Consider the following 72,089-nt stretch of genomic DNA (forward strand, 5'->3'; position numbering starts at 1 on the left):
ATCAAATTGGTCAGGGAGATGGAGATTTGATTTCAATTTCTGGTGGCATTTGGATTGATTAGATGATTTCATGGTCATTATCAGAATCATCAAATTGAGATGGATTGGTGGATATAGATTTGTATTAGATTATGTTGGAGATTTTGTAATCTGTTGTTGCTTAGATAATTAATGATTGATAGATTTATAAGAATTTATGATGAGATTTGATTAGTGATTGATTAGTGAGAAATAAGGAGTTTATTGGTGGATTAAGGATGGACTTATTATCTAACTGGATTTAGATCATTAGGTAGAATTAAACATGGTTACCTATTCGAACTAGGATTAGATTTTAGGTTTGGATAATTGTTCTATATGTGATAAGCTAAACTGTATATCATGTAATTTGCAGGATGTTGATTTGAGACAAGCATCTCAACATGGGGGTTGTTTAGAACGAACGACAGATAAAGGTGAGTATTACTTTCTTGGTCTCTTTAGTTCTTTGAACTTAGTGCATGGTTATTTTTTATTGATGGATTAGGTTATTTTACCTTAAATCTATCCATATTGTTATCCTGCTTGATACTTCTGCTTGACCTTAAAGATGATCTATTTATTTCATAAACAGTCTTGATTTTTGAATATCTATACTCTATTGTGTATACATATTTAGAGTATATACCGTAGGGGACAACATGTTGACTGAGTTATCATACTAATTATGCATATGATATTGGTGTACACATGATTGGTATGTGTTGTAGGAGTTTATTAGGTTGATTGTTCCTTTGCATGTGTGTGCGCATGTGTCTGGTGTATATCATTGGAGGAAATATGTCATTAATGCTTATATTGGTGATCATATACATCTGGTGTGTTATTAGAGGTATCACATTGATTATACCTACGTGTAGGGTGTGTATGTGTATGGTGTGTACATGTTTAGAGGTGCTTCTTATTGTTTATGTGGTTTAGTAGACACTAGTTGGATTTACTTATACCTATAGATATAGGTGTTAGATGAATCATTGTTCTGGAGGTGTTTATGATGATTGGGAGGTTGCTTGATGATGATCGTGTCAGTATCATGATTATTACATCATATTCATCATTGCTTTGCATGCTGACGATCATTTGCTCCCTTGTGGTATGAGCTAGTCGTCAGTCATATATATATGCATGTTGATGACCACTTGCTCCCCTTTGGTATGAGCTAGTCATCAAACATGTTAACTTCTCATTCGACCACTATGGGAGAGTGGTAGCTAGGAGTGGAGCTAGTCCTGTCATGCTTACTTGGCCGCTCAGTGTTATACTCTGTCAGCCTCGGTCACTTATGAGTAGTGGTATCTGGAGGGTACAATAGTCAGGGGGATAGAGATGTGAGTAGTCAGAGACCCTGATGCTATGTAGCTAGATAGCTACTTAGTGAATTGTTCGCCTCGGCCACTCTATTTGTTAGAGTGTATACTAAAAGTCTAGCTTTTTGTATAAACATTTATTTTGAAATAAGAATCACATTGGTCAAATGTCTACATTTATGTTAAGTGTAGTTGTCCATTTAATTTATATTGTAGATAACATGGTGTGTGGTGCCACACAGAAGATCATGTTATCAGTTCCTTATAAATTATAAATAGTAGCTCACAACCAAGATGGAATGAGATAAACCATTGGAGTGGTTGTAGTGTAATTTGGTATTAGTTTATCTTGACTATAAAATTACACTAGTACACTATGAGTGTATTGAGCATGACCATTTGAGGTAGTTTTTTTATACTGACTACATAAAAGAATAAAACATCTATTATTATGGAAGTGCGTACTCTTAATCATGATATAATAACAAGCACGTATACTTAATATTTATTTCTTTAATTTATCAAAGGGTGAGATTTAGTTCGTTAAATTAATAGGCCCGATAAGTTGGGAAGTGATATTATTTATATGGTGTGTTGTTGATTATAGAATGAAACTGTGTCCTAGTAATCTAGGTTGGTGATGTCCCCTTGAGGAGCTCATAAGGATTGTCATGTAAACTCTGCAGGTGGACTTAGTCCGACGTGACAATAAGGTTGAGTGGTACTACTCTTGGAGCTAGATATTAATTAAGTGAGTTATCAGTAACTCATTTAATTAGTGGACATTCGATATCTTAAACACAGGGAGACTAACACACTCATGATAAGAAGGAGCCTATATTGTATATGGGATTGGTGCGGTAATACAATAATAACTCTTTAGTGGTATGAGTTATTATTGATGAACTTGAGTTGAGTGTTCGGGGCGAACACGGGAAGCTCAAGCTCATCGGGAGACCAAAACCAATTCTTCCTCTCGGTCCTTGTTGTAGCCTCTTATTTATAAAGGCTTATATCCACTTAAAGCCAAGCTTTTTACCCATCTTGTTGTGGCCGGCTAAGCCAAGCTTGGAGCCCAAGCTAGGGTCGGCCAAGACAAAGGATGGAGCCAAGTTGTGGCCGACCAAGCTTGGAGCCCAAGCTAGGTGGCCGACCACATAAAATATAAAAGAGTATTTTAAATTTTTAAAAATCTTTCCTTTTGTGGATGCCATGGTTTTAAAAGAGAGTTTTTAAATTTTAAAATATTTCCTTTTATAATTTTCTACAAAGGATTAAGAGAGAGGTTTGATATCTTTCCTTATTTGTAGTTAAAAGAAAGATTTTAATTTTTTGATAAAACTTTCCTTTTTTGTAACCATCCACATGTTTTAAAAAAGAGATTTTAATTTATAAAATTTTCTTTTTATAACCAACAAGGGATTTAAAAGAGAAATATTTTATTTAAAATTTCTTACCGGAAACAAATAAGGAAGTTTTAATTTTATGTTTAAAACTTTCCTTGTTTGGAGCACATGTGTAGGGCCGACCATGACAAGCATTAAAAGGAAGTTTTAATATTTTTTTTAAAACTTTCCTTTTAGTCATTGGCAAGGAAAATAAGGAAGTTTTAATTATGTTTAAAACTTTCCTTTTTTGCCAAGACCAAGGATTATAAAAGAGATGGAGGGGGTGCCTTATGAGATAACACATCTTCTATTCCTCTCTTCCAATCCTTTGGTGGCCGACCCTTATCCTTTTCTCTTCTCCTTTTGTTTTCTCTCTTGGAGGCCGGCGGCATCAAGCATTGCTTTCTCTTGGTGGTCGGTTGCTTGAAGGAGAAGAAGGAGAGAAGGAAGCTCTCTTGTCTAGCATCCCTTGGAGGTTAGTTGGTGGCCGAATCTTGGAAGCAAAGGAAGAAGCTTGGGTGGATTTCATCTTGGAAGATCGTCGCCCACACGACGTCCAAGAGAAGAAGAGGAATACAACAGAAGATCAAGAGGTCTATAAGTTACAAAAGGTATAACTAGTTATTAGTTTTCGCATCATAACTAGTTCATCTTTTGTATAGATCTTGAAAAACCAAACACAAGAGGTTATCGGTTTTAGGTTATCATTTTGTTATCGATTTTATTTTTTGATTTCATGTTTCGATATTGTGTTTTTATTGAGGTATCTGTAGTTAAACCTAGTTTACTGTAAGAAGTTAAATATCCGATTTCTTTGAAAGACTTTGTCTAGGAAGTGGTGGATGATCTCATACCCAAGAAGGCCTAGTATCTCGGCATGTTTAACCTGGAAGCCGATCTTTGAAATAGATATTTGATTGACTTCTGTAATATTGTTTAACTTAGGAAGATCACATCAGTTAAACTTGAAGTAAAAATGTTAAGTATCATTTTCAATCCAAGTTTAACTTCTGAAAGACAATTTGGATTAATAATGTTAAGCATCATTTGTAATCCAAATTTAACTTCAGTAGAGCACATGGGTAGCTAGGATAGTTCTATGCTTGTACAAAATTTTTGTACAGGGGAACTAGAACGGTATTCCGAGTAGCAACCAACACTATTGTGGTATCTAGAGGGTAGTACAGTTGTCATAGTCCCAAGCCTCTCGACCATACAAGGGTCGTGGTGTCTTGAGGGGTGGTGGGGGTGATCATGTGGCATACATGCACATTTGCATATGATGCGCGATGCATCTATGGAGACATATTTGCATACATGCCTAGTAGATACTAGCTACATGTGATTGTGATATGCTGCACTTGTTTGAGCTATGATTGTTGCATATGGTTGTCATGCTGCATACATGTCATTTATTATACATGTCTATGTTGTCGGTTATATTGCTCAGGTGTTACGAGCAAATCCGTTGTTGATCCTCGATGAGTTTACTGCTCATTATACAGTGTGTCGATTCCAGATTTGGTATACGTATTTATTATGTCATTTACGATCTTGATCTTATATGTTAGTATCAGATTGGGTAGGTTCATTTACTATGGCATTATGATCATGATATTATGTGTTGGATTTAGATTAGGTATGTACATTCATTATGTCAGTTTATGATCATGTTCTTATTTCCCTAATGAGATAATATACTTTGATCTTCATATTTTTTTATAGACTATGCAATATCTTATCTATTACCCGCTGAGTGACCCGCACTCACCACCACATTTGTAAATTATCTTTTTTTCTTAGGTAACAGGTAGATGATTGTGGAGTCGCTTGGAGTATTCTGTCTGCCAGTCTCACGTCACATCTTAGGATGATTTTCTGGTTTAGTTTCCTACATTTCTTGTATTACGTATTTATAGCATTGGCATTGTACACTTCAATTTTATTTTGGAGTTTTGCTATGTGGGTATCTTGTATTTGTCTTGTTGTGGTTGTGTAAAGCCTGGCCGAGTAGCATTTCTGTGGTTTTGGTTTATAGGTTTTCCTTTTATTTTTCGCTGTGTTTTTAGTATAGCCGTGTGGGATGTTTATTATACAACTACTTGGTTGTAATCATTTTATTCCAATCGAGTGACTGTGTATATAACTGCGTGGTTATGTATGTTCTAACCGTGTGGGCTGTTGATTATAGCTTGTAAGTGACCTTAGGATATTGTATATATATGTTTCATATTGTCATAGTTATAGGGAAGATGTTATCCGTTTGTCGAGCAGGGACTCATTTCGGGCGTGACAATTATTACATAAGCATAGAAAGCAAATATTAACAGTTGCATCATCGTAAGTGGGTCCATTTTATGAGCATTCAAGGTTATCAAAATGAAAAGCAAAGAATAATGACATAAACTTACTTAACCTAGAGATCCGAAATCTAGATGTAGCCTATATAGTCCACTAAATTGCCATGATGTGATGAGCACGAGTAAACTCAAACATACATACTAAATTATGAAGGTTTCAAGTTCTAGGAGCTATCATGGTATTGACTTCTAAATAACAAAAGAGCATAGGAACCTATAAAATCCGAACCTTACAAATCCATAGAAGCTAACATGGTATCATTTTCTCAATACATACATACAAACCAAAACCGAAACTCATTTAGGGTACCTAAACATACATGAACTTGAAGAACTAAAATAAAACATGCTATGAGAAAACATAAAAAAATCGTAGAGCAATATTATGATGAATAAGGCCCCTAAAACAGAATTTAAAAACTATTCTTATCATGTTCGAAACTTGCAGGATCTATAACATAATTTGAGCATGTATAGTTATCTAGTTTCTAAGGGTAAATACTGTAAGGTAATAGGTTGCTAAACACGCAAACGCGCAGCGAAAAAACCTATTACCCCAGAAGATCCATGCGAAGAGAAACAAAACTTTATACTAAGTTAGATCTAAAACATGATGAAGTATACCTTTGGTGTGTGCTCACGGACTCCCAACAGCTCGAATTATAGCACGATCTCGCGTTCGCGCCTCTACGGTATCAACACGAACAAGTGTTCGTTTGTCTCACAAACTCACTAAGTGGAGATGCCTACCACCTAAGGTTGTGCTAGCAACCTTAGAAAGAGGATTCGGCCAAGAGGAGAAGAGAGGGAGGAGATGATGAAGAAGTTATGAAAAATGAGAAGAAAAATGGCTTAAGTATTTTCATCCAATGAAAATACTTAATGATCATTAATTCCATTAATGAGCCTTAATGCTCATTCACTCTCCATTAAGGACCACATTTGAAAACTCCTCATTTTCAAAACTCCTCATTTTCAAATCAATTTTGAAAATTTAATTGAATGAAATGATTCATTGAATTCAAAATTCAATGAATGCCTCCATTAAGTCTCACTTGAGTCTAACTCAAGTCTAATCCACTTGAGTCTAACTCAAGTCTAATTCAATTGAGTCTTACTTAATTAATCCTCATACAATTCAAATTCAATGAATCACTATTTCATTAATTTGAATTGACTTCCTCTAGTCTAGTTTGAATTGGACTTAATCCAATAATTAGATTCAATTGAATCTAACTCAATAAGTCCAATTCGGATTATACTTAATCCAATTATTCATCATATGAATATATCTCCAAATCTACTTATTCTTTGTGTGTGACCCAATAGGTTCTCGTAACGTTGACAATGCATCCAAATCAACATTTAGATACATAAGCAATGAGTGACATCTAGCAAGGCATCATTGCTACCCAAGTGACGAGAAGGTCAAGATCCGACCTAACATGTCCGTGGCTATTATCTTGTATGATTTGGTCCCTCTATCCTTGATATCTAGGTTGATCAATGAGGCATAGACCGTGTCATCCTCTTATCAACCTTTTGTGTTTCTTGATCTCTAAGTAAACACACTCAATCAAATAAGCTCAATATATCATATTGACTCATTTGCACATGGCTATGCTTTCTTGTGTCCTACTAATCAAGGGGCCCACATATATCGCTTCCGTCATATGGAAGGGATAGATCTCATCTACATCACTCACATCCCTCCGCATAATTCATTGCATACCCAGTGATCGACTTTATTGTCCACCTTGTTATAGGTGACGTTTGCCGATACCAAAGTACACAACTCCTTATGTAGGGAACCGTAGTGACTTCAGGTCTAAAGACTATTCATACCAATAGCCACATGAGAATGTTTATGACACTCATATAACGATCCATGAAACATTCTCATGGCGGGTCATTCAGTATATATGCTCTAATATAACTCATGTGTCAACCTGATATCTCATATCCATGACTTTTGAGATCAAGTCATCTGTTGACTTACATGCTAGTCTCAACGCATTAATATTGTCCTTATATATTAATGCTCGACTAGGAATAGTTAAGAGTAGTGTTCTCTACAATATCTCACTATCAATTCAACCAATTGATATACTATAGATAAGAACCTACTACCCAAGGACATTATTATATTTATTCAATCGGCACTAAACTGAAATAAATATAATAACAAACTTTGCCTTTTATTTATAATGAAATATGATACAATAATGTGTCCTTTACAATCATCTCATAATTGGTACTAGGGCTAATACTAACAAATACATGGAAAACTTGAAGCAATGGTGGGGCACACAACCTCTAAAATCAGTGAATAAAGTCCCCTTTAAATAAATCTGAAACTTAGAATTCCTATACTATCATTTGGACATATCAAGTTTTCTAACTTCTAAGGGAAAACATCTAGCAAAAACATGAAGAAATTTTGTAGGAAAATCACATGGTGAATGAATCTCTAAATAGAATTTAAGCTAAGCCCTAAAGAATCTGAAACTTACTAGTCCTACAAATTCATGTGAGCATGAAAAGTTCCCCAACTTCTAACGGTAGCAAAAAGAAAAACATGAAACCATTGTGGAGCAACCTCATGATAAACAAACCCTTAACCAGAAATTAAAACCGCTTTATGAAATCCGAAGCTTAGGAGTTTAATAACATGATTTGGGCACACAATTTTTTTGATTTCTAAGGGAAAAACAATTAGAAATCATGAAGTCATTGTAAAGTGTTCATTAAGAGGACTAACTTCCCAAAACAGTGGTACATCTAAGATGAATGTATTCCATAAAAACAGAATTTGCAACTAAGATGATTGCTCACAAAAACTGAATCCAATTATGGTGGTGGCACACATAAAAACTTATTTAAAAAAGACCAAGGTACATGAACTAAACAAGAAGGTTAAAAACCCACATCCCATAACATCCGAAACCCACCCTCCATACAAACAATTTATAGCATAAGAAAGGAACCTCATCATGATGTCATTAGTAAGAAAACAAATCAATCATTACAAGTTATAGAATTTGAATTCTACAAGTTATAGAACCTAGCTAAAGCATCAACTAAGGTAGGGAACATCTCTTAAGTAGTTAATTATCAATTCCTCTTCTTGTCTTCCCTTGAGGCTCTAGCACCAGTGGAGAACAATGGGGAGGGGGAGTTTCCTAGGGCCGGCTAAATCCTCCAAAGCCAATATAGAGCTTTTGAAGATAAGGGTTTTAAAGGAAGAGGAAGATTAGGACTTTGTCTTTTTATGCTAAGTCATCAATGACATTAATTTCGTGTGTGTGATATATATATTGATCCTGTCCGAACGCTGAGTCGACAGACGCTGGGGACGTGGTGCTCTCCTCTATTTCCAAATAGCTGCACCAATCTCCGGTGAACCTGCAAGGAAGTCGGGCCGGGAAGGGGTTCCCGGCGACGACCCTCCGACGCTCAAGTAAGGCAAGAGGAAAATGCAAGAGTAGCTCCGAATCTCAGAGAATGCGTACCTCCGGCGAAGTCTGAGGGCTCTTATATAGAGCTGTGGGAAGGCTCAAGCACACCTAACGAGGCATATACGTGTCCTTTGCCCATACCTTAGCATGGGCTTATCAGAGGAGCATGCCTAACACCATACTGCTACAGTCCGAGAACCTCTCTGATGGGACAGCAGAACCTTCTATCGTAAGATCTTGCGTATGGTTTGATCGTTGAACATGCCTGTTGTCAGAGATGTTCCCCAATGTCCCCTAGCCCTTTTGTCTCTTCTTTCCCCGCGCCGAGCGTCCATCCGCTCGGCAGGCATCATTCCGGCCGGGAAGATTCCACTCCCCGTTCTCCGGTCGGCTGAGACGGTTCCTCCCCCATTGCTGCTTTACGCCTTGGCCGAGCGGGCTGCCCGCTCGGCCCCGCGACCCTGTTCACCATGAGCGTCGGAAACCCGACCCCCCGTCAGGCTGTCTTTAATTTCGCTCGGAGCCGTTAGGCCAGTCGACCCTACTCCTCTCTGATCAACCATTTGACTTTTGACCTCCACGTGGCGTTGACTCAACTCAAAGGGGGTCCCTTGTCCTTACCGCCGGATCACTTGTCTCCCCTTCAAGTCTAGTCGAAGGAGGCGATTAGTCCGACTGACTGGACCATCAGTCACGCCGAGCGGCGTCTATATGCAACTATCCTCCGCTCGGCCCCCACGGGGGTAGCTATAACGTCAGTCAACGCCAATATTCCTCGGATCTCTTCGAAGTTTGCGCCAATCTTCATGATTAAGGCCGAGCACGCGCTCATTAAATGCGCTCCAGTAGCTGAATGTCACGTGGCGATGCTGCCGTCATCGTACGACGGCGGCGTGGTGTCCGACGGGATCGAGGCGGTTTGAAATGGATGGCCCGATGCGTGCTTCGGTTCCCGTGACCTGCATCCGACGGTGGAGGCCGCTCGGGCTCAACCCTATAAAGCCTTCGCCTTCTCCCCCTCCTCGCCGCATTTGCGTCTTCGCGTGTCCAGTAGCTTCCTTTGGCGTTTCAGTGCTCCGGTGATCTCGTTCCTACTTCTTCCGGTGACATCGTGTTCCTCGTCGATCTCTATTCTTCTCTGTAAGGCTCTCCTTCTTTTCTATCTTTGGTTTTCTTTGCGTTTCTTTCTCGAGTTTTGGTCCTCTGGGCGCTGTCTCATTTGTCGTCCTCTTCTTTCTATCATCTGCCTTTTGTGGTTTCGTCCGTTCGAACAATGGCTAGTTCCTCTCAGCCTCAAGACCAAGCCCTCGGCCCGTGGTATACTACCATGGAGTCGCGTTTCGATCGGCGTGACACCGATATTCTGATGGACTCTTTCGAAATTCCCTCTGATTTTGAAATTATCCTACCCTCCCCCTCCGCTCGGCCGCACAAACCGCCGCGCGGAGCTTTCTGTGTTTTCCACGACCAGTTCGTATCCGGTCTGCGCTTTCCAATCCATCCCTTCATCATAGAAGTTTGCAATTTTTTCGGCATTCCGCTCGGAAGCCTAGTCCCTAACACTTTCCGCCTCCTATGCGGCGTTGTCGTTTTGTTCAAAATCCACAACATTCCCCTCCGACCGGAGGTCTTCTACTATTTCTACTACCCTAAACAGTCTGAGCTGGGCACTTACATGTTCCAGGCTCGGCCCGATTTAGTTGTCTTTAATAAATTACCCTCTTCCAATAAACATTGGAAAGAGTTCTACTTCTACCTTCGTCTGCCCGAGCGGGCCTCTTTCCGGACCCAGTGGCAGGTCAGACCGCCAATCTCCCCAGAGTTCAAAAGGTTCAATACCCGACCGGACTATCTTCACCCTGTCAATATGCTAGCCAGTCTGAAGTTTGACATCAATAAATTCCTGCCTGAAGGGGTGATGTACATATTCGGCCTGAGTCCAATCAGGACCCCCCTCCCGAGCGGCTTCGGTAAGAATTTTACTCGGTACATTTGCCTTGATTGCTAACTGATTTTCTCCTTTTTTCTTTACAGCGGACATTGTCATGGAGTCCGTGATGGCCGACATTTTGAAAAGGAAAGCAGCGGCGCTCGAAGCTGCGGTGGCCAAAGAGATGGAGTCGCTTGGCATTCAGCCAGTCGACTCTAATGAAGGAGAGAGCGAGATGAATGCTGGGGAGTCGGCCGCACATGCTTCTATTCCGGAGCAAGCGGTTGGCATAACTTCCAGCCGAGGGCCTTCCGCCCGGAAGGAAGGCTCCGCTCAGGAGGAGGAGCGCCCTCTCCGACAAAAGAGGCGCCGAGCGGAGACGCCACTTCGATCGGCCACTTCCGCGGTCCAGCCGTCCGAGCGGACCACCGCCGATTCTCGCGGCAAAGCCCCAGCGGTGGAGGCGATCTCATCCGATCGGACCCCATCCCAGCTGGATGCGTCTGCGGACCCCCTCGAGGCCGTGCCTGTCAGCGCCCTTCTGCCTTCTCCCCGCCAAGTCCAACGCTCGGCCATTTTGTCCCAGATGTCTGCACCGGCCTCCGATCCTTCCCCAGCCTCCGCTCAGACGACCCCCGGTCGGTATCGTACCATCAGGGTCTCGCTACATCTCCCCACCGAAGAGTTGATGCCTGAATCCGATCGACCAACCGCGCCCGAGCACATGATCATGATGAAGGGGCCTCTAGCCGGAATGTGGGTCGACGCTCGGGCGCGCGTCGCTATGATTCCGCTCAGCAATCTGGCTAACAGCCACATGCAGCATGCTGCTGGGGTAAGCGTATTTTTCTCAAGTCCTTTACGCATTCTTTCCGATCGGCCATTAACAATCTCGCTTATTCCATAGATGGGTGGAGGAGATCGCTGCCTCCAATCGTCTCGCCATGGTGGACGAGGAACTAAAAAGATTAAGGAATTCGGGCGGCGCGCCTTCTCAGGGTCCTTCTTACACCAAGCTGTAGAAAGAGCTCAAGAAGACCCAAGCTCCGTTGGCGGCTGAGCAAAAGAAGACAGCCGACCAGGCGCATACTCTGTCCGAACTTGATCGACAGGTCAAATCACTTGACCGAAAAATAAGTCTGGCGACTGAGCGAAAGAAGACGGCCATTGCCGACCTAGAGAAGAAGAATGTCGAGGCTCGGGGCCTGGAGCAAAGAGTTAAGGAGTTGATACACCAGCTGGCTGGCGAGAAGGCGGCCCGATCGGACGAGGTGAAGAAGCTCGAAGCTGCCTTGTAGGAACACCAGGCCGCCGCCGACGCCTCCCGAGCGGCCTTCAAAGAATACCAGGAGGCTGAGCCGGGCTGGGTCGCCGCCTTGAGGCAGAATTACATCCGTTCGGCCAAATTTTCGGAGAAAGTTTGCGAACGGATGTACACTGCCTTTGAACTTGCCATGGCTGCCACGACAAACTACCTGAAGTCCAAAGGGCAACTTTCCGATTCCGCCATCATCCCAGCTTAAGACCAAGCGATGCTCCTCGGCGCCATCCCAAAGGACATTTACGACTTCCTTGAGTAGAAGTTTTTATGTAACTCGGCCGCTCGACCAAAGACTATCCTTTTTTGTAATTCGACCATTTGGCCTTAATTCTCCTGTTTTCAATGAAAAATTTATCTGCGTTGTGCAATTTCGTCTTTACTTTACTTTGCATGCTTGTGGGTGATTGGTCGGAGCCTATGACACACAACTTGGCCAACTAGGCCTCCCGAGCGGGCGTAGGTGACATTCGACTTGATGCTATTTTCCCTCGCCGCTTATCTTCAAACGTCTTTCATTCCAGCCGGAGTGTTTATAGTCGCCGGTTCGACTCTCGATTTTTAACGTCGGAGCTCGACGGTCTTCCGAACGGAGGGTTTATAGTCGCCGGTTCGACTCTCGATTTTTAACGTCGGAGCTTGACGGTCTTCCGGCCGGAGGGTTTATAATCGCCGGCGCGACTCTCGATTTTTAACGTCGGAGCTCGACGGTCTTCCGGCCGGAGGGTTTATAGTCGCCGGCGCGACTCTCGATTTTTAACGTCGGAGCTCGACGGTCTTCCGGCCGGAGGGTTTATAGTCGCCGGCGCGACTCTCGATTTTTAACGTCGGAGCTCGACGGTCTTCCGGCCGGAGGGTTTATAGTCGTCGGCGCGACTCTCGATTTTTAACGTCGGAGCTCGACGGTCTTCCGGCCGGAGGGTTTATAGTCACCGGCGCGACTCTCGATTTTTAACGTAGGAGCTCGACGATCTTCCGGCCGGAGGGTTTATAGTCGCCGGCGCGACTCTCAATTTTTAACGTCGGAGCTTGACGGTCTTCCGACCGGAGGGTTTATAGTCGCCGGCGCAACTCTCGATTTTTAACGTCGGAGCTCGACGGTCTTCCGGCCGGAGGGTTTATAATCGCCGACGCGACTCTCGATTTTTAACGTCGGAGCTCGAGGGTCTTCCGGCTGGAGGGTTTATAGTTGCCGGCGCGACTCTCGATTTTTAACGTCGGAGCTCGAAGGTCTTCCGGCCGGAGGGTTTATAGTCGCTGGCGCGACTCTCGATTTTTAACGTCGGAGCTCGACGGTCTTCCGGCCGGAGGGTTTATAGTCGCCGGTGCGACTCTCGATTTTTAACGTCGGAGCTCGACGGTCTTCCGATTTGGCTGACGATGTCCTATACTTGTGCTAATTTTCTGATTTTTTACTCCTGCATTTCAAACATACAGCCGAACGAAAAATATACAACATACATTACATTGGCGCACTTTTCACCCCGCCCGGTAAGGCTGGAGGTGGTTCGCGCTCCATGGTCGATCCAGTTGTCGTCCGTCTTCATCCTCCAGATAATAGGCACCCAAGCGGAGCTTTTCGATGACTTTGAAGGGGCCCGCCCAAGGAGCCTCCAGCTTGCCAACGTCCCCGACCGGCTTTACTTTCTTCCACACTAGGTCGCCGACCTGGAACGCTCTAGGGATCACGCTCCGGTTGTAGTTTCGCTTCATTCTCTACTGGTACGCCATCATCCGGACGGACGCTTTGGCTCGCTCTTCGTCGATCAAGTCCAACTCCATGTTCCTCCGCTCGGCGTTGTCATCATCATAATTCTGGACCCGGACGGACTCGACGCCGACTTCAATCAGGATAACTGCTTCACCGCCATACACTAAATGGAATGGTGTGACTCCCGTTCCCTCCTTTGGGGTCATGCGGATAGCCCATAAGACGCTTGGCAGCTCGTCCACCCAACTTCCTCCTATATGGTTAAGTCGAGCCTGAAGAATTCTGAGGATTTCTCTGTTGGTTACTTCCGCTTAGCCGTTGCTTTGGGGATACGCCACGGAAGTAAAGTGTTGTCCAATGCCATAACTTTTGCACCATTCCTCGAGCTGCTTCCCGACAAACTATCGCCCGTTATCAGATATGAGCCAGTGAGGAACGCCGAACCGACAGATTATATGCTGCTAGATAAACTTTTTGACCATCCGCTCGGTGATCTTGGCCAGTGGCTCGACCTCCATCCATTTGGAAAAGTAGTCGACCGCCACCAGTAGAAACTTCCGCTGACCGGTCACCTTAGGGAACGGACCTACGATATCCATTCCCCACTGATCGAACAGACAGGATACCGTAGACGCTTTCATCTCCTCTGCCGGTCGGTGGGAGAAGTTGTGGTACTTCTGGCAGGAGAGGCACGTCGCGACGATCTGAGCGGTGTCTTCTTGCAGTGTTAGCCAGAAGTACCCAGCCAGCAGGATCTTCCTAGCCAGCGATCGTCCGCCCGGATGTCCTCCGCACGATCCTTGGTGCACTTCCTGGAGGATGTACGTCGCGTCTTCCGAGCTCACACATTTCAAAAGTGGGTGGGAGAAAGCCTTCTTGTAGAGTTGGTCTCCAACAAGTGTGAACCGGTCGACACTCCTTAATAGATGGGCTTCCTCCCGGTCGGACGATGTTGCACCCGGCGTAGAAACTCCATGATGGCTATCCTTCAATCGCTCGGGAATGCGAGGCCTTCCATCCGGTCGATGTGCGCCACCAAGGATACTTATTCGATTGGCTGCTGGATGACGACTGGTGATATTGAACTTGCGAGTTTGGCTAACTCATCTGCCGCCTGGTTCTCTGCTCGAGGTATCTTATGGATGATGACTTCTCTGAAGTGGGTCTTGAGCTTTTCAAAGGCCTCAGCGTAAAGTTTGAGCCGAGCATTATTAATCTCAAAAGTGCCCGAGAGCTGCTGAGCGGCCAACTGAGAGTCTGAATGGAGTGTCACCCGACCGGCGCCTACATGCCGGGCTGCCTGTAAGCCTGCTATGAGGGCCTCATACTCTGCTTCATTATTTGTGGCTTTGTAGTCCAGTCGGACGGATAGGTGCATCTGTTCTTCTTGGGGAGAGAGTAATAGCACACCAATCCCGCTTCCGAGCCGAGTGGACGATCCGTCCACAAATATTTTCCACATAGCTTCGGGCTCGGGCTTTTGCACTTCGGTAACAAAATCTGCTAAGGACTGCGCCTTTATCGCCGAACGGGGTTGATACTGAATATCGAATTCACTCAACTCCGTTGTCCATTTGATGAGCCGTCCGGACGCTTCGGGGTTCAGCAGCACCCTTCCCAATGGGCTATTTGTCCGGACGATGATTGTATGTGCTAGGAAATAAGGGCGAAGTCTCCGAGCGGCGAGGACCAAAGCAAAAGCTAGCTTCTCGAGCCCAGTGTAGGAAGATTCAACATCTTTTAGAATATGACTCAAGAAGTACACGGGTTGTTCTTCTCCGCTCATCCTTACTAATGCCAAGCCTACTTTCTTCTCGGTTGAAGATAAATAAATACAGAGCGGCTCACCTACAGTTGGCTTGGCTAGTACGGGCAAAGAGTTCAGGTATGTTTTCAGCTCTTCAAACGCCCGATCCCATTCCTCGTCCCAATGGAACTTAGTAGCTTTGCGTAGAATCTTGAAAAAAGGGAGACTCCGGTCGACAGTCTTCAAGATGAATCTTGACAATGCAGTTATCCGCCAGTTCTGACGCTAGATGATCCTGTCCGAACGCTGAGTCGACGGACGCTGGGGACGTGACGCTCTCCTCTATCTCCAAACAGCTGCACCAATCTCCGGCGAACCTGCAAGGAAGTCGGGCCGGGAAGGGGTTCCCGGCGACGACCCTCCGACGCTCAAGTCAGGCAAGAGGAAAATGCAAGAGTAGCTCTGAATCTCAGAGAATGCGTACCTCCGGCGAAGTCTGAGGGCTCTTATATAGAGCTGTGGGGAGGCTCAAGCACACCTAACGAGGCATATACGTGTCCTTTGCCCATACCTTAGCATGGGCTTACCAGAGGAGCATGCCTAACACCATACTGCTACAGTCCGAGAACCTCTCTAATGGGACAGCAGAACCTTCTATCGTAAGATCTTGCGTATGGTTTGATCGTTGAACATGCCTGTTGTCAGAAGATGTTCCCCAATGTCCCCTTGCCCTTTTGTCTCTTTTTTCCCCGTGCCGAGCGTCCATCCGCTCGGCAGGCATCAGTCCGACCGGGAAGATTCCACTCCCCGTTCTCCGGTTGGCTGAGACGGTTCCTCCCCCATTGCTGCTTTACGCCTTGGCCGAGCGGGCTGCCCGCTCGCGCGACCCTGTTCACCATGAGCGTCGGAAACCCGACTCCCCGTCAGGCTGTCTTTAATTCCGCTCGGAGCCGTTAGGCCGGTCGACCCTACTCCTCTCCGATCGGCCATTTGACTTTTGACCTCCACGTGGCGTTGACTCCCCTCAAAGGGGGTCCCCTGTCCTTACCGCCGGATCACTTGCCTCCCCTTCAAGTCTAGTCGAAGGAGGCGATTAGCCCGACTGACTGGACCATCAGTCATGCCGAGCGGCATCTATATGCAACTATCCTCTGCTCGGCCCCCATGGGGTAGCTATAACATCAGTCAACGCCAACATTCCTCGGATCTCTTCGAAGTTTGCGCCAATATTCATGATTAAGGCCGAGCACGCGCTAATTAAATGCGCTCCAGTAGCTGAATGCCACGTGGTAATGCTGCCGTCATCGTACGACGGCGGCGTGGTGTCCGATTGGATCGAGGCGGTTTGAAATGAATGGCCCAATGCGTGCTTCGGTTCCCGTAACCTGCATCCGACGGTGGAGGCCGCTCGGGCTCAACCCTATAAAGCCTTCGCCTTCTCCCCCTCCTCGCCGCATTTGCGTCTTCGTGTGTCCAGTAGCTTCCTTTGGCGTTTCAGTGCTCCGGTGATCTCGTTGCTACTTCTTCCGGCGACTCCGTGTTCCTCGTCGATCTCTATTCTTCTCTGTAAGGCTCTCCTTCTTTTCTATCTTTGGTTTTCTTTGCGTTTCTTTCCCGAGTTTTGGTCCTCTGGGCGCTGTCTCGTTTGTCGTCCTCTTCTTTCTATCATCTTCCTTTTGTGGTTTCGTCCGTTCGGACAATGGCTAGTTCCTCTCAGCCTCAAGACCAAGCCCTCGGCCCATGGTATACTACCATGGAGTCACGTTTTGATCGGCGCGACGCCGATATTCTGATGGACTCTTTCAAAATTCCCTCTGATTTTGAAATTATCCTACCCTCCCCCTCCGCTCGGCCGCACAAACCGCCGCTCGGAGCTTTCTGTGTTTTCCACGACCAGTTCGTAGCCGGTCTGCGCTTTCCAATCCATCCCTTCATCATAGAAGTTTGTAATTTTTTCGGCATTCCGCTCAGAAGCCTAGTCCCTAACACTTTCCACCTCCTGTGCGGCGTTGTCGTTTTGTTTAAAATCCACAACATTCCTCTCCGACCGGAGGTCTTCTACTATTTCTACTACCCTAAACAGTCTGAGCTTGGCACTTACATGTTCCAGGCTCGGCCCGATTTAGTTTTCTTTAATAAATTACCCTCTTCCAATAAACATTGGAAAGAGTTCTACTTCTACCTTCGTGTACCCGAGCGGGTCACTTTCCGGACCCAGTGGCAGGTCGGACTGCCAATCTCCCCAGAGCTCAAAAGGTTCAAGACCCGACCGGACTATCTTCACGCTGCCAATATGTTAGCCGGTCTGAAGTTTGACATCAATAAGTTCCTGCCTGAAGGGGTGATGTACATATTCGGTCTGAGTCCGATCAGGACCCCCCTCCCGAGCGGCTTCGGTAAGAATTTTACTCGGTACATTTGCCTTGATTGCTAACTGATTTTCTCCTTTGTTCTTTACAACGGACATTGTCATGGAGTCCGTGATGGCCGACATTTTGAAAAGGAAAGCAGCGGCGCTCAAAGTCGCGGCTGCCAAAGAGATGGAGTCGCTTGGCATTCAGCCGGTTGGCTCTAATGAAGGAGAGAGCGAGACGAATGCTGGGGAGTCGGCCGCTCAGGCTTCTATTCCGGAGCAGGCGGTTGGCATAACTTCCAGCCGAGGGCCTTCCGCCCGGGACGAAGGCTCCGCTAAGGAGGAGGAGCGCCCTCTCCGACAAAAGAGGCGTCGAGCGGAGACGCCACTTCGATCGACCACTTCCGCGGTCCAGCCGTCCGAGCGGACCACCGCCGATTCTCGCGGTAAAGCCCCAGCGGTGGAGGCGATCTTGTCGGATCGGACCCCATCCCAGCTGGATGCGTCTGCGGACCCCACTCGAGGCCGTGCCTGTCAGCGCCCTTCCGCCTTCTCCCCGCAGAGTCCAACGCTCGGCCATTTTTTCCCAGATGTCTGCACCGGCCTCCGATCCTTCCCCAGCCTCCGCTCAGACGACCCCCGGTCGGCATCGTACCATCAGGGTCTCGCTACATCTCCCAATCGAAGAGTTGATGCCTGAATCCGATCGGCCAACCGCGCCCGAGAACATGATCACGATGAAGGGGCCTCTAGCCGAAATGTGGGCCGACGCTCGGGCGCGCGTTGCTATGATTCCACTCAGCAATCTGGCCAATAGCCACATGCAGCAGGCTACTGGGGTAAGCGTATTTTTCTCAAGTCCTTTATGCATTCTTTCCGATCGGCCATTAACAATATCGCTTATTCCAGAGATGGGTGGAGGAGATCGCTGTCTCCAATCGTCTCGCCATGGTGGACGAGGAACTAAAAAGATTAAGGAATTCAGGCGGCGCGCCTTCTCAGGGTCCTTCTTACGCCGAGCTATAGAAAGAGCTCAAGAAGACCCAAGCTCTGTTGGCGGCTGAGCAAAAGAAGACAGGCGACCAGGCGCATACTCTGTCCGAACTCGTTCGACAGGTCAAATCACTTGACCGAAAAATAAGTCTGGCGACTGAGCGAAAGAAGACGGACATTGCCGACCTAGAGAAGAAGAATGTCGAGGCTCGGGGCCTGGAGCAAAGAGTTAAGGAGTTGATACACCAGCTGGCTGGCGAGAAGGCGGCCCGATCGGACGAGGTGAAGAAGCTCGAAGCTGCCTTGCAGGAACACCAGGCCGCCGCCGACGCCTCCCGAGCGGCCTTCAAAGAATACCAGGAGGCTGAGGCTGAGCCGGGCCGGGTCGCCGCCTTGAGGTAGAATTACATCCGTTCGGCCGAATTTTCGGAGAAAGTTTGCAAACGGATGTACACTGCCTTTGAACTTGCCATGGCTGCCACGACAAACTACCTGAAGTCCAAAGGGCAACTTTCCAATTCCGCCGATATCCCAGCTCAAGACCAAGCGACGCTTCTCGGCGCCATCCCAAAGGACATTTACGACTTCCTTGAGTAGAAGTTTTTATGTAACTCGGCCGCTCGGCCAAAGACTATCCTTTTTTGTAATTCGGCCGCTTGGCCTTAATTCTCCTGTTTTCAATGAAAAATTTATCTACGTTGTGCAACTTCGTCTTTACTTTACTTTGCATGCTTGTGGGTGATTAGTCGGAGCCTATGACACACAACTTGGCCAACTAGGCCTCCCGAGCAGGCGTAGGTGACATTCGACTTGTCGCTATTTTCCCTCGCCGGTTATCTTCAAACGTCTTTCATTCCGGCCGGAGTGTTTATAGTCGCCGGTTCTTCCAGCCGGAGGGTTTATAGTCGCCAGTGCGACTCTCGATTTTTAACGTCGGAGCTCGACGGTCTTCCGGCCGGAGGGTTTATAGTCGCCGGCGCGACTCTCGATTTTTAACGTCGGAGTTCGACGGTCTTCCGGCCAGAGGGTTTATAGTCGCCGGCCCGACTCTCGATTTTTAACATCGGAGATCGACGGTCTTCCGGCCGGAGGGTTTATAGTCGCCGGCCCGACTCTCGATTTTTAACGTCGGAGCTCGACGGTCTTCCGGCCGGAGGGTTTATAGTCGCCGGCGCAACTCTCGATTTTTAACGTCGAAGCTCGACGGTCTTCCGGCCGGAGGGTTTATAGTCGCCGGCGCGACTCTCAATTTTTAACGTCAGAGCTCGACGGTCTTCTGGCCGGAGGGTTTATAGTCGCCGGCGCGACCCTCGATTTTTAATGTCGGAGCTCGACGGTCTTCCGGCCGGAGGGTTTATAGTCGCCGGCGCGACTCTCGATTTTTAACGTCGGAGCTCGACGGTCTTCCGCCCGGAGGGTTTATAGTCGCCGGCGCGACTCTCGATTTTTAACGTCGGAGCTCGACGGTCTTCCTGCCGGAGGGTTTTCGACTCTCGATTTTTAACGTCGGAGCTCGACGGTCTTCCGGCCGGAGGATTTATAGTCGCCGGCGCGACTCTCGATTTTTAACGTCGGAGCTCGACGGTCTTCCGGCCGGAGGGTTTATAGTCGCCGGCGCGACTCTCGATTTTTAACGTTGGAGCTCGACGGTCTTCTGGCCGGAGGGTTTATAGTCGCCGGCGCGACTCTCGATTTTTAACATCGGAGCTCGACGGTCTTCCGGCCGGAAGGTTTATAATTGCCGGTGCGACTCTCGATTTTTAACGTCGGAGCTCGACGGTCTTCCGGCCGGAGGGTTTATAGTCGCCGACGCGACTCTCGATTTTTAACGTCGGAGCTCGACGGTCTTCCGATTCGACTGACGATGCCCTAAACTTGTGCTAATTTTCCGATTTTTTACTCCTGCATTTCAAACATACAGCCGAACGGAAAATATACAACATACATTACATTGGTGCAACCCCGCCTGGTAAGGCTGTAGGTGGTTCGTGCTCCATGGTAGATCCAGTTGTCGTCCGTCTTCATCCTCCAGATAATAGGCACCCGAGCGGAGCTTTTCGATGACTTTGAAGGGGCCCGCCCAAGGAGCCTCCAGCTTGCCAACGTCCCCAACCAACTTTACTTTCTTCCACACTAGGTCGCCGATCTGGAACGCTCTAGGGATCACGTGCCGGTTGTAGTTCTGGTTCATTATCTGCCGGTACGCCATCATCCGGATGGACGCTTTGGCTCGCTCTTCGTCAATCAAGTCCAACTCCATGTTCCTCCGCTCGGCGTTGTCATCATCATAATTCTGGACCCGGATGGACTCGACGCCGACTTCAATCGGGATAATTGCTTCGCCTCCGTACACTAAATGGAATGGCGTGACTCCCGTTCCCTCCTTTGGGGTCGTGCGGATAGCCCATAAGACGCCTGGCAGCTCGTCCACCCAACTTCCTCCTATATGGTTAACTCGAGCCCGAAGAATTCTAAGAATTTCTCTGTTGGTTACTTCCGCTTGGCCGTTGCTTTGGGGATACGCCACGGAAGTAAAGTGTTGTTCAATGCCATAACTTTTGCACCATTCCTCGAGCTGCTTCCCAACGAACTATCGCCCGTTATCAGATATGAGGCGGTGAGGAACGCCGAACCGATAGATTATATGCTGCCAGATAAACTTTTTGACCATCTGCTCGGTGATCTTGGCCAGTGGCTCAGCCTCCACCCATTTGGAAAAGTAGTCGACCGCCACCAGTAGAAACTTCCGCTGACCGGTCGCCATAGGGAACGGACCCACGATATCCATTCCCCACTGATCGAATGGACAGGATATCATAGACGCTTTCATCTCCTCTACCGGTCGGTGGGAGAAGTTGTGGTACTTCTGGCAGGAGAGTCACGTCGCGACGGTCCGAGCGGCGTCTTCTTGCAGTGTTGGCCAGAAGTACCCAGCCAGCAGGATCTTCCTAGCCAGCGATCGTCCGCCCAGATGTCCTCCGCACGATCCTTGGTGCACTTCCTGGAGGATGTATGTCGCGTCTTCCGAGCTCACACATTTCAAAAGTGGGCGAGAGAAAGCCTTCTTGTAGAGTTGGTCTCCAACAAGTGTGAATCGGCCGACTCTCCTTCTTAATAGATGGGCTTCCTCCCGGTCGGACGATGTCGCACCCGAGCGCAAAAACTCCATGATGGCTGTCCTCCAATCGCTTGGGAATGCGAGGCCTTCCATCCGGTCGATGTGCGCCACCAAGGATACTTGTTCGATTGGCTGCTGGATGACGACCGGTGATATTGAACTTGCGAGTTTGGCTAACTCATCTGCCGCTTGGTTCTCTGCTCGAGGTATCTTATGGATGATAACTTCTCTGAAGTGGATCTTGAGCTTTTCAAAGGCCTCAGCGTAAAGTTTGAGCCGAGCATTGTTAATCTCAAAAGTGCCCGAGAGCTGCTGAGCGGCCAACTGAGAGTCTGAATGGAGTGTCACCCGACCGGCGCCTACATGCCGGGCTGCCTGTAAGCCTGCTATGAGGGCCTCATACTCTGCTTCATTATTTGTGGCTTTGTAGTCCAGCCGGACGGATAGATGCATCTGTTCTTCTTGGGGAGAGAGTAATAGCACACCAATCCCGCTTCCGAGCCGAGTGGACGATCCGTCCACAAATATTTTCCACATAGCTTCGGGCTCGGGCTTTTGCACTTCGGTAACAAAATCTGCTAAGGACTGCGCCTTTATCGCCGAACGGGGTTGATACTGAATATCGAATTCACTCAACTCCGTTGTCCATTTGATGAGCCGTCCGGACGCTTCGGGGTTCAGCAGCACCCTTCCCAATGGGCTATTTGTCCGGACGATGATTGTATGTGCTAGGAAATAAGGGCGAAGTCTCCGAGTGGCGAGGACCAAAGCAAAAGCTAGCTTCTCGAGCCCAGTGTAGCGAGATTCAACATCTTTTAGAATATGGCTCAAGAAGTACACGGGTTGTTCTTCTCCGCTCGTCCTTACTAATGCCGAGCCTACTGCCTTCTCGGTTGAAGATAAATAAATACAGAGCGGCTCACCTACAGCTGACTTGGCTAGTACGGGCAAAGAGTTCTAGTATGTCTTCAGCTCTTCAAACGCCCGATCGCATTCCTCGTCCCAATGGAACTTAGTAGCTTTGCGTAGAATCTTGAAAAAAGGGAGACTCCGGTCGGCAGTCTTCGAGATGAATCTTAACAATGCAGTTATCCGCCCGGTCAGACGCTGGACTTCCCTCAGATTTCTTAGGGGCGGCATATCTTGCAATGCTTTCACCTTGCTAGGATTTGCCTCTATGCCCCGCTCGGTCACTATATAGCCTAAGAAACGCCCGCCTTTTGCTCCGAACAAACATTTCTGGGGGTTCAACTTAACTCCATACTTCCTCAGCGTTCGGAAGGTCTCCTCCATGTCCGTGAAAAGATCAGCCGCTCGGATGGACTTGATGAGAATATCATCCACGTACACTTCTAAATTGTGTCCGATCTGCTCCTTGAATACCTTGTTCATTAAGCGCTGGTAGGTTGCTCCCGCGTTCTTTAGTCCGAACGACATTACATTGTAACAGTAAGTGTCGTCGGGTGTGACGAATCTGACTTTCTCTTGATCTTCTCGGGCGAGCGGCACCTGATGGTAGCCCTGATAGGCGTCTACCATGCATATCAGCTCGCACCCGCCTGTGGAGTCCACCAGTTGATCAATCCGAGGAAGAGGGTAGAAATCCTTTGGGCACACTTTTTTGAGATCCCGGAAATCGATGCAAACCCTCCACTTGTTGTCCGGCTTGGAGACTAGCACTACATTCGCGAGCCAGCTCGGGAACTGGACCTCCCTTATGTGGCCGGCCTCCAGGAGCTTCTCAACCTCCGCTCAAATGATGGCGTTTTGTTCGACGCTAAAGTCCCTCTTCCTTTGCTTAACCGGCCGAGCGTCCGGTCGGATGTAAAGCTCATGCTGCGCTATACTTGGCGAAATTCCCGGCAGCTCATGCGTCGACCAAACGAAGACGTCGCAGTTCCTCTGGAGACATTTGATCACCTCCTTTTACTGGCTTGCCTCCAGATCGGCCGCAATGAATGTGGTGGCCTCCAATCGGGTCGGGTGGATATGTACCTCCTCTTTTTCTTCATAAACCAAAGAGGGTGGTTTTTCGGTTATGGCGTTCACCTCGATCTGTGGCGTCTTTCGAGCAGAATTAGCTTCGGCTCGGACCATCTCGACGTAGCATCGTCGAACCGCCAGCTGGTCTCCTCGCACTTCTCCCACTTTATCTTCAACCGGGAACTTAATTTTCTGGTAGAAGATGGAGATGGCTGCTCGGAATTCACTGAGCGCTGGTTGCCCCAAGATAAAATTGTATGCTGAGGGAGAGTCGACCACTACAAAGTTGGCCGTGCGCGTCCTTCTGAGCGGCTCTTCTCCCAGCGAAATAGCCAGTCGGACCTGTCTGACCGGTAGAACTTCATTGCCCGTAAACCCGTAGAGGGGGGTTGTCATGGGCAGCAACTCGGCTCGATCAATTTGTAGTTGGTCGAAGGCCTTCTTAAATATAATGTTAACCGAGCTGCCTGTATTAATGAAAATGTGGTGAATAGTATAATTAGCTATTACCGCTTTGATGATGAGGGTGTCGTCATGTGGCATGTCGACTCCCTCAAGGTCCCTGGGCCCGAAGCTGATTTCGGGCCCGCTCGCCCGTTCTCGACTGTAGCCGACCGCATGGATCTGGAGCTGCCTGACACTTGCCTTCCTTGCTCTGTTGGAGTCGCCTCCGGTCGGCCCGCCAGCGATGATGTTGATTTCGCCTCGGGACGTGTTGCTTCTATTTTCTTCCTCCCGTGCGGACGACCTGGGCCGCTCCTTAGATACCCGGGGATTGTCCTCGTGCCTCTGAGGATGATACCGCTCGGGAGACTGTCGTCGATCAGCTTCGCGGTGTCGCTATCGCCGATCGGATGATGGCGATCGACGGCGGCACTCCGAGGAACAGGGTGGGCGATCAGTGGAAGGCTTCGGCAATCTCTTGTATTATGCTTGTCGGTCCGGTGGAATGAGCAAAACACGGGGGTCCATACCTTCTTTTTTGGTTTGGGCCGCTCGGTGGATACCTCTTGGATGGCATGGGATCTTGCATGTTGCTGAGGGCGGGCTGCTTCAGCTCGCGGTCCTCTGGGCGGATGGTGGCCAGTGAGCGGCTTTCGCTCGTCAGGGGCTAGCCTCTCGGTTGGAGCTTCTTTCCTTCGGGCCGCCTGGGTTTCCTCCACATTAATGTACTCATTGGCCCGGTGTAACATATGATCATAGTCTCGGGGCGGCTTTCGAATAAGTGAGCGGAAGAAGTCACCGTCCACGAGGCCTTGTGTGAACGCATTCATCATTGTTTCTGAGGTGGCCGTTGGAATATCCATGGCCACCCGGTTGAATCGCTGGATGTAAGCTTGGAGCGACTCCCTGGGCTCTTGTTTGATGGCGAATAGACTGACACTAGTCTTCTGGTAACGTCGACTGCTTGCAAAATGGTGGAGGAAGGCCGTGTGGAACTCCTTGAAACTTGTAATGGATCCGTCCTGCAGCCTCCGGAACCACCGTTGCGCCGATCCTGAGAGGGTGGTAAGGAACACTCGACACTTTACTCCATCTGTGTATTGATGTAGGGTAGCTGTGTTGTCAAACTTACCCAGATGGTCATCCGGGTCCGGTGGTTCCATTGTATTCCCCGATCGCCCGTGGAACATAATGCTTTGGCAGAGGGTCCCGCAGGATAGCCTCTGAGAATTGTCGGTTGATCCGCTCGGGGGAGGCGTCCGTTCGGGGAGCTTTGCCTTTTCTGTAGTCTCGCCTGGGCGCCTCGTCGGATGAAGATCCTCACTCAAGGTTAGCGGGTGCGATTTCAGGAGGCGTACGGAATAGGGCCTGATGAAATGGAACTGAGGCTGGCGGTGCTTCCGCTTGGCCTCCCAACGCGGACGTCGCTTGTTGCTCCATCCGCTCGGCTTGCGCCTCTGTTTCTGCTGCTCCACGAGTTTAGCTACTCTTGCCTCGATTAGAGCGTCGAGCTCCTCCTGGGAGAGCATCACGGTGTGCGGTCGTCCAGCTTCGTTCATCTCTTCCGCTCGGATGTAGGTGCGTTCCCACAGACGATGCCAATTTGATCATGTCCGAACGCTGAGTCGACGGATGCTGGGGACGTGGCACTCTCCTCTATCTCCAAACATCTGCACCAATCTCTGGCGAACCTGCAAGGAAGTCGGGCCGGGAAGGGGTTCCCAGCGACGACCCTCCGACGCTCAAGTCAGGCAAGAGGAAAATGCAAGAGTAGCTCTGAATCTCAGAGAATGCGTACCTCCGGCGAAGTCTGAGGGCTCTTATATAGAGCTGTGGGGAGGCTCAAGCACACCTAACGAGGCGTATACGTGTCCTTTGCCCATACCTTAGCATGGGCTTACCAGAGGAGCATGCTTAACACCATACTGCTACAGTCCGAGAACCTCTCTGATGGGACAACAGAACCTTCTATCGTAAGATCTTGCGTATGGTTTGATCGTTGAACATGCCTGTTGTCAGAAGATGTTCCCCAATGTCCCCTTGCCCTTTTGTCTCTTCTTTCCCCGCGCCGAGCGTCCATCCGCTCGGCAGGCATCAGTCCGACCGGGAAGATTCCACTCCCCGTTCTCCGGTCGGCTGAGACGGTTCCTCCCCCATTGCTGCTTTACGCCTTGGCCGAGCGGGCTGCCCGCTCGACCCCGCGACCCTGTTCACCATGAGCGTCGGAAACCCGACTCCCCGTCAGACTGTCTTTAATTCTGCTTGGAGCCGTTAGGCCGGTCGACCCTACTCCTCTCCGATCGACCATTTGACTTTTGACCTCCACGTGGCGTTGACTCCCCTCAAAGGGGTTCCCCTGTCCTTACCACTGGATCATTGGACTTCCCTCAGATTTCTTGGGGGCGGCATATCTTGCAATGCTTTCACCTTGCTGGGATTTACCTCTATGCCCCGCTTGGTCACTATATAGCCCAAGAAACACCCGCCTTTTGCTCCCAACAAACACTTCTGGGGGTTCAACTTGACTACATAATTCCTCAGCGTTCGGAAGGTCTCCTCCATGTCCATGAAAAGATCAGCCGGTCGGACGGACTTGATGAGAATATCATCCACGTACACTTCTAAATTGCGTCCGATCTGCTCCTTGAATACCTTGTTCATTAAGCGCTGGTAGGTTGCTCCCGCATTCTTCAGTCCGAATGGCATTACATTGTAACAGTAAGTGCCATCGGCTGTGACGAAGCTGACTTTCTCTTGATCTTCTCGGGCGAGCGACACCTGATGGTAGCCCTGATAGGCGTCTAGCATGCATATCAGCTCGCACCCTGCTGTGGAGTCGACCAGTTGATCAATCCGAGGGAGAGGGTAGAAATCCTTTGGGCACACTTTGTTGAGATCCCGGAAATCGATGCAAACCCTCCACTTGTTGTCCGGCTTGGAGACTAGCACTACATTCGCGAGCCAGCTCGGGAACTGGACCTCCCTTATGTGGCCGGCCTCCAGGAGCTTCTCAACCTCCGCTCGGATGATGGTGTTTTGTTCGGCGCTAAAGTCCCTCTTCCTTTGCTTAACCGACCGAGCGTCCGGTTGGACGTGAAGCTCATGCTGCGCTATACTTGGCAAAATTCGCGGCAGCTCATGCGTCGACCAAACGAAGACGTCGCAGTTCCTCTGGAGACATTTGATCACCTCCTTTTTCTGGCTTGCCTCCAGATCGACCGCAATGAATGTGGTGGCCTCCGATCGGGTTGGGTGGATCTGTACCTCCTCTTTTTCTTCATAAACCAAAGAGGGTGGTTTTTCGGTTATGGCGTTCACCTCGATCCATGGCGTCTTCCGAGCGGAATTAGCTTCGGCTCGGACCATCTCGACGTAGCATCGCCGAGCCGCCAGCTGGTCTCCTCGCACTTCTCCCACTTTATCTTCAACCGGGAACTTAATTTTCTGGTAGAAGGTGGAGACGGCTGCTCAGAATTCACTGAGTGCTGGTCGCCCCAAGATAACGTTGTATGCTGAGGGAGAGTCGACCACTACGAAGTTGGTCGTTCGCGTCCTTCTGAGCGGCTCTTCTCCCAGCGAAATAGCCAGTCGGACCTGTCCGACCGGTAGAACTTCATTGCCTGTAAACCCGTAGAGTGGGGTTGTCATGGGCAGCAACTCGGCTCGATCAATTTGCAGTTGGTCGAAGACCTTCTTAAATATAATGTTGACCGAGCTGCCTGTATCAATGAAAATGTAGTGAATAGTATAAATAGCTATTACCGCTTTGATGATGAGGGTGTCGTCATGTGGCACGTCGACTCCCTCAAGGTCCCTGGGCCCGAAGCTGATTTCGGGCCCGCTCGCCCGTTCTCGACTGTAGCCGACCGCATGGATCTGGAGCTGCCTGACACTTGCCTTCCTTGCTCTGTTGGAGTCGCCTCCGGTCGGCCCGCCAGCGATGATGTTGATTTCGCCTCGGGACGTGTTGCTTCTATTTTCTTCCTCCCGTGCGGACGACCTGGGCCGCTCCTTAGATACCCGGGGATTGTCCTCGTGCCTCTGAGGATGATACCGCTCGGGAGACTGTCGTCGATCGGCTTCGCGGTGTCGCTGTCGTCGGTCGGATGATGGCGATCAACGGTGGCACTCCGAGGAACAGGGTGGGCGATCAGTGGAAGGCTTCGGCAATCTCTTGTATTATGCGTGTCGGTCCGGTGGAACGAGCAAAACATGGGGGGGGGGGGGGGGCCATACCTTCTTTTTTGGTTTGGGCCGCTCGGAGGATACCTCTTGGATGGCATGGGATCTTGCATGTTGCTGAGGGCGGGCTGCTTCAGCTCGCGGTCCTCTGGGCGGATGGTGGCCAGTGAGCGGCTTCCGCTCGGCAGGGGCTAGCCTCTCGGTTGGAGCTTCTTTCCTTCGGGCCGCCTGGGCTTCCTCCACTTTAATGTACTCATTGGCCCGGTGTAACATATGATCATAGTCTCGGGGCGGCTTTCGAATAAGTGAGCAAAAGAAGTCACCGTCCACGAGGCCTTGTGTGAACGCATTCATCATTGTTTCTGAGGTGGCCGTTGGAATATCCATGGCCACCCGGTTGAATCGCTGGATGTAAGCTCGGAGCGACTCCCTGAACTCTTGTTTGATGGCGAATAGACTGACACTAGTCTTCTGGTAACGTCGACTGCTTGCAAAATGGTGGAGGAAGGCCGTGCGGAACTCCTTGAAACTTGTAATGGATCCGTCCGGCAGCCTCCGGAACCACCGTTGCGCCGATCCCGAGAGGGTGGTAAGGAACACCCGACACTTTACTCCATCTGTGTATTGATGTAGGGTAGCTGTGTTGTCGAACTTACCCAGATGGTCATCCGGGTCGGTGGTTCCGTTGTATTCCCCGATCGCCGGTGGAACATAATGCTTTGGCAGAGGGTCCCGCAGGATAGCCTCTGAGAATTGTCGGTTGATCCGCTCGGGGGAGGCGTCCGTTCGGGGAGCTTTGCCTTTTCTGTAGTCTCGCCTGGGCGCCTCGTCGGATGAAGATCCTCGCTCAAGGTTAGCGGGTGCGATTTCAGGAGGCGTACGGAATAGGGCTCGATGAAATGGAACTGTGGCTGGCGGTGCTTCCGCTCGGCCTCCCGACGCGGACGTCGCTTGTTTCTCCATCCGCTCGGCTTGCGCCTTCTGTTTCTGCTTCTCCACGAGTTTAGCTGCTCTTGCCTCGATTAGAGCGTCGAGCTCCTCCTGGGAGAGCATCACGGTGTGCGGTCGTCCAGCTTCATCCATCTCTTCCGCTCAGATGCAGGTGCGTTCCCATAGACGGCGCTAATTTGATCATGTCCGAACGCTGAGTCGACGGACGCTGAGGACGTGGCGCTCTCCTCTATCTCCAAACATCTGCACCAATCTCCGGCGAACCTGCAAGGAAGTCGGGCCGGGAAGGGGTTCCCGGCGACGACCCTCCGACGCTCAAGTCAGGCAAGTGGAAAATGTAAGAGTAGCTCTGAATCTCAGAGAATGCGTACCTCCGGCGAAGTTTGAGGGCTCTTATATAGAGCTGTGGGGAGGCTCAAGCACACCTAACGAGGCGTATACGTGTCCTTTGCCCATACCTTAGCATGGGCTTACCAGAGGAGCATGCCTAATACCATACTGCTACAGTCCGAGAACCTCTCTGATGGGACAGCAGAACCTTCTATCGTAAGATCTTGCGTATGGTTTGATCGTTGAACATGCCTGTTGTCAGAAGATGTTCCCCAATGTCCCCTTGCCCTTTTGTCTCTTCTTTCCCCGCGCCGAGCGTCCATCCGCTCGGCAGGCATCAGTCCGACCGGGAAGATTCCACTCCCAGTTCTCCGGTCGACTGAGACGGTTCCTCCCCCATTGCTGCTTTACGCCTTGGCCGAACGGGCTGCCCGCTCGGCCCCGCGACCCTGTTCACCATGAGCGTCGGAAACCCGACTCCCCGTCAGGCTGTCTTTAATTCCGCTCGGAGCCGTTAGGCCGGTCGACCCTACTCCTCTCCGATCGGCCATTTGACTTTTGATCTCCACATGGCGTTGACTCCCCTCAAAGGGGGTCCTCTGTCCTTACCGCCGGATTATATATATAATTAATATTATAGTTTCTTAATATTAAGTCAGTGCATTAAATTTTGTATATATATATATATATATATTCGTATGTGATAATATTGTATTTCTTAATATTATATATACAATATATATTTTACATGTTATATATATATACACGCTGGGTATATAGGTTGATATATTAATTTTTATTTATATATTGATTAGATGAATAACTCATATAAAAATTCATACACTAAGTCTTTATAAATTTTGTATACTATATAATTGATTAATCTAACTTCCATAATAACTTCTTAATTAAATCTAACTTACTTAAATTTGTAGACCCTCTTAATTGAATGTTGAGGTTTTGGACACTACAGGTATTAGCTAAGCGTGAACACGAAGCAACCCAAGAGAACTCTCACAGCATGATTTGGTGGGTGGCGCGACATCGAAATTGTTGACATTGAATATGTTGGCACTGAATTCATCGGTACCAAATTCAGTGGTTGAAGATAACTAGCGGTAACTCTTGGGAGGCAAGAGCTTAGGCGACGACTAGAGAGAGGGAGAGGGAGAAGAGGATGAGAAGAAAAGGTTATTTAATCCTTGTTAGATTCAAATTTAACTTTGAGTTCATTAGAAAAGAGTTTATAGAGTAAGTTTCTAAACTGTGGTGAGTTACAACTGACATCATTCGAGTAACCATATCTAAGATAACTTCCAAAAAACAATCCTCTCAAAGAATTTAATACTAGGTTTTGGTCTAAGTAGCTCATATTTGACATGCGTAACTTCGGCTAGATCCACTAGGTCTAGTGCAACAGGTAGAACACATATGATTCAACCTAGATATGCCTTCGACAGAGTTTCCTTGGAGTACTATCATTCCAATCCATTCCGATGTTATGTTATTAGGGTTTATTAAACCTTTTTAACTAACATTCTAAGTTAAACAGAAAAGTAAATCTAAACCTAAGTATGCATATTCAATCAATCAAATAGGATAAACAGTTTTTCTATTTGCTCCCCCTAAGTTATAGCATAGATATGGTCTAAGAGATGGATTTTGTTGGGACCTTGACGTCCGCTAGAGGGGGAGGGTGAATAAGGTCTCACCCAAAACGTCGTTTCCTATAATGGTTAGTGTTAGTATTAGTCCTAGTATCAATTATGAGATGATTGTAAATAGCTCATTTTGTATCATATATCATTATTAATAAAAGGTAAAGTTGGTTATTATATTTATTTCAGTTCAGTACCAATTGAATAAGTATAATAATGTCCTTGGGTAGTATGTTCTTATCTACAATATATCAATTGGTTGAATTGATAGTGAGATATTGTAGAGAACACTACTCTTAACTATTCCTAGTCAAGCATTAATATACAAGGACAATATTAATAAGTTGAGACTAGCATGTAGGCCAACGGATGACTTGATCTCACAAGTCATGGATATGAGATATCAGGTTGACACATGTGTTAGAGTGTATACTAAAAGCCTAGCTTTTGGTATAAACATTTATCTAGAAATAAGAATCACATTGGTCAAATGTCTACATTTGTGATAAATGTAGTTGTTCAATTAATTTATATTGTAGATAACATGGTGTGTGGTGTCACACACAGAAGATCATGTTATCAGTACCTTATAAATTATAAACAGTAGCTCACGACCATGATGAAAAGGAACAAACCACTGGAAGGTCGTAGTGTAATTAGGTGTTAGTTTATCTTAACTATATAATTACACTAGTACACTAAGAGTGTATTGAGTAGGACCATTAGAGGTCGTTTCTTTTATACTGACTTTATAAAGGGACAAAGACCTCGGTTATTATGGAAGTGTGTGCTCTTAATCCTGATATAATAACAAGCACATATATTTGATATTTATTTCTTTAATTTATCAATGGGTGAGATTTAGTTCGATGAATCAATAAGCCCGATAAGTTGGGAAATGGTATCACTTATAGTGTATGTTGTTGATTATAGAAGGAAACTGTGTCCTAGAGATACTAGGTTGATAATGTCCCCAAGAGGAGCTCATAAGGATTGTCATGTTAAACCCTGCAGGTGGACTTAGTCCGACATGACGATAAGGTTGAGTTGTACTACTCTTGGACTAAGATATTAATTAAATGAGTTGTCAGTAACTCACTTAATTAGTGGACATTCGATATCTTAAACACAGGGAGACTAACACACTCATAATAAGAAGGAGCCCAAAAATGTAATTTGGGATTGGTGTGGTAGTTCAATAATAGTTCTCTAGTGGAATGAATTATTATTGATAAAATTAAGTTGTGTGTTCGGGGCGAACACGGGATGCTTAATTTTATCGGGAGACCAAAACCAATTCCTCCTCTCGGTCCCTATCGTAGCCTCTTATTTATAGAGTACTATACCCACATTCTATACCCACCAATAGGGGGCCGACCAAGCTAGCTTGGGAACCAAGCTAGGGCCGGCCTAGGTATAAGATTGGGTGGCCGGCCCTAGCTTGAACCCAAGCTAGTGGGGGCCGGCCAAATTAAATTAAAAAAGGAATTTAATTTTAATTTTTATTATGTGGAAGAAATAATTTATTAAAGAGAATTAAAATTAAAATATCTCTCTTGTAAAAGATCTATAAAAGATTAAAGAAAGAGATTAGATCTCTTTCCTTATTTGTAAATTGGTGAGATATTTTATTTTCTCTTTAAAATTATCCACATGTTGATAAAATTAAAATTATAGAAATTTCTTTTTATCAACCATGAAGAGATTTTTAAAGAGAAATTTTAATTTTTAAAATTTTCGGAAACAAATTATGAAGTTTTAATTATTGATTAAAACTTGTCTAATTTACCTCTTTTGATGTGGCCGGCCATTAGAGATTAATTGGGGAAATTTTATTTTATTTTTCTCAATTAAATCATGTCAAGGGAATTAAGGAAATTTTATTGTAATTAAATTTCCTAATTTGCCTAGGCCAAGGTGTAACGCCCGAAAATTCTCAAAACTATTTTCGGAATATTCTATGATTTTTCTGTAATTTTTAGATATTTTTCCGGAATTTTCCGAGTAGCGGAAGTAGCAAAACTAATTAGAAGAATAATAAGGCTTTAGCGGAAATCGAACCCGAGACCTCTCGGGTCCGTTAAACCTTTAGTTAGCCTTAGTAACCGGTGAACCCAGCAGGGCCGTGCTGAGAGAAAGGAGAATCAAATATATTTATAATTGAGTCGGGCCAAAATAACCACTTAATATAAATAGGAAAACATAAGTTGGTTTGGTTTATTTTATTTGGTTCGGCAACTTCTCCCTCTCCAAACCCTCACGCCGAACACCTCTTCCTCTCCTCCTTCTCTCGGTGCCAACCACAAGAGGACCTAGGGTTCTCTCCCTAGGGCCCCAAGGACATCTTTTGGCGATAACTCCGGCACAAGGACGCTCTCCTTCGCGAGGGGAACGCTTAGACGCGAGAAGATCGTCGAGAAGTCGTCTCCACCGGAATTTCTAGCGATTAGATTTGTAAGAAATCTAGCACACAAGGTAAGAAACCCCTCACCTACAGTATAAGTAGCTCCGCTTGGTTTTATACGCACTAGTTTAGTTATATGCAGATTTTTCGACATATAGGGTGTATTTAACCCTCCTCGCAGGTTTAGGGATTTAGTGAGTACCTTTAGATGGGCCGGACACGTCTTTTCCCCTTCAGTTGGAGGTTTAGATGTTGTTGGGTGCCTAAAGGTAGTCTCCCTAATAGAGAGGGGAGTTAAAGCACACTAGGTGTTCGATAAATTAGCTAGTTAAGTAAAAGTGCAAATTAGGCATTTTAACAGTTCAGTTGAATGCATTAGAAGCATCTAAATCAGTAAATCAGTTTATTCTAGCTTATATGGGACTACGGTCCAATGGGTGGGCTCCCACAGTCGCCTCTAGGTTCAGACAACCTAGCTCTAGGTTCAGATAACCTAGAAACAGCAAGTTAAAACAGTTAGCTATATTCAGTATTTTATTTTCAGTGGCACTGTACTGGATCAGATATTCATTGGGTTGGGCTCCCACAGTCGTCCCTAGGTTTAGATAACCTAGTTAACCCTACTAAATTCGGGACTTGCAAACCCGGGTCTAGTTAGGGATGCGTGCACAGCAAGTACAGTTGCCGGGCCCAAACAGCATGTTTAGTATTTTCACTTACTATATGTATATGGTTTTCAACCTTTCACAAATTAGTTCGTGAATCCAGTACAGTCCTAGCAGTAGCTCAGTTTTTAGTATCAGCTTAGTTTTTCATTGATACCATGTGATTGATATCATGTTCAGCTTTAGATATGCCATGATTGTATGCTTATATGCCATGCCATGTTTAGTTTATTCAGTATACTTAGCATATCCTTTTAAACAGCATGATTTAAAAACATGATTGCATCGTTGCATGTTTTAGTGAGGTAGTTGGTTTCTTACTAAGCTTTAAGCTTACAGATTCTACTTTCCTTATACTGCAGATAAAGGTAAAGGGAAAATGGACTAGCAGAGGAAGCTGAAGTTCAATGCAAAGATGGTGTGTGTGGCAGGAACTGGAATAAAAGATCCTCAGGGGCTTTAGCAAGCTTAAATAGTTGGATTCTTAGTATTTCTTCTTTCAGGCATTTTCAGACCTTAGAATGTTTAAACCATGGGAGATTTATTTAGTTGGTTAGTAATCATGTTAGAATGCTGGTTAATAGTTGCTAGAATACATTCCAATTGATTTTAGAATTTGTTGTGTGAGGTTTTGGCACGCCAAAGAGCTGAAATCAGAGTTTCAGTGCAAAATCAGAAACTCCGATCGATCCATGGATCGATCGGGGGTCTTCGATCGATCCATGGATCGATTGGGGGCTGATTCCGTGAACAGAAGGCTTCTGGATCGATCAGCCGATTGATCCAGACACATTCTGTCGCGAACAGAAGGCCTCTGGATCGATCGGTCGATCGATCCAAGCTATTCCTCGCAAACAGAAAGGTTTTTGATCGATGATTAGATCGATTGACTTATGTTGGATTGATCAGCCGATCGATCCAAATATAGTCCCGTGCACAGAAGCACGCTGGATCGATCACTGGATCGATCGGTGAGCCTGGATCGATCAGCCGATCGGTCCAGATTATCACCCGAGCACAGTAGCAGTCTGGATCAATCCATGGATCGATCCAACAGAGAGCAATCGCTCCAGTTCAGTCTGGATCGATTGGGAAGTTTAGTTCGACCAGGAAACTTAGCAGATCAGCTTCTACTCCATAGGGAATGTAGGATACACCTGGTATCCTTTAGATTATACCCTTCAGCACATGTAGAACCAAGAATAGTTATCAGATAGCAACTAAAATTTAAATTAGATCAGTTTTCCACACAGTTAGCACAGCATAACTGTAGCGATCGGCCTTATAGCTCAGCTAGTAGAAGGCGGGTCGTTACACAAGGAATATAAAAGAAGGGGTGAGGGTGCCTTCATGAGATACAACCTCTATTATTTTCTCTCCCTCTTTTATTCCTTGAAGGGTCGGCCATCCTCTTTCTCTCTTCCTCTTTGTGGTGGCCGAAACTCTCAAAGGCTTGGAGCTCTTGTGGCGGCCGGATACTACTTGGAGAAGAAGAAGAAGAAAAAGGAGAGAAAGCTAGCATCTCTTGGAGCTTGGTTGGTGTTTTGTTCTTCATCCTTGGTAAAGCTTTTTGTGGCCGAACCTAGCTAGGAGGAGAAGAAGGTGGTTGGTGGTTTCTCATCTTGGAAGATCGTTGCCCACACAACATCCGAGGTTAGAAGAGGAATATGGTAGAAGATCAAGAGGTCTTTCTAAAAGGTATAACTAGTAGTTTTTCCTTTTCTGCATCATACTAGTTATTTATGGAAATAATACCAAATACAAGAGGCTTACGATTCTAGAATTTCGAATATGTTTTTCGATGTTGTGTTCTTTTGTTTTATTTTTCCTTGTGATTTGATTGTTCTTTTCGGTTAACCTAAAGTTATTTTAGGAAATTAAATATTAGCTTTCTATAAAAGGTTTTGTCTAGTCGGTGGTGGTTGCTCCCATATCCAAGAAGGCCATGTGCCTCGCCACGTCAGTACTGGGAACCAATTATGGAAATTAATATTTAATGGAATTAATAACTTAAGGTGATTTGGGTCGAACGTGTTAAGTTCCGCAGGAGATCCAAGTCTAAACCTAAAAGAACAAATAGATTAAGTTTTTTATCAAACGTTAAGTTCCGCGAGCGATCCAAAATTTAATTTAAAAGAACACATGGTAGCTAGGAAAGGGTTCGACCTTTGTACAAAATTTTTTGTACAGTGGAACCTCTAGGTTTTCCGAGTAGCAACCAATAATTGGTATCGAGCTAGGGTTTTGCCTCCGTATTTGGTATTAGTTTAATTATGCACATGTCATACATAATTTAAGCGGGATAATAGTAGGATGTGCTAACTTTGTGGATCGAGGATCCAACTATTATGGCTTTTAGTTATTATGTGTGTGATTGGACCCTGGACATGTCAAGGGCATTTATATGTGTGTGCATGATTATATTATAAAATAGAGCTGGATTTAGTTTTATTAGGATTTTATTTTTGATCTAGATACATGTACATTCCTTTTATGGAATATAGGATCAAAATGTAAAATTCTATCTATGTCGCGGATCGAATCTTGCAAAGCGTGGAACCTTCCAAGGACCAGAGGCGCAGCGGAACTAAGAGCAAGATGGATGCGATGGCGGTGGCCAAATATGCCAGCAGCTTGGGATGACAACACACGGAGGATAACTAGAGATAAAAGCCATAATAGTTGAAAATTAGATTTTCTATTTATTGCTTTTATATTGTCGTGTGCATGTTGGTTTACATATTTAGTAGGCTAGCATAGTTAAAATTCCTCATTTATAAATAACTAAGTGGGAGAGGGATTTTTAAGTAAATCCCATGGTCTCCATTACTGGTTTGTAAGTGATGCAAACAAGCTTGCGCGTTGGCTCTGAGTGCCTTCCTCCATAACGGATGAGCTTGTTTGTGGATCACTAGAACAGACTTCCATTTTTGGATGACTATAGGAAGTTAATTAAGAGCGTGTGATCTTCCCCAATAGAAGGGACATAATCTTATTAATGGACTTAGTGTCAAGTAATGGTATACACTTAGACACATTTAATAGTATCCTCCCCAATGGAGTCACTACTATCACTTGTGTGACTAAAGGGAAACCAACTATTGATTTGTCATAAAACTAGATTGGCAATATAATAAAATTAATAAACCCCTCTTACAAATGTTTGAATTTGTATACGTCCACACTAACGTGGCATGCAAGATTCATAGTGTTTGAGGTAATTTTATTTGTCAAAAAGTTATATTGACAAGATAGTCAATGGGTAAAACCCTCCTCTTACAAATGATGAATTTGTATACGTCCACACTAACGTGGCATGCAAAATTCACGGTGTTTGAGGTGTTGGTGAATTTAAATAATATTGTTTGAGGAATCAATGTTATTTTAAATTCAAAGAGTTTTGACAAAATATTTGATCAAAGACAGATCAACTATTAATTTTATTCGTCATAAAGTAAAGTTGACGAGATAATAAAATTAATGAATAAAATCTCCTCTTCGATTTTGTATACACAAAATTCATGGAGATTTTAAGGAGTTGATCTTGACCAAATATTTTTGTGATTCTTAGGATTTAAAATGTTTGTCAATCCCCTAGTAGTCATACTATAAGAAAGACTTAGTAATCCCAATTGTAATGATTGGAAATAGGACTTGGACATTAAGGTAGACTGTCTTCTTAGAACTAAGAACAATATAGGTGTATTTAATTCATTAGTTAAAACATGTTTAGTGGTGTTATCTACCAGAACCTGGAGTGTAGATACAGATGTCATTAATTATGTCCGCAATTCATTGCAGGGTTCCAGGAAACCCGACAACTAAATGAAAATTAAAACACCGTCTACATGGGCACTACTGTAAAAATGGTAGCTGTTGCAGTGGGAGATGTTTATCTTTTGATAAGAATAAAATATGGATTTTTGAGTAATTGTCTTTACGCACCAAGTTTAGAAAGAACTAGTTTTCAGTTTCTAAACTATTCAAAGAACTTGATATTCTGCCTCTTTTAAATAACAAAGTTGTTATTAAGGAAAAGAGGGAAGTTATCTGTTCTGGTTGGCAATTTATAAATCCAATAACTCTCACGATGCAACAAATGGAAATTAGTAACACATCTTCTAACTTTAAGAGAAAGTAACCTTCGAAAATGAACCAATTATATCTTTGGCTTCTAAGGCTAGGTTATATTAACTTGAGTAGGATTCATTGGTAGCTGATGAACTTTTGGGTTCATTAGTAGTGGAAATCTTTCCAACCTACGAGTCTTACTTGGAAGGAAAAATAACCAAGAAGCTTTTAAGTCTAAGGGGTAAGGAATCAAAGATATATTGGAATTGGTTCATTCTGATTTGTGTGATCCTATGAGCATCCATGCAAGAGGTTGTTTCAAATATTTCATCTATTTTATAGACAACTATTTGAGATACGGATATATTTACTTGATGTGCCGCAAGTCTAAGTGCTTTGATTAGTTCAAAGAATACGAGGCTGATGTGGAGAAACGACAAAGTAAAAGTATCAAGACACTACGGTAAGATCGTAGTGGCAAGTACCTCTTGGGAGAATTTAGGAGTCATTTATCAGAAGTAGGGATTCAATCCCAACTAACTGCACCTGGTACACCCCAACAGAATGGTGTAGGAAAAGGAAGGTATAGGACTCTTATGGAAATAAGTAGATTGATGAGTTATTAAGAATATTATCAAAATCATTTTAAGGATATACTCTGGAAACGGGAGTGAATACAGTACCTTCTAAAGTCAGAACTCTCTACTCATATAGAATTGCTGAATAGGCGTAAGCCTATTTCGAAGCATATTCGGATTCGGGTAGTCCAGCACATATGCAGAAGAGAGACAATGATAAGTTGGATAGGAATTCACTTGTTTGTGGGTTATCCTAGTGAAATGAAAGTAGGTTTATAGTCTTAAAAATCAGAAGGTCATTGTTAGCATCAATGACCGATTTTTAGAAAAGGACTATGTAATAAACCATGTGCCCATAAGAAAATTTGTTCTTAAGGAAGTAATAAAAGACATGTCTAATCTAGTACCAACTGTACAAGATGAGATACCACAAGGAAACTGCAACACGTATCACAAATGATACACAATTGCAGAAAGTGCCTTGTCGTAGTGGGAGGGTTGTTAGGCAACCTAAAAAGATTCATGTTTTGGGAGAGTTTTTGGACTCGATCCCTGGAGGACATGAACCTGATCTCCGGACATATGACGAAACACTCCAAGATAAAGATGCAACATCTTGGCAAAGTGTAATGAATAACAGAATTAGAATATATGTATTCTAATAAAATCTGGAAGCTTGTAGAACCACCAAATGGTATAAAAGTCTTTGGGTGTAAAAAGGTCTATAATAGGAAAAGAGGGATAGAAAGGAAGGTAGTTACTTTCAAAGCAAGGCTTGATGAAAAAGGAAACTTTTTCACTGGTAGCCATGCTTAAGTCTATCCGGATTCTTTTATCTATTTGGCAAGTGGATGTCAAGACAACATTCCTTAATGGAAGTCTTGATGAAAGCATCCATATAAAGCAACCAGAATGGTTCATTGCAAAGGGCTAAGAGCATCTTGTGTGCAAGCTCAATCAGTGTATGGACTGAGGCAAAGCTTCAAGGTCTTGGAACATCCGATTTATCAAAGTAATCCAGACCTATGGATTTATTGAGTAAACGGATAAGTCTTGTGTATACAAAAGGTGTGATGGAAACGTGGTGGTATTTCTTGTACTATACGTAGATAACATTTTTGGTAGTTGGAAACAATATCAAAATGTTGTTAGATGTAAGGGTATGGTTGTCCAAATAATTCGATATAAAGGACTTGGGAGAATGTATATATTTTTTGAGATCAAAGTAATAAGGGATCGAAAGAAAAAATATATTTTACTTATCCCAAGCTTGATACATCAAAAAATCCTTGCTCGTTTTAAGCATGCAAAACTCCTCGAAAGGTTTCTTACCTTTTAAGCATGGAGTGTCTTTATCTAAAGAGATGTCTCCGATGACATCAAAGGAGATTGAGGACATGTAGGCAGTTCTTTATGCTTCGGCAGTTAGACAACCTAATGTATGCTATACACGAGATCAGAAATCTGTTTTGCCAAGAGCATAGTTAGCAGATATCAAAGTAACCCTAGACAAGAACATTGGACTGCAGTAAAGCATATATTAAAGTACCTTAGAGGCACTAGAGATTATATGTTAGCTTACAAGGCAGTTAATTTGGTCCCTGTGGGTTACACGGATTTTGACTTCCAATCGGATAGGGACAATAATAAGTCGACCTCGGGGTTTTGTGTTTACTTTAGGAGGAAAAGTCATAACTATGGAAGAGTGATAAGCATAGGTGTTTTTCTGGACTCCACCATAGAAGCTGAGTATATGACAAGCCTCTGAGGTAGCCATAAAAGCTGAATGACTTAATTACCTCAAGATAGACTTAGATATGATTTCTAGTTTGTCCAAAGATTATTACAATTTATTGTAATAATAATGGTGCAGTAACAAACTCGAAGAAACCATGAGTCTATAAGGCAAGTAAACAAATAGAGCGCAAGTACTACCCAATACGAGAAATTGTATAACGGGGAGAAATTGTTGCCGCCTAGATTGCATCAGATGATAACCTAAGTTCCTTAAGGCAAGAGCTTTTTGAAAGGCATGGGAATCAGATGTATGGCAGTAGATATGGCAGCTTAGTCTTTTAGTATAAGTGGGAGATTGTTAGAGTATATACTAAAAGCCTAGCTTTTGGTATAAACATTTATCTAGAAATAAGAATCACATTGGTCAAATGTCTACATTTGTGATAAATGTAGTTGTTCAATTAATTTATATTGTAGATAACATGGTGTGTGGTGTCACACACAGAAGATCATGTTATCAGTACCTTATAAATTATAAACAGTAGCTCACGACCATGATGGAAAGGAACAAATCATTGGAAGGTCGTAGTGTAATTAGGTGTTAGTTTATCTTAACTATATAATTACACTAGTACACTAAGAGTGTATTGAGTAGGACCATTAGAGGTCGTTTCTTTTATACTGACTTTATAAAGGGACAAAGACCTCAGTTATTATGGAAGTGTGTGCTCTTAATCCTAATATAATAACAAGCACATATATTTGATATTTATTTCTTTAATTTATCAATGGGTGAGATTTAGTTCGATGAATCAATAAGCCCGATAAGTTGGGAAATGGTATCACTTATAGTGTGTGTTGTTGATTATAGAAGGAAACTGTGTCCTAGAGATACTAGGTTGATAATGTCCCCAAGAGGAGCTCATAAGGATTGTCATGTTAAACCCTGCAGGTGGACTTAGTCCGACATGACGATAAGGTTGAGTGGTACTACTCTTGGACTAAGATATTAATTAAATGAGTTGTCAGTAACTCACTTAATTAGTGGACATTCGACATCTTAAACACAGGGAGACTAACACACTCATAATAAGAAGGAGCCCAAAAATGTAATTTGGGATTGGTGCGGTAGTTCAATAATAGTTCTCTAGTGAAATGAATTATTATTGATAAAATTAAGTTGTGTGTTCGGGGCGAACACGGGATGCTTAATTTTATCGGGAGACCAAAACCAATTCCTCCTCTCGGTCCCTATCGTAGCCTCTTATTTATAGAGTACTATACCCACCTTCTATACCCACCAATAGGGGGTCGGCCAAGCTAGCTTGGGAACCAAGCGGTGGGTGGCCGGCCCTAGCTTGAACCCAAGCTAGTGGGGGCCGGCCAAATTAAATTAAAAAAGGAATTTAATTTTAATTTTTATTATGTGGAAGAAATAATTTATTAAAGAGAATTAAAATTAAAATATCTCTCTTGTAAAAGATCTATAAAAGATTAAAGAAAGAGATTAGATCTCTTTCCTTATTTGTAGATTGATGAGATATTTTATTTTCTCTTTAAAATTATCCACATGTTGATAAAATTAAAATTATAGAAATTTCTTTTTATCAACCATGAAGAGATTTTTAAAGAGAAATTTTAATTTTTAAAATTTCCGGAAACAAATTAGGAAGTTTTTATTGTTGATTAAAACTTGTCTAATTTACCTCTTTTGATGTGGCCGGCCATTAGAGATTAATTGGGGAAATTTTATTTTATTTTTCTCAATTAAATCATGTCAAGGGAATTAAGGAAATTTTATTGTAATTAAATTTCCTAATTTGCCTAGGCCAAGGAATATAAAAGAAGGGGTGAGGGTGCCTTCATGAGATACAACCTCTATTATTTTCTCTCCCTCTTTTATTCCTTGAAGGGCCGGCCATCCTCTTTCTCTCTTCCTCTTTGTGGTGGCCGAAACTCTCAAAGGCTTGGAGCTCTTGTGGCGGTCGGATACTACTTGGAGAAGAAGAAGAAGAAGGAGAGAAAGCTAGCATCTCTTGGAGCTTGGTTGGTGTTTTGTTCTTCATCCTTGGTAAAGCTTTTTGTGGCCGAACCTAGCTAGGAGGAGAAGAAGGTGGTTGGTGGTTTCTCATCTTGGAAGATCGTTGCCCACACAACGTCTGAGGTTAGAAGAGGAATATGGTAGAAGATCAAGAGGTCTTTCTAAAAGGTATAACTAGTAGTTTTTCCTTTTCCGCATCATACTAGTTATTTATGGAAATAATACCAAATACAAGAGGCTTACGATTCTAGAATTTCGAATATGTTTTTCGATGTTGTGTTCTTTTGTTTTATTTTTCCTTGTGATTTGATTGTTCTTTTCGGTTAACCTAAAGTTATTTTAGGAAATTAAATATTAGCTTTCTATAAAAGGTTTTGTCTAGTCGGTGGTGGTTGCTCCCATATCCAAGAAGGCCATGTGCCTCGCCACGTCAGTACTGGGAACCAATTATGGAAATTAATATTTAATGGAATTAATAACTTAAGGTGATTTGGGTCGAACGTGTTAAGTTCCGCAGGAGATCCAAGTCTAAACATAAAAGAACAAATAGATTAAGTTTTGGATCAAACGTGTTAAGTTCCGTAGGCGATCCAAAATTTAATTTAAAAGAACACATGGTAGCTAGGAAAGGGTTCAGACCTTTGTACAAAATTTTTGTACAGTGGAACCTCTAGGTTTTCCGAGTAGCAACCAACAACATGAGTATATATTAGAGAATATATACTGAATGACCCGCCATGAGAATGTTTCATAGATCGTTATATGAGTGTTATAAACATTCTCATGTGACTATTGGTATGAAAAGTCCTTAGACTTGAAGTCACTACGGTTCCCTACATAAGGAGTTGTGTACTTTGGTATCAGCAACGTCACTTGTAACAAGGTAGACAATAAAGTCGATCACTGGGTATGCAATGAATTATGCGGAGGAATGTGAGTGATGGAGATGAGATCTATCCCTTCCATATGACGGAAGTGATATCTGTGGGCACCTTGATTAGTAGGACACAAAGAAAGCATGGTCATGCTCAAATGAGTCAATATGAGATATTGAGCTTATTTGATTGAGTGTGTCTACTTAGAGATCAAGAAACACAAAGGTTGATAAGAGAATGACACGGTCTATACCTCATTGATCAATCTAGATATCAAGGATAGAGGGACCAAGTCATATAAGATAATAGCCACGGACATGTTAGGTCGAATCTCGACTTTCTCGTCACTTGGGTAGCAATGATGGCTTGCTAGATGTCACTCATTGCTTATGTATCTAAATGTTGATTTGGATACATTGCCAACGTTACGAGAACCTATTGGGTCACACACAAAAAACAAGTAGATTTGGAGATGAGTTCATATGATGAATCATTGGATTAAGTCTAATCCGAATTGGATTTATTGAGTTAGACTCAATTGGATCTAGTTATTGGATCAAGTCTAATTCAAACTAGACTTGAGGAAGTCAAATCAAATTAATGAAATAGTGATTCATTGAATTTTAAATTGCATGGGAATTAATTGAGTAAGACTCAATTGAATTAGACTTGAGTTACACTCAAGTGAGTTAGACTTGAGTTAGACTCAAGTGACTTATACTTGAGTTAGACTTAAGTGAGGATAAATGAGAAGACATTCATTGAATTTTTGAAATTCAATGAATCATTATATTTAATTTTCAAAATTGAATGAAAAATGAGGAGTTTCAAAATGACCCTTAATGGAGAGTGAATACTCATTAAAGCTCATTAATGGAATTAATGGCATTAAGCCTACGTTTGGTAGGGTGTAATCTGCCTTGTAATGTAATCAGGATTACATTAAAAGGCGGATTACTTTGTTTATTTTAACTTTAAACCTGTAATGTAATGTAATCTCGATTACAAAAGGTAATGAAATTTTGTAATCTGGATTACAAAGCAAATACTACGTAATTCAATTACATTACGAGGTCACTGTTTAACCAAAATTTGAATGTCGAATATAACCCGAGTCAGTCGATGGTCGTCAGCTGTCGCCCGCCCACCGCCCGGTGGCCGCTGCTGCCGGTCGCCGTCACCGCCGGCCGCAGCCGCCGCCGGTCGTCGTTCGCAGCCGCCGCCGGTCATCGGTCGCCGCCGCCGCCGGTCATCGGTCGCCACCGCCGCCGGTCGTCGTCCGCCGCCGCCGGTGGCCAGCCGTCACCGACTGTCGGTCACCGGTTGTCGCCGGCCGTCGTCATCGGCCGGCCGTCACCGGTCATCGGACGCAAGCTCCGACAGAGGTGCGACGACCGTCGGTAGAAGTCGCAGGATATTTTTATCATTTTATAATAATATGAATTTCATTCCTTATAAAAACTAATAGATATTAAACAAAAGAATATAATCACCTTTGTAATCAAAGATTACATACATTATATTACCAAACGCAGTAATGTAATCTAGATTACATTACATTACATTACAAATTTTATTACATTACAAGCTCGACTACATTACACCCAACCAAACGTAGCCTAAGTATTTTCATTGGATGAAAAATACTTAAGTCATTTTTACTCTCATTTTTCTTACTTTTCATTATCCTTCCTCTTCTTCTTCCTCTCTTGGCCGAAATCACTCTTGGTTGCTAGCACAACCATAAGTGTTTTTCTTCTCCATTTTTGTGAGTTTGTGAGACAAATGGAGGAATGCTTGTTCGTGTGGATACCGTAGAGGCGCGAACGTGAGATCGTGCTGTGATCCGAGTTGTCGGGAGTCCGTGAGCATGCTACAAAGGTATAATCTCTCATGTTCCTATGTATACTTAGTATATGATTATGTTTCCCTTCGCATGGATCTTCTGGAGGAAATAGGTTTTTCCACTGCTCATTTGCGTGTTTAACAACCTATTTCCTTACAGTTAGTATGCATAGTGGAATACAAAAACAAATACTAACAATAGAAAGCAAACCTAACACGTTGACTTAACGTGGTTCGGAGATAAAGCTCCTACTCCAAGGCTGTCCGTAAGGTGGACAATCCCGATCCGTCGGTGGATGATTCTCCGGAGAACTTTCGGCTAGCTCATGTAGCTCCTTGTGGATGGAGAAACCTCGCCACAACCTCGTACAAGCACACTAGATCACTTGGGCACTTGGAGACGCTAATTAGGGTCAACCACCACTAATTTCGTCAACCTTGGTTAACCACCCCAAGCTCTATTAAATAGAGCTCGGGAGGAAAACGCCTACTGTTTTTCCCACCACCAGTTGACTAGTCCTAAGTGAAATTCGACCGTTACAAGCCAACGGTCGGCTACCAGTTGATTGATAAAAACACCAGTCGACTGCTACAGTAACGCTACAGTAATACTGCAGTACCGCTATAGTAAAACTCTAATCCTAGGATTTAACCCCCTAATACATTCACTCAGCACTCATCCTCGCCCGACCAACCTTGACCTAGCCTTCTCCATCAGCCTTGCGTCCCTCAAATGCCTCCTCATCCTTCACGTCTTGCCTTCTGGAGCTTCCATTAGCCTTGTCATTGTTGTCGGGTCTTCCTTTACCAAAAAGTTGCGCCTTCAGGACTTCATTCATTGCCAAGTCACACTTGGACTTACATTGCCAAGACTACATGCTTGGACTTACATTGCCAAGACTCATCCTTGGACTTTCCTCCTTTTCCAAGATCACACTTGAACTTTCCTTATTGTGGTTGTATCCTTCACACTCACAATGCATATCAAATACAATAATAAACCTAACTTAAACCTTTGCCCAAAGATCAAAACCTAGGGCACCTAGATTGCTCCAACAATCTCTTCCTTTTTGATGTTTGGCAACCCTTTTAAGTTAAAGAAATAATATAGTAATACATATGCAAATAAACATACAATCTACACATGCATAAGTTATGAAACATAACCCTAGGCTCCCCTTCACCTAAGCTCCCCTTGAGCTAGGATTTCCTACAAAGGTAAACTTCTCTCTCTCTGCCAATAAATGAGAAATCACTCCCCCTTCACCTAAGCTCCCCCTTGAGTTAGGATTTCTTACAAAGGTGTGTAGGTTTCCCACTTAAACCTAAACTTCTCCCCCTTTGCCATACATCAAAAAGAGCTCCAACAATATCCTTTGACATCTAATGACCATAAACATCATGTATTAATCCCCCATAGGATTACATACATGTTCACTACTCTTTTGGTTATTTTCTAATGTTGAAAAATATTTTTAGATTGGATCAGTCGACTGACATAAGTCCTAGTCAACTGGAATAATCAAAACGAGCTTATAGAGACATTCTGTGCTCATGAACAGTGTTACCAGTCGACTGGTATAAACCCCAGTCGACTGCCCTCGTCAAAATGAGCTCATAGAGACTTTCTGTGCTCAAAAACACTGTTACCAGTCGACTGGTACTCTATTTCTGTAAAAATCAACTTTTCTGACCCAACTTCATAAATACACAAGAAATTCCACAAACCTCCAAAAAATTTCAAATTTTATGGAGATGTCTATTTTATCCATATCTACTTTGGATATATATATATATTTATTTATTTATTTATTTATCACATATCCCAAGATTGACATAAAATTCAAAATGATGTAAATGGTTCAATTGAACCTTGACCTAAAGTCCTAGTTTTGGCTTCCTCTTGATATATTTTCTCATACTAAACCACAATGCATCCCTAGCATTGGTTTATATGGCATATATACATCCAAAACTAAATTTCATGCAATATAAAACTAGTTTCATATTTTCATGCATGATACTCAACCCAATTGTGTCAATTTCTTAGATTTGAGACTCAAGTCTGTCTCTAAATCACTTTGGCACATATGATGACCCATTTTGAGTCCCAAGCATGGTTTGCTTGAGATTCATTTACCATATATCCCAAAGACTCTTTGAGCTCTGCCTAGAGATCTTAGTCTTAGCCACCTCTGTAGATGACTCATCCACTATGGCTAGGCCACTTCGGTGCACCTCGGGTGACACTTGGCCTATAAAACTCACCTTCTTAACTTTAGACGCTTTGTCTTTGGTTAATTTCTTCTTGTCCTTAACCTTGGACACCTCATCCTTGCCGTAATTATATGCCACCCTAGCATATTCCTTCTTATTGGTCTTGGATGACTTTCCCTTGTCCTTGGTCACTTCTTCCTTACCAATGTCATGTGACACCTTAGCACTTGACCTCCTTTTAGTCTTGGAGGGATCCAATTTGATACTTTTGGATCTTTGACCACCCAAATACATGTCAAGTCCTTTAGGTCCAATAATGAACCTCTCTAGGACTTTCTCCATTTTCTCAAGCTTTGTCTTCAAGGCTTGATTTTCCAATTCTAGGGTTCTAACCCTAGAATTAACATGTCCATTATGGACATTTCTAGACCTACCCTTCCTAGGCATGTGTCTCCCCTTCTTAGAATTAACGCATAGGTTTTCAACCACCTTCTTCTCCTTAGGCAAGATAAGTTGTTTCCTTTTAGGTCTATCATTTGAAAATGATTTTCTAGGGTTATCTGTTTGAACCCCAAGGTGTTTTGATGTGATCAAATAAGTTAAGTTAGGTCATGCGTTGTCTAACCCTTGTGTCTAAGCGTGCAGGAGATTAGGAACACAGGAAGTCAAGCGGAAGACGCGGCTAACGAGAAGGACGGCACGGGGAGAGATCCGATAGGCTCGGTGCATCTGAGGGGCGAGGTGACCGCGGAAGAGTACATCGGTGGACGAGAAAAACATGCGTGGCGTTCGAGGGACGAGAAACCGGGAAGGAAGGCTGCTCGAGGAGAAGGCTGGAACTTGGGTTCGGGTGAGCCCTATTCCAGATGGCCGAGATCACCCAAGCTAGCAGAGCCGGAGCGAACAAGACCCGGACTGAGACGAGCTGAACCGGAGATGAAAAAGTCAACATATGTTGACTTTAGGTTCCGGGGCGCCCGGACCTGGATTTTGACCAGGATCGTGTCAAACACGATATGATCGTTGGGGGATAAAATTTTATCCCCCAGGGCGCCCGGAACCCCTTCGGGGTGCCCCGACCAGTGCTATAAATATAGCACTGATATGCACAGTTAAAATAACGAACTTATAATTCATTTTTTTCTGTGCTTTCTATTCTTTTGTACTTTCAACGCTGTAAAAGGCTACTCCGCCCAGAGGAGAATCAGATAGTGCGCCATCTTTGCCTTGGATTAGCAATCCTATGATTGCAAACCAAGTAAACCCTCTTGTGTCTGATCTTTTAATTTAGTCTCTTCTTTTTATTATTACAAGTGTCTGTTAATTAGTTGAATATCCGAGAAAGGTTTTTGGTTTAATTTTTTTAGGGTAATTCACCCCTCCCCTCTTGCCGGCCTCCAAAGGGACCAACAAGTGGTATCAGAGCAAGGCGCTTCAGGAGGACTAACCGCCGATCGAAGCAACGAGATGCCCAGACCAAGCATCGTTCCACCAAAATTCGAGGGTGACTTCGCAGACTGGAAGCGACGTATGGAGGTATTCCTAAGAACTGATTTTGAAATTCGGTTTATTATGAAATATGGTTTTGTATCTCCGATGAATGAAGATGGAGAAGAAAAAGAAGAGAGTCATTGGACAAAAAAGGAGCAGAATGAGTCTGTAGCGAACAGTCATGCGGAATATCACCTGCTGAGCGTATTGCCACCTCAAGAGGTCAACTGCATCGGAATCTATTCATCTGCTAAAGAACTCTGGGAGAAGTTTCTGGAACTCCACGAAGGCACGTCCGAAGCAAAACTCGCTAGAAGAGACATCCTCCGGAACAGGTTGATGAACGTCCATCTTGAAAAAGGTGAGAAGGTAGCCAATTTACATGCGAAGGTAAAAGAACTAATTACTGGTCTCGAGAACCTCGAAGAAATGGTTACAAATCGGGGCACAATACGCTACGCACTCAACGCGTTTCCCAGAACTTCAGAATGGACATCAATCGTCGACGTCTACTACATTTCGAAAAACCTGGAGGTAAGTAGTTTAGAAGAACTGTTCTCCACTCTTGAATTGCATGAAACCAGGTGTGCAGGAACAAAGGAATCAAGCCAAATGATTGCACTAACGCAACCAAAAGGGATGAACCCGAGTCAGACTCAGAAGATGATCAGGAAGCGTACATGGTAAGAAACTTTAAAAAGTTTTTTAGATCTAATAAATTTAAAGAAATGTAGAGTAAAAAGAATCCAAGAAATAGAAGAAGGATGCATTGCTACCAGTGTCAAAAGGAAGGACACCAAAAAGAAGATTGCCCAGAACTAAAGAAGGACAAAGGCAAGATTCCCAAGAAGCACAAGAACCTAAAAGCTACTTGGGACGACACTTCTTCATCTGAGTCCGAGATTCAAGAATATGCCGGGATAGCACTAATGGCAAGCTACGAAGGACAAAGTACATCAGAACCCAGCATCGATGAAGGGGGAGCGACCTCAGATGGAAGTAGCAAAGCAGGGGGAGATTCAGGCTTCAAGTCTGATATGGTAAGTGAGGTATGCCTCTTACCCCCTGATGAACTTTACTTTGGTATTAAAGCAATGGTAAAATCCATGTATAAATTAGAAAATAAAAATACCAAATTAGAAAATGAAATTTTAGAAACAAAAAGAATTTTGACAAAATCATGTCTTATAGAGGATTTTGAAAAATTGAAAATTGAAAATGAAAAACTAAAAGAAGAAATAGAAAGATTGAAAAAAATCTAATGGTTCAAATATTTCTACTTTTAGAAATTATAGAGGTTTAAATTGGTATTATAGATTTCATCAAAGTCAAATTAGAAATATATCAAAAGTCTATGTACGTAGAAAATATTTAATTAACCCTATAGGAAGGCACCTCTATTGGGTTCCAAAAACTTGTTTAATTTAAAATTAAAATTAGACTTAGCATTTTCAGCAAGGAAATTAAACAACTAATTTCTTTATGAGGCTTTGTCTAAGGAAGTGGTTGTTGTTCCAATAACCAAGAAGGTCTAGTGTCTCGCCACGACCTGGAAGCCAAGTATCGAAATGAAAAATTTAATTGACTAACTGAAAAAGCATTAATTTAATTTACTTAATGCTTTAAAAGAGTTATTCAATTTAAAATTTACTTAGAAATTTCTCTTATGAAAATTACCTTAGAAATTTTTTTATGGATATTACCTTAGAATTTTTTTTATAATAAAAAAAAATTACCTTAGAATTTTTTTTAAACTTTAACTTAGAAATGTTAATATATATATATATATATATATATATATTTTGCCTTAGAAATTTTTTTTAATTGCCTTAGAATTTTTTTTACTTATGGAAATTTTTTTTAAGGAAATGTTGAAATAAGTTTCAAACTTAAACTTTTTAAAGTAAGAATTTACCTTAGGCTTGTTTATAAACCCCAATTTTTATGTGATCAAAGAGGGAGAAGTATGTTAAGTCTAGGTGGAGGTATATAATTTTTTTTAATTTGAAATATCTTTGGACTTAATTGTAAATATTAACTATTTTTATTGCATCTGTTTTACCCTAACTTAACTTGGGTTACTCACATCAAAAAGGGGGAGATTGTTGGAACCCCAAGGTGTTTTGATGTGATCAAATAAGTTAAGTTAGGTCCTGCGTTGTCTAACCCTTGTGTCTAAGCATGCAGGAGTTTAGGAACACAGGAAGTCGAGTGAAAGACGCGGCTAACGAGAAGGACGGCACGGGGAGAGAGTCGACGGGCTCGGTGCGTCTGAGGGACGAGGTGACCGCGGAAGAGTACACCGGTGGACAAGAAGAACGTGCGCGACGTTCGAGGGACGAGAAATCGGGAAGGAAGGCTGCTCGAGGAGAAGGTTGGAACTTGGGTTCGGGTGAGCCCTATTCCGGATGGCCGAGATCACTCAAGCTAGCGGAGCCGGAGCGAACAAGACCCGGACCGAGACGAGCTGAACCGGAGATGAAAAAGTCAACATCTGTTGACTTTGGGTTCCAGGGCGCCCGGAACCCTTCCAGGCGCCCGGACCTGGATTTTGACCAGGATCACGTTAAACGCGATCTGATCATTGGGGGATAAAATTCTATCCCCCCCAGGGTGCTCGGAACCCCTTCGGGGTGCCCCGACCAATGCTATTGATCCGGCGGTAAAAATACGGAACCCCATAAGGAGTCAACGCTGAGGGGAGGTCAAAGGGTCCAGTGGCTCGCCGGAAAAGGGCGAGCCGACCGGACTCAGAAGAAAGGGAAATCTGATAGTAAAAGGCACCCTGGTAGGGACCAGGGGTCCGACGCTCAAATAAAGCAGTGCGTAATGACCGAGCGGAAGGAGGTGCCGCCCGGACGGCGCAAAGAATCAAGGCCGTCCGGACGACGTTCATCGCCCGCCCGGCGGGCCGGGCACCCCAGTCAGACGGTGGGTAAAAGACGGGGACAGTCGTCAAGTCGTATGGCTGTGCCATACTTCTAGTCTGACAACGGGTGGTCCTGCCGTCCCATCAAAGAACATGCTCGGACTATGGCAGCATGGTGTCAGGTAAGCTCTCTGACAAGTGCATACCGTGGTATGGGTTGCTGACACGTACGCACCTCGGTGGGCGTGCATCAGTTCCTTCTCCGTCCTATATAAAGAGGCTATTACTTCGCCAGAGGTACGCATGATACAAATTTGGCAGCCACTTTCTCCACCACTTACCTGACTTGAGCGTCGGAGGACCGTCGCCGGGGCACCCCTCCCGGCTCGGTTTTGTTGCAGGTTCGCCGGAGCACTCGAGGATCCAGCAGAGAGCGCCACGTGCCCAGCGTCCGTTGATTCTTGGTTCGGACAGGATCAAATTGGCGCCGTCTGTGGGAACGCTCCTGCATTCGAACAAGAACAATGGACGAGGTTGGACGACAACACACGGTGGCGCTTTCAACAGAAGAACTCGACGCTCTGGTCGAGATGAGGGCCTCCAAACTCATGGAGCAAAAACAAAAAGCATCCGCCGAGCGGGCGGAGCAACAAGCAACATCTGCGTCTGGTGGCCGAGCGGAAGCACCTCCAGCCACCGTCGCATTCCATCGGGCCTTATTTCGCACCCCTGAAGCCATACCAGCCCGAAGAGATAGAGGATCTTCCTCAGATGAAATGCCAAGGCGGGATGACAGGAAGGGGAAAGCTCCCCAAGCGGACTCCTCCCCCGAGCGGATCAATCGCCAATTTTCGGAGGCTATCCTACGAGACCCTCTACCCAAGCACTACGTGCCTCCGACGATCGGCGAATACAATGGAACAACAGACCCGGATGATCATCTGGGTAAGTTCGATAATACAGCCACGCTCCATCAGTACACAGATGGAGTAAAGTGTAGAGTCTTCCTTACCACCCTCTCGGGATCGGCTCAACGATGGTTTCGGAGGTTGCCGGACGGATCCATCACGAGCTTCAAGGAATTCCGAACGGCCTTCCTCCACCACTTCGCCAAGAGTCGGCGTTATCAAAAGACAAGTGTCAGCTTATTCGCCATCAAGCAAGAGCCGAGAGAATCGCTTCGAGGTTATATTCAGCGATTCAACCAAGTGGCGATGGATATCCCCACGGCCACATCGGAGATGATGATGAATGCCTTCACGCAAGGCCTTGTGGATGGGGACTTCTTCCGGTCGCTCATCCGAAAGCCGCCCCGAGATTATGATCACATGCTACATCGGGCCAACGAATATATAAATGTGGAAGAAGCGCTTCGGAAAAGGAAACTCAGCGTACTGCTCATGCCGAGCGGAACGACGCCGCCAGCTGACCACCCAGAGGACCGAGGGTCAAGCAATCCCCCATGCCGGATCGCACGTACAAGAAGTGGCCGCCGCCCAAGCCAAAGAAGAGGTGGACCCCTATGTTCGCACCTTCCACCAGACGGATACGCACAACACGAGGGATTGCCGAAGCCTTCCCTTTGTGTCCAATCCTGTTCCCAGGAAAGCCGAACGACGGTCGCCTCCCATCGACGGGAGACGTGGGACTCATGCTGACCGGACCCGCACCGAGAGGCGACATCACAGACACCCGATCGGCACCGATCTCCGAGGCGGGAGAATCGCCGTCCAGAGAACGGTCCCGCCGCTCGGGAGGAGGAAAATTGGAGCAATACTCCGGGCGAGATCAGCGTTATTGCTGGTGGGCCGAACGGAGGAGACTCCAACCGAGCCGAAGGCGGGCGTCCGCGGATCCACGCGGGCAGCCCAAGAGCTGCAAGTGGACCGGAAATCACTTTCGGACCCGGGGACTTAGAAGGAGTAGAAGTGTCCCACGACGACGCGCTGCTCATCGGTAATAGCAAATTACACCATCCACCGCATATTTGTTGACACAGGGAGCTCGATCAACATCATATTCAAGAAGGCGTTCGATCAGCTGCAAATTGATCGAGCCGAGCTGCTGCCCATGACGACCCCGCTCTACGGGTTTACAGGCAACGAAGTTCTGCCGGTCGGGCAAATTCGGCGCTCAGGAGGACCAGGACAATAAACTTCGTGGTGGTCGACTCTCCCTCATCCTACAACGTCATTTTGGGACGACCGGCGCTCGGCGAATTCCGAGCGGTTGTCTCAACCTTCCACCAGAAGATAAAGTTCCCCGTGGAGGACAAAGTAGGAGAAGTGCGGGGAGATCAGCTAGCAGCTCGGCGGTGCTATATAGAGATGATCCGAGCAGAAGCTTGTTCCGCTCGGAAGGCGCCCCGAATTGAGGTACACGCCATAACCGAGAAACCTCCTGCTTTAATTTATGATGAAAAGGAGGAAGTCCAGATCCATCCGACCCGATCGGAGGCCACGACTTTTATCGCCTCTGATCTGGGGAAAGAACAGAAGGAGAAGCTGATTCAATGCCTCCAACGAAATCATGATGTCTTCGTTTGGTCGACACATGAGTTACCTGGAATTTCGCCGAGCCTAGCGCAGCATGAATTGCATGTCCGACCGGACGCTCGACCAAGCGCCGAGCAGAATGCCATTATCCGGGCGGAGGTGGAAAAACTTCTGAAGGCCGGCCACATACGCGAGGTGCAGTACCCGAGCTGGCTGGCCAACGTAGTCTTGGTCTCCAAGCCGGGCGGCAAGTGGAGGGTCTGCATCGACTTTCGAGATTTAAACAAGGCATGCCCCAAGGATTTTTATCCTCTGCCCCGGATAGATCAGTTGGTGGACTCCACAGCCGGCTGCGAACTACCAAGGAAGATCAAGAAAAAGTAAGCTTCGTAACGGCCGACGGCACATATTGTTACAATGTGATGCCGTTCGGATTGAAGAATGCCGGGGCCACCTATCAACGCTTGATGAACAAGGTGTTCAAGGAGCAGATCGGGCGGAATCTGGAAGTTTATGTGGACGACATTCTTATCAAATCCGTCCGAGCGGCCGATCTTTTCAAGGATATGGAAGAAACCTTCCGAACGCTGCGCAAATATGGAGTCAAGCTAAATCCCCAAAAGTGCCTGTTCGGAGCCAAAGGAGGGCGTTTCTTGGGATACATAGTGACCGAGCGGGGAATCGAAGCAAATCCCAGCAAGGTTAAAGCACTGCAAGACATGCCGCCCCCAAGAAATACAAGAGAAGTGCAAAGGTTGACCGGTCGGATAACTGCTTTATCCAGATTCATCTCCAGAACCGCCGACCGGAGCCTGCCATTCTTCAGGATCCTGCGCAAGGCCACTAAGTTCCAGTGGGATGAAGAATGTGACCGAGCATTTGAAGAGTTGAAGACATATCTTAATTCTCTGCCAGTGTTAGCCAAGCCGGTCGGGGGTGAGTCACTTTATATGTATCTGTCGTCAACTGAGCATGCTGTAGGCTCAGCACTTGTGAGGGCGAACGGCGAAGAACAGCCGGTGTATTTTCTAAGCCACATTTTAAAAGATGCTGAATCTCGTTACACTGGGCTCGAGAAGTTGGCCTTTGCTTTGGTTCTAGCCGCTCGGCGCCTGCGACCGTATTTCTTGGCTCACACCATTATTGTCCGGACGAACAGTCCACTCGGAAGAGTGCTGTTGAATCCAGAAGCGTCCGGACGGCTTATCAAGTGGACGACAGAATTAAGTGAATTTGACATCCAATATCAGCCCCGCTCGGCGATTAAAGCCCAATCCTTGGCTGATTTTGTGACCGAAGTGCAAAGGCCAGAGCCGGAAGCTATGTGGAGAATATATGTGGATGGATCCTCCACTCGGCTCGGAAGTGGGATCGGAATATTACTACTCTCACCTCAGGAAGAAAAGATGCACCTATCCGTCCGGCTAGATTACAAAGCTACTAACAATGAAGCAGAGTATGAGGCCCTCGTAGCCGGATTGCAGGCAGCACGGCATGTGGGAGCAGGTCGGGTGATACTCTATTCTGATTCACAGTTGGCCGCTCAGCAACTTTCCGGCACCTTTGAAATCAACTGTGTTCGGCTCAAACTCTACGCTGAGGCCTTTGAAAAACTCAAAGCTACTTTCCGAGAGGTGCTTATTCGGAAGATCCACCGAACGGAGAACCAGGAGGCCGATGAGTTAGACAAACCAGCGAGATCAATCACGCCGGTCGACATTCAGCAACCAATTGAAAAAACGCTGCTGGTGGCGCATGTCGACCGGATGCAAGGCCTCGCGTTTCCAAGTGACTGGAGGACACCTATTATAGAATTCCTCCGTTCGGGCACCACACCATCCGATGAATATGCAGCCCGGCTCCTCAGAAGAAGAGCCGGTCGGTTTACACTAATCGGAGATCAACTTTACAAGAAAGCTTTCTCGCGCCCTTTGCTGAAATGTGTAAGCTCGGAGGACTCAGCTTACATCCTCCAGGAAGTACATCAAGGATCATGCGGAGGTCATCCGGGCGGACGCTCGTTGGCCAAGAAGATTCTCTTGGCCGGATACTTTTGGCCAACTTTACAAACAGATGCCGCTCGGACAGTATCTACATGCCTTTCGTGCCAGAAGTATCACAACTTCTCCCACCGACCGGCAGAGGAGATGAAGGCATCAACCATCTCATGTCCGTTCGATCAATGGGGAATGGATATTGTGGGTCCATTTCCGATGGCGACCGGGCAGAGAAAGTTTTTACTAGTGGCAGTAGACTATTTCTCCAAGTGGGTGGAGGCCGAGCCGTTGGCAAAGATCACTGAACAAATGGTTAAAAAATTCATCTGGCAACACATCATTTGTCGGTTCGGCATCCCTCGCCGACTAGTGTCCGACAACGGACGGCAGTTCATAGGGAAGATGTTAGAGGATTGGTGCAAAAGCTACGGCATTGAGCAACATTTCACGTCCGTGGCCTATCCTCAGAGCAACGGTCAAGTCGAAGTCGCCAACCGGGAAATCGGCTCGACCATTTGGGAGGAGTTGGCCGGATGAAGTGCCGGGCGTCTTGTGGGCCATCCGAACGACGCCAAAAGAAGGGACGGAGTCACACCGTTCCATTTGGTATATGGCGGTCGAAGTCGGCGTTGAGTCAGCCTGGATCCAGAGCTATGATGATGACAACGCTGAACGAAGAAACATGGAGCTGGACTTGGTAGAAGAGGAGAGGGCAAAGGCGTCCATTCGGCTGATGGCATACCGTCAGCGGATGAAGCAAAACTACAACCAGCGCGTAATTCCCAGATCGTTCCAAGTCGGCGATCTTGTCTGGAAGAAAGTCAAGCCGGTCGGAGATGTCGGCAAGCTTGAGGCTCCATGGGCAGGCCCTTTCAAAATCATCGAAAAGCTCCGCTCGGGCGCGTATTATCTGGAGGACGAGGACGGACGGCAGCTAGATAGGCCGTGGAGCGCGAACCACCTCCAGCCTTACCGGGCGGGGTGAAAGGTGTATCACTGTAAATCACCCTGTGTATTTCATTTTTCGACTAAATACTTGAAATGCAGAGATGAAAAGTCAAAAGAGCGAATATAAGGCATTATCATCGTAACCCGAAGGCCCCCGGGCAGATCGGCCGGGAGGTTTATATCCGAGCCGGGAGCTCGAACCCGAAGACCCCAGGCCGTTCGGCCGGGCTGCGTATAGAATATAAGCAGCGTTAGTTATAGCCGAGACTACCTCGGGGAGGATTATTTACGAGCCAAGCGCTCGATGTGAAGGCCTGAGCCGGTCGGCCGGGTATATGGTTTTCCGAGCCAAGCGCTCGACAACGAAGGCCCCGAGCCGCTCGGCCGGAGGTATACGGATCAAATTGGCGCCAAGCGCTCTAAAAACGGAAGCCCCGTACCATTCGGAAGGGGGTATATTATCCAAGCCAAGATACTCGACGAAGTGGACCCTGAGCCGTTCGGCCAGGGGGTAATTATCCAAGCTAGACTTGAAAGGAAGGCCAAGGTCGCTCGACCGGAGAGACGAGCCGGCGTCTGTAAATAAACCGAGCGGATGAACCGACGAGCACCGTCGTTAAAAATCGAGAGCCGCGCCGATCGGCTATAAATATCCGCGTCTAGCCCATACTTTAAACCGGAGAGCCGCGCCGACCGGCTATAAAAACCGAGCGGAAAACCGATGAGCACCGTCGTTAAAAATCGAGAGTCGCGCCGATCGGCTATAAATATCCGCGCCGTCTAGCCAGACGTTAAACCGTAGAGCCGAGCCGGCGCTATAAAAACCGAGCGGAAAACCGACGAGCACCGTCGTTAAAAATGCTCGACGAAGCAGACCCCGAGTCGTTCGGCCAGGAGTACGTTCTCCCAGCTAGGTAGCAAACAGATGAAAACACATGGAGCATTCTCCGCTGAACGGCGTATGCATATAGATTCTTAAGCAAATGACCCGTGCCGGTCGGATGGGCGTAAAATTTGTTCGAGCACGGGAAAAGTTATGAAGGCCAAGGTCGCTTGACCTGGTAAGGAGTTAGCCTTGGAGGCCGTCTAGCCCAGACGTTAAACCGTAGAGCCGCGCCGACCGGCTATAAAAACCGAGCGGAAAACCGACGAGCACCGTCGTTAAAAATCGAGAGCCGCGCCGATCGGCTATAAATATCCGCGCCGTCTAGCCCAGACGTTAAAAATCGAGAGCCGCGCCGACCGGCTATAAATATCCGCGCCGTCGAGCTCCGACGATAAATATCGAGAGCCGCGCCGACCGGCTATAAATATCCGCGCCGTCGAGCTCCGACGATAAATATCGAGAGACGAGCCGGCGTCTATAAATAATCCGAGCGGACGCGCCGACGAGCCCCGTCGTTAAAAATCGAGAGCCGCGCCGACCGGCTATAAATATCCGCGCCGTCGAGCTCCGACGATAAATATCGAGAGACACTTAAAGTTGGGACGAGGGAAAAATTTCTTGCTAAAATAGAAAGGAGCAGAAGATTATCTAATATGCAAGCCAAAAAAGTCATTACATAGATAAGCGGGGCCGAACGGCGGGAATTCAAAAAGGTTTACAGAAACGCTCCTCACACATTGAAATCAAAAAGAGTGTCGGGGATGGCGTCCATCACGCTCGCCAGATCCTCGGGGGGATAGTCAGCTCGGCAGACAGGTGACCTTTGGTCTTCAGATAGTCCACCGCCGCCTTGATGGCCTCCTCGAACGTGAGGGATATCTTGTCAGTAAACTTCTCTCCGAAGCCTTCCGAGCGGAAGGAGGTGCCGCCCGGACGGCGCAAAGAATCAAGGCCGTCCGGACGACGTTCATCGCCCAGCAGCGTCGCTAGCAGCTTGGAGATCCTTCAAGTCTCCATCGAATCTTTGGAGATCAGCCGAGCGGCTCTCTTTTTCGGTGGCCAGCAGAGCATCCAGGTCCTTGATGCGTTGCTCCAGCCCCCGGATCTCCACCTTCATGTGGTCCATATCGTTGATGGCCTGTTGCTTCCGAGTGGTCGCCGTCTGGATCTCCTTGTCTCGCTGCTTAATCATTGTTTCAAGCCGAACGACCTTGCTCGCCAGATCAGAGGCTCGTTTCCGTTCGGCTTCTAGCGATTTCTTGGCCTTCTCCAGAGCGGCCGTCGACTGCCTGGCGTCCCCCGCTGTTTTTTGTTTCTTCAGTTCCTCCTCCAGCTCGGCCAACCGATCGCTAATGGCGATCTGCTCCACCCAGTTCTGCTAGCAAACACGAACAGGGTAAAAACTTCAAATAAGAGAGAGAAGAGGGGGAAGGGCTATACCCCGGTGGCTGATTGAAGGTTGCTGTCGCCGAGCTGCCCGGGAGTCAACTTAGCTATCCGACTCCGAGCATCTATCCAAGCTTGTGCGAGAGGGCCCGTCAGGGTGATCATCTGCTCAGGAAACACCGGCCGATCGACGGCAGCCATGTACGCCTCTGAAGGGAGGCATTTTGGCCGCTCGGCCCGCTCTGAGATGGCCCGCCAGCAGAAGAGGTGGGTAGCTCGCCTAAACGCCTGAGACGTCGTCGAGTCCTCGAAGGGCTGGACGGCGGCACTTCCAAGCTGGCCCTCGGAGAATCCTGAGGGGTCGGGGTACTCTCGAGAGAAACTGTTCCGGACAGCACCGGCGCATCTGCACCCCGCTCAGGTTGTGGCTCATCAAGTGTAGAGGCAGGTGCGGATTCCGGTCGCCGGCGTTTCCGAGCGCGCAGCGGCACATCATCGGCCGAACGGCCCTCCACTTCAGCTTCACTCGCAGGTTCTATATTGCCCGTGGCCTCATCAGGAGGGGCAGGGGCGTCCGAGGCTTCTGGGACCGTTGGCGTCCCCTCACCTTCTTCGCCGGCCGGATCATCCGGAGCAATGCCCCGTTCGGCGGCCTCCTGGCTCGTCACCGCCTCAATCCGAGCGGCCTTCAGTTTGAGCTTCTCGGTGGCTCTGGCCCGCCACATGACCTCAGCTGCAGAAGCAGAGAATAAATCAGTTAGAACAAAATAAAGGGGAAGATAGGGAAGCTTACTCATGCTACAAGGCAGATCGGCTGGTGTAGAAGACAAGCCGAATATATGCATTACTCCTGGGAGAAGCATCTTGTCAATGTGGTAGTGCTGACCGACTAGCTGTTCGGCTGCATGGAGATAGTCTGCGTCACCTCTAAACTTGCCGAGCTCCGGTTGCGCAGGCATAGCCGTCTGCCACTTGGTGCGGAAAGTGGGCCGCTCGGGAAAGCGTATATAGAAAAAATGCTCCTTCCAGTGTTTGTTGGAGCTCGGCATATTATCGAAAAGGACGAAGCCTATCCTAGATTGGAAAACAAAGGTGCCCCACTCGGCTTGCTTGGGATAGTAGAAGTAGTGGAAGATTTTTGGGGTTAAGGGAATGCCGTTCAGTTTGAACAAAACTACCACTCCGCTCAGCAACCTAATAGAATTAGGAACTACTTGGCCGAGCGGAATGCGGAAATAGTTGCAAACTTCTAAGAAAAACTTGTGAGGAGGAAAACGTAGTCCGGCCAGGAATTGATCCCGGAAGAAGACAACAGTGCCGGGCGGAGGATCGTTAGGCCGATCGGAAGGCGTGGCTAACACTATTTCGTGGTCGGTCGGTAGGTCATATGCTCGAGTGAAGCGCATGGCGTCTTCCTCGTCGAACCGACTTTCCATGTTCGAGTACCAAAGACCCGGAGCACCGCCGATTGACTGCGAGGTACTGGTCATGATCGAAAGGCCAGAATGCGGGATAGAAGAGGATGGTTCAAGCAATGGAAGAAAACCGGCTGAAAAGGATGATTAACAGAAATAAGAATGCGTCTGAAGCGAGAAAAAGGCTCTTACAGGCGAGGAAGATGACCGGAAGAAGCCGTGTGATCGTCGGAAAGTCTGAGAACGAAGTCGCCGGCGAGAGGGGGAATGACAGGAGTTTGGAAATGAAGAAGACGAAATGCGGCGGAAACGAAGTCAAGGGTCTTATATCGCCGCCCGGAAACGATCTCCACCGTCCGATCCAGGTCGTCGATATCGAGGTTGTCATCGGATCGTCCGTTTCAAACGGCGGCTGTCCCATCGGAAGTGACGTAACCGCCATACTCTGACAAATGCATGGTCGCCACGTGTCAGCCGATTACTAGCCGCATTTAATGAGCTCCCCTTACCGTGCGCAGAGCACGTGAGGGGTAGTGTGGGAGAACAACGGACATCGATTCCCAGAAAATACAAGGCATGGACAAAGTATCGCCGGACAGACAGATATCGCCGCACGGATGAGCATCTTTATGCCTGGTCGAGCGGCCTAAGGCAATGATCATTGTTCGATAGATCGGCAGTCCAGTCAGTCGGACTTTGCCTCCTTCGACTAGACTCGAGAGGAAGGCAAGTGATCCGGTGGTAAAAATCCGGAACCCCATAAGGAGTCAACGCTGAGGGGAGGTCAAAGGGTCCAGTGGCTCGCCGGAAAAGAGCGAGCCGACCGGACTCAGAAGAAAGAGAAATCTGATAGTAAAAGGCACCCTGGTAGGGACCAGGGGTCCGACGCTCAAATAAAGCAGTGCGTAATGACCGAGCGGAAGGAGGTGCCGCCCGGACGGCGCAAAGAATCAAGGCCGTCCGGACGACGTTCATCGCCCGCCCGGCGGGCCGGGCACCCCAGTCAGACGGTGGGTAAAAGACGGGGACATCTTCTGACAGCCGTCAAGTCGTATGGCTGTGCCATACTTCTAGTCTGACAACGGGTGGTCCTGCCGTCCCATCAAAGAACATGCTCAGACTATGGCAGCATGGTGTCAGGTAAGCTCTCTGACAAGTGCATACCGTGGTATGGGTTGCTGACAGGTACGCACCTCGGTGGGCGTGCATCAGTTCCTTCTCCGTCCTATATAAAGAGGCTATTACTTCGCCAAAGGTACGCATAATACAAATTTGGCAGCCACTTTCTCCACCACTTACCTGACTTGAGCGTCGGAGGACCGTCGCCGGGGCACCCCTCCCGGCTCGGTTTTGTTGCAGGTTCGCCGGAGCACTCGAGGATCCAGCAAAGAGCGCCACGTGCCCAGCGTCCGCTGACTCTTGGTTCGGACAGGATCAGCTATAAATATAGCACTGATCTGCACAGTTAAAATAATGAACTTGTAATTCATTTCTTTCTATGCTTTCTATTCTTTTGTACTGTCAACGTTGTAAGAGGCTACTCCGCCCAGAGGAGAATCAGATAGTGCGCCATCTTTGCCTTGGATTAGCAATCCTCTGATTGTAAACCAAGTAAACCCTCTTGTGTCTGATCTTTTAATTTAGTTTCTTCTTTTTATTATTACAAGTGTCTGTTAATTAGTTGAATATCCGAGAAAGGTTTTTGGTTTAATTTTTGTAGGTCAATTCACCCCTCCCCTCTTGCCGACCTCCAAAAGGACCAACATTATCACCTACATTAACCCTATTCCTATCATTATATCTAAAACCATAAATATGCATGGGCAAATAATTCATATTATTTCTAACATGCATGGAGGAATTTGAATTTAAACTTGAATTTAAGTTAGGGTTTACCTCCCTTACCATCGAAGCTCTTTTCTTCTCCCACTCTTAAGTGCGCAATTTCTCCAGCTCTCCTCTTCTTGGGCGCTTTGTGTGGTAGTGACCCCACTCACCACATGTGAAGTATCGAATATGCTTCTTTTCCTTGACTCCATTCCTACAACCCACATTAGTTCTTAAAGCAACTTTACTAGGTTTTGGGATTACCTCCTACCTTCTTGAGCGAAGGACACATACTTTTGTAGTGACCCATCTTACCACACTCAAAGCATTTGATGTGATCCTTTGCACTCTTCTTGGTATTTGAGGTGGAGGGTTGAGCCTCCAATAGATTTCCTCTTCCTTGGATTGCTCTTCTTCTTCTTCACTTGAAAATGTGGATGGTTCCATTTTTTCCTCCCTTGAAGATGTGGATGATACCTCCTCATCTTCCTTCTCCTCCTCGGATGTTAAACCCGTGTCAACATCCGATTGGTCCTTCTCTTCTTGGACCAATGAGTCTTTCTCCTTGGACTCCTCCTCTTCTTGGATTTGTGTAGGTCTCTCATGACGTGTAATTATCTTTTTCCAAAGGTCGCTTGAGTTCTCGTATTCACCTACATTCAATACTGCATTAGGAGGTAATAAATTAATTAAAATTCTAGTTACCTCCTTGTCCGTCTCCGATTGCTCCCTTTGCTCCTCTGTCCAATATCGAGGTCGGAGAAGCTTTCCCTTTTTATCCGTTAAAGCTTTAAATGATTCCTCCAACGCAATCCATTGGTTCTAATTCATTTGGAACCACATCTCCATGCACTTCCTCCAATAGTCGAAGTCCTCGCGCTTGTATAGATGTGGGATTCGGATGTCCCATCCGAGAGGTCCCTCCGACTCCATCTTCTTCCTCTAGCCGCTCGCTTGGCGATTAGTCCAACAAGAGCTAACCTCGCTCTGATACCAATTGTTGGGACCTTGACGTCCGCAAGAGGGAGGGTGAATAGCGTCTCACCCAAAATGTCGCTGCCTACAATGATTAGTACGCATAACAGAATACAAAAACAAATACTAACAATAGAAAGCAAACCTAACACGTTGATTTAACATGGTTTGGAGATAAAACTCCTACTCCATGGTTGTCCGTAAGGTGGACGATCCCGATCCGTCAGTGGATGATTCCCCGGAGAACTTCCGACTAGCTTGCGTAGCTCCTTGTGGGTGGAGAAACCTCGCTACAATCTCGTACAAGCACGCTAGATCACTTGGGCACTTGGAGACTCTAATTAGGGTTAACCACCACTAATTTCATCAACCTTAGCCAAGCACCACGAGCTCTCTTAAATAGAGCTCGGGAGGAAAGCACCTACTATTTTTCCCGCCACCAGTTGACTGGTACAACCACCAGTCGATTGGTCCTAAGTGAAATTCGACTGTTGCAAGTCAACGGTCAGCTACCAGTCGACTAATGAAAACACTAGTCGACTACTACAGTAGTGCTACAGTAACGCTACAGTAAAACCCTAATCCCAGGATTTAACCCCTTAGTACATTCACTCAGTACTCGTCCTTGCCTAACCAACCTAGACCTAGCCTTCTAGCCTTCTCCATCAGCCTTGCGTCACTCGGATGCCTCTCCATCCTTCACGTCTTGCCTTCTGGAGCTTCCATCGACCTTGTCATTATTGTCGGGTCTTCCTTTGCCAAAAGGTTGCACCTCTAGGACTTTATCCATTGCCAAGTCACACTTGGACTTATGTTGCCAAGACTACATGCTTGGACTTACATCGCCAAGACTCATCCTTAGACTTTCCTCCTTTTCCAAGATCACACTTGGAATTTCCTTATTGTGCCTACATCCTGCACACTCACAATGCATATTAAATACAATAATAAATCTAATTTAAACCTTTTCCCAAACATCAAAACCTAGGACACCTAGATTGCTCCAACAGAATTGACCTTGGGAACCAAATATTGATCTGTTTCAATTTGTTTAATTAAACATAATTTAGGTACCCATGCTTGGACTTATTTTCTAATATATGACTAAGTAAAGACAGGTATGATTTGTTGGTTGCGTTTGATTTGTATTCGAGTCCGGATCTGTTGTACATGACTCATTGTGATCCAAATATCATATTTAGACACTTAGATCCCAATTTGAACTTTTCCAACATCTTCTTGAGTCGCTCCACTTGACCTTTTAAGTTAGAATTTTTTTTCCTCAAGTTTTGCAACTTGAGTTAAAGCTTCAACTTGAACTTAATCAGTTGAGTGACTCAATAACTTGCTCCTTAAGGTGATCCATTTCCTTAAGTAGTAAGTTATTTTATTCCTCAAACTTAGTTAATTTTTTAAATAAATATTTTACAACTTAGCAAGTTTGACTTAGGAGAAAATGTTACCATATCAGGACCTTCGAAAATGTATATAGATTTGTGACTTCTCTCGGACTCGATATTGGACTCTGACTCATACTCTTCCTCGGATTTAAATTCTTCCTTTTTTGCCATAAAAGCAAGGTGACTCGAGTTCTTTGGTTCTTCAATGTCAGTTTCCTTGGAAGACGATTCGTCCCAAGTCGCTTAGAGAGCTTTCTTTCTTTTTATGGATTTGGGCTTCTCCTCCTTCCGATTTGGGCACTCGTGTTTATAATGACCTTTTTTGTTCCATCCATAGCAAGTTACTTCTAATTTGGTTGAATTCTGGTTGATTGGTACTTTCTTCATGCTTTTCTTGAACTTCCACTTGGTGAACATACTTTGGACCATGTTCACTAATTCTTCTTCATTTGTTGAGTCTGAGTTTGACTCATTTTCGGGTTCACTCTTGGTTATAGTGTTTGTCTCCTTGCATGGTCTTGCATATAAGGTAATTCCTTTCTCAATTTGACTCAAGTTGGAATGTTCGTGCAATTCTAATTCACAAAAGACTTTATCTAACTTAATAATTGAAAGGTTCCTAAAAACTTTGTAGGCATCTACTATCGATGCCCATAATGTGTTTTGAGTGAAGGCGTTCTAGGCATACCTTATCATCTCACGATTTTCTAAGTGATGTCTGATTAGGTGGAGGTTGTTAAGAATGTCTTTGAGTCATGCGTGCAGTTGGGCGGCAGCTTCTCTGGGAAGCATTTTGATATTGAAAAGATTGTTCAGCAAGAGATATCTTTTCGTTATCTTGGAGTCGTCGGTTCCCTCATGTAATTTTACTAAGAGATCCCAAAGCTCTTTCATATTCTCGTAGGGCTCGACTTGATTTAGCTCCTCCATGATTAAGTCGCACTGGATGGTATTTATGACTTTGTAGTTCATTTGTGCTTTCTTGATCATGGGGGAGTTCAATATTCCGGCTCTATAGACTTTCCATCTTGCATTGGTGGTGTATATCCCTTCAGTATGGTAAACCAGAGCTTGATGTCGAACTTGAGGTAGTGTTCCATTCTATTCTTCTAGCAGCTAAAGTTTTCTCCCTTGAATAGTGGGAGACAAACTGTGTTGTATCCCTCTTGATAGGAGTTTGACATTCTTGCACAAAGGAATTACCAAAATAAGGCTTCCAAGACTCTTGTATTAAGATTAGTAGTGTGAGATAAAGAAGAAAAGAATATGACTAAGATTAAAGAAATACCTTTGAAGAAAAAGAAACAAATTTTGAAATTTCTCAAAAGACTATTCAGTTATTGCAGAGTAAACTGCTCTGATACTAATTGAAGGATAAAAAATGTGATAGAAAGAGGGGGTTGAATATCACACATTAAAAAATCTTTTCTTTTATCAAAATAAGCAGTGGAATAGAATTGTAAAAGCAATACAAGTGACTCGATTGATTACTTAGTTCAGAGCCTATGTCAACTTCTACTCCAAGACCCATGATCCTTGATTGTACCATTGGATAATCCACTAAAAATTCCCTTTCTGAAACTTTCGGAGAAGAGGTAATTCATATAAGAGTTTAAAAAGAAATTATGCAAGCTAAACTTAAATTTACCGACAAATAATATTTGATATGAAGATCATCATATCTTGTTTGTTGTCATAGCTTGCACACATAAGTGTAGAGTAGCAGCATGAACATAGAAGAAGAAGATCAGAAGTTATGCAACATTATTCCATCACTCGGATCTCGAGGTCATTGTATAACCTTCGTTCGGTCAACCAAAAAGATATTCGGTTGACTGATCAATCAGCTTTCCTTCTCCGTTGAGATCCAATCTTCATGTCATTAATGATACTAAATGTTCGATCGACTGATAACTTTGATCGGTCAACCGATCCACTTGTTTTACTTCTTTACTGAGATTTGAATATACTTTGTCATTAATAATTTTATTGTTTGGTCGACTGATACTTGGGTTCAGCCAATCGATACTTAGGTTCGGTCGACCGATAAGCCTAATTTCCAAGTTTGCTTCTATGCGATCTGAACTCTGCCATATCAGCTACGTTCAGTTGACTAAACCTCCTATTTAGTCGACCGATCCTTCGATTTTTGTAAAATAGAGTTAGTTCGATATAATAATAATATTCCTGTAAAATAGAGTTAGCACAGTATGAAATATAAATAAGAAATATAGTAAGACCTATCTTGATCTCAACTTGAAAATCTTTCAATTTCTTTAGTTGGATCAGCGACTTAGAATTTGTCCCTTCCTGGAACACGACCTCCCCGTCGCTCCTCTCCAGTTGCTTACCTCAACATATCTACCAAACATCGGATCCTACAGACCTGTTTGGACTTTAACTTGGTATCGGATCAGCTCACCAAGGCTTCCTCTCAATATCTGGTCCTCAAGACCTATCGAGTCTAACTGCAGGTGTCAAGTCCTCGACCCACTTGGACTTCTTGTTTAGTTTTCATGATCTACTAAGACTTCCCTGCCAAGCCACGACTAGGGCTTTTTCGGTTGACTAAATAGCCTGTACACTTAGTCAATTCATGAAATCACAACAAGACTTACCTTAAACCTTTGACAACATTAAAACTCATGTTTGATTTTGGTGCACCCTACACTAACATAATTAACCATTAATTATGGAACAATCATAAGTGACATTTAGTAATACATCATGATCCACAATTGACCAAAAAATCACAGTTGATTTTAGAATCACTTCTGAACCCTTTAGCAACTACAATGAGTTGTGTCTCGTTCCTTTCACTCATTTTATATGCACTTAGTTCAAGACATAGTCTATGTGTCAGTCTCCACTAGACTGACTACGTCACACCTAGCCCAAGTAATATTTCTTCATCCTATGGATTCAAATTACTCGTACATGTGTCCAAGAGTACAATACTTTTAACATATGATGCTTTGGCCAAAAATTTTGAGTAACAATCCTGACAAGTGGTCATAAGGTGTATATATATATCCTTGTAAGGAATGGTGAATCTTTTGTTGGCTATTTAAACACATTCGGACACTTCGACTTATGCCTAATCATCCCGAGTCCACACCTCCATGGAGATGCTTGCTTAAAATGTAAAAGTATAAGTCTCCATAATCAAGGCGTCTTGAACATTTCATGTCGAAGGAAACTTGCACTTGAGCTACAATAAGAGATTCATTGACATATCTATATATGTAGAGAATCATATAAAGTCTTACAGCAGGTCACTCCAATGAACTAGTTATCATAACTAGCATCCAAGTTTAACTTTCGACATCCTAATGTCTCTAACCAGTGAGTGATAACCATCATTTAGTCATAATATTTTAATTCATAAGTGCATGCTTTTATGATCTTCTCACAGGTTAAATTCAGATTTACATCATATTTATGAATTGTATTTATTCTTGGACTTAATTGCAAACTATCTCATTATTGTGATATTTGATGCTAATATTCGAATATGATCTTTGTAGGCATTAAAGAGCAAGGAATCGAGTTGAATTAACCTAGATTGAGCTTAAATCATGTTCAAATAAAGAAATTAAGCTCTGGAGTAATTTGGATCGTCCACCCAAGACTTTAGGAGATCTACACCATTTATCATGATCTAACCCATCCAACCTAAGGAAGAGTAGATCTGGACATTTGATGAAGATCAACACCTTTAGATCAAATTTAAATCAAATGTCACCGTTGGATCATATGCAGAAGAATCACAGTCGTTCGTTCAAATCTAGGATCAAGTTTAAAAGGGATGAGAAGTTACAGTGTTTGCTGTCATGATTTTGATGGAGGAGGAAGCACGTGATCACCGAATAGAGGAGTTTCTTCGACCTTCTGTCATCGACCACCGCCACCGGAGCTCCACCAACCATCGGAACAAGGTCAAGGGGGGTCCCTTCTCAATTCCTGATCCATCCTCCATCTTTATTCGTAAGCCACAAGCTCCAGGCACCATCTTCACTGTCCAGATGCACAACAACAGAGGAGATCGCAGTTTCTTCCTTCAAGAGCGCTGGCCTCCTCCAACGATCTCTCCACTTAGACAAGGGGGTCCCTACCTAATTCCTTCATTTCCATCTCACGGATCATCCTCACAATGCTATCTCAAATCTGAACTAAAACATCTGACCATCATCTTCTTCGTCTGAACAACACCATTGAGTTCTTCTTATGTGTTGATTTTCATGTTTTGGATGAATTGCAATAGGTTAAATTCCCTATGTTTTAGATTTGGTTCAGATTTGAATGCTTAACTTTTCTTCATGTTTGATTGATTGTAATTGATTCTAGTTCCATGTTTAGGATTCTATGTACTTCGTTTGATTTGGTTGATGCCTATTGATGCTTGATGAAATTTCCCATTCAAGCACTTCGTTTGATTTGGTTTTTGCAATTTAGATGCTCAAAATTTTGCATTGTTAGTTAATTCTTAGTTGCTTGCTATATTTCCATTTTGTTCAATCATTGAATGCTTGTAAGTTAGTTTAAAATAATTTGCTTATCGTTCATTTCAAGATTGTTTCATGCTTAGTGTAGTTTCCTTTATGTTAGTGACGTTTGTTACACATTTCAATTGGATTTCAAGCAGGTTAGATTAGAATAGAATACTTTCCCTTTATTAGTGTTAGCACTCAAAATCCAACCCCCATTTAAACTGCAAATCCTCAAGCAATAAATGAATCCTAGGATTATCAACCTACAGTTACATTTCTTGTGAGAGACGACCCGAGCCATCTCTATACTACCTTAGTGTAGAGGGGTTCAGTAACTCTAATTGTAATTTGATAAGCTCCCGTAGTACAACACAAGAGAGCTCGTATCAATGAGAAACAACTGCTTGGTTATACCAAAAAGTATAACTCGTGCTAGTCTCACAGAATCAATGATGTTCGAACACATCAATTCGTCGAGTAGGGAAGATTTCAATATATTCATAATTATACATGTAAAGATGCTCACTAGTTATGATCCAATCATAAATTCTCTCATAATATGAATCGTATTACATACATTCAGTAAATGAATTTAAGATCCAATCAAACACATATAAAATGTGTAAATACCCTAGGTTAGTATTGATGCGACCAATCTAGTTAAGTTAAGTTTATGTTGTTTTGATGTCTTGTTTCTAAGTGTGCAGGAACTTAGGAATATAAGAAGTCAAGTGGAAGATGTGATGAACTAGAAGGATGATACAGAAAATGAGTCAATGGGCTCGATGCATCCGAGGGATAAAAGGATACGAAAGAGTACATCGATAAACGAGAAAGATGCGCTAGGAGCATTCGAGGGACAAGAAGTCAGGGAGGAAGCTTGCTCAAGGAGAAGGTTGCAGTTTGGGTAAGCATAACTTTGGATGACCAGACCATCACCCAAAGAAGCGCGAGAAAGAGTTAACTGATTGTAGGTTAATTGGATGCCCTAAAGGAGCTAGGAGGCGCCCTGAAGAAGCTTAGAGGTGGCCTGAAGGAGTTTGGAGGCGCCCTCATGGAGCTTGGAGGCGCCCTTGTGCCTCTGTTGGAGGTGCCCTGGAGCTTCCATTGAACATTAGTTATTAGACTACCGTTGAGAAGAAGATAAACTTTTATACTCTTAGAGGCGCCATGAATTCCTTTGGAGACACCTCCAAGCAATGGTAACTTTTTCTAAGAGGCTATAAAAAACCTCCTGAAGCTAGGAATTAAACGACAATCATTGTATTCACTTTTCTAGCTTTTTTTGAATGTTCAAAGTCTGTAAGAGTCTACTCCACTGACACGAAGGAGATTTTTCTTAGTGGAGCTTTCAACAACCTTGGATTAACAACTACCTAAATTGTAACCAAGTAAAAGTTCCTTAGCCTTCTTACTTTTAGTTATTGCTTTTATATTAATTATTTGTGCTTAATTAATATTATATCCTTGTTAAGTTAGAATACAAAAGATTCTTCTAATTTATTTTCAGAGCTATTCACCCTCCTCTAACCGAGCTACACAGGACCTACAAGTGGTATCATAGCAAGACGCGCTTTAGAAGAACTAACCGCTAGCTGAAGTATCAAGGAGATGGCTAGAGCAAGCATTCATTCATCAAAGTTCGAGGGAAATTTTACGATCTGGAAAAATAAAATGGAGGTATTCTTTAAAACAGATTTCAATATATTGCTTACTATTAAATATGGTTTTGTAACACTCATAGATCAACACAGAGCTGAAAAAGAAGAGCACTTGTGGAACAAGGAGTAAACTAAACTGACTTCATGGTAAACGTCAAAGCAGAGTTCTATTTGCTAAGCTTTTTTATCCTTATTTTCGAAAATCAGGAGGATAGATAGCTAGGTATTTTAAATAACACTTTTATAATTACTTGATTAACAACTTTTACAAAAATACATTATGTTATTTAAGTAGATAATCTTTTCCCCATTCAGAGGATAATTTTTCTCCAAAAATCACACACACACATCTATAAAAAAACGAGAGAGAAAGGGGAGACAAAAAAAACCCTTAGGGCTCTTAGGTGAAGCCGCCACCCCTCCCTATTTTCCCCAACCTTGAGGCTTTGAATTTCTAAGGATTTTCAATGGTGTTTGGTGTTCCATCGTCTCCTTTGCAGTCCCGCATCATCCTTGTAGTATGTTTTTTGATCAAGACAAGTACAA

Source organism: Zingiber officinale, chromosome 7A (assembly GCF_018446385.1).
Source record: "Zingiber officinale cultivar Zhangliang chromosome 7A, Zo_v1.1, whole genome shotgun sequence".
NCBI classification, from domain to species: domain Eukaryota; kingdom Viridiplantae; phylum Streptophyta; class Magnoliopsida; order Zingiberales; family Zingiberaceae; genus Zingiber; species Zingiber officinale.